The 72,089-nt window shown below is 47.8% G+C and overlaps 1 long non-coding RNA gene across 1 annotated transcript; it reads left to right on the top strand.

The window, feature by feature from the left end:
- The first annotated feature begins 27,116 nt into the window (after positions 1-27,116).
- LOC124233105 (uncharacterized) lies at positions 27,117-35,000 on the top strand. The gene is made up of 3 exons (XR_006886975.1): positions 27,117-27,243; positions 30,833-31,038; positions 34,802-35,000. It is a non-coding gene; the product is annotated as an uncharacterized LOC124233105 (long non-coding RNA).
- Positions 35,001-72,089: the final 37,089 nt, after the last annotated feature.

The raw sequence follows: 72,089 nt of genomic DNA, 5'->3' as shown, positions 1-72,089 counted from the left end.
AAGGCCATGCCCTCCCCCAACATACCAGGGACGAGGACGCCTCTAAGTCAAGCCCCCAAGGGGTTCTCCGTGCACAGCAATGTCAGTGGCATTTTGTCCCAAGCATAGAAGCAACTCTTTGGATTTTTTTTCAATCAAAATTCTCTGCTCTTTTTTCGCTTGGATCAAATCAGAAATTGGTCTGTAGGCAGTGTACTCATTCATTCATTCACAAAAGATGCACTGAGCACCTGTGTGCCTCGCACTTTCCCAGGCTTCTGTGAGACACTGTGGATCTAGCCCAAAGGCCCAACTTTTGGGGGAAGCCTTCTCTAATTTTTCTTAGAATCACATCTTTTAATCAAATATTAGCCAATTCAAAAATTGACAGCCACCTGTGATGGTTAATTTTATGTGTCAACTTGACTGGGCTAAGGGGTGCTCAGATAGCTGGTAAAATGTTCTTTCTAGGTGTGTCTGTGAGGGTGTTTCTGGAAGAAATGAACATTTGAATCAGTAGACTGAGTAAAGAAGATGGCCCTCACCAACGCAGGTGGGCGTCAATCAATCTGCTGAGGGCCTGGATAGAAGAGAAAGGCGGAGGAAGGGTGAATTTGCTCTCTGCTTGAGCTGGGGCATCCATCCGGTACCGCCCTTGGACATCAGCGCCCCTAGTTCTCAAGCCTTTGGACTTGAACCCGAACTCACACCACGGGCTGGCTCTCAAGTCTTCAGGATTGGACTAGAACTACACCACTGGCTTTCCTGGGCTTCCAGCTTGCAGACAGCAGATCGTGGGACCTCTCAGCTTCCATAATAGTGTGAGCCAATCCTTTATAGTAAATCTCTTTATGTCTCTCTCTCTCTCCCCCTCTCTATATATGTGTCCTATTGGATCTGTTTCTGGAGAACCCTGACTAATACACCATCCATTCCATGCTTACACATCTGTTCCATTTCTAAGCCATTCAAACTATTACAAAGTTAGTGATGTATTCTGCCCTACAGTAATTTCTATGCTCTAGACCATCCCAGAATTTTCGTCACTTTTCTCTGGAATTATCCCTCATAAATGTGTTCCGTGAATCTTTAGCTTAAACACTCCCAGCGGATGTAGTTTCTAGACACTGACAAATAAAAATGGCAAGCAATAGGATATATTGGAGTATATGAGGAAGCCATTTGGTATAAACCTAACTCGGCCTGACCTTGTCTTTCCAAAAGGGCCTGACGGAGGCCGTTGAGCGCGCATTGTATATCTGCTTTAGAGATTCCCTATGGCAAGAGCAAAGGCCCTTGAGATAAAGGTGCAATTTCCCTCCCCCTCCCAACGTTAGAGTCTCCTTAAGGATTAAGCATCTTTCCTCAGGCTAGAAACTGATTGCTGCACTCACCTGTGACCGCCCAGCTGGAGACAATGGACTTGCCTCCTGCCACGCCCACCGAGATAGCAGACCCACTACCTGCTGTGTCCATCAAGTGCTTTGCCGACAGGGCAATCTTGTGACTATTGTGGGAGGGACATTTTAATCATATGTGAAACACCCTCTTTGAGGGTATATAATCACCCTGTGTACCCCCACTTCTTTGGAGTGCTCTGTTCCTTTGTGGAAAGACTCTCCCGGGTTATAATCCTAAAATGTAAGCTCAGAATAAACTCACCCAAATTTTCATTTATAGATTGGTTATGGATTATTTTCATGGACAACACCTACACCCCTCCCCCATCACCATGATTTCCCTTGCAATCTTCTTTTTAGTTCACTTATTCCAAACTCCAGGCCACAGACTTCTGGGAGCCTTATTTCAAGAGTGGAAATCTCTGTATCTCTTGGTTCTGTGTTTCTTAGGATTAGATTCCACAGCATACAATGAAAAACCCCAAACAGCGGTAGCTTAAAACAAGATCATCGTTTCTAACTCTCTCACATAAACGAAGTCTGGTCAGGAGACAGTTTGCAGCTGATGTGGAAGCTCTGTGATTATATCAGAAGCTGAAACTCCTACCTTTTTTCTCTGCCATCTTCAGAATACGGCTTCCATTTTTATGGTCCAAGATGGCTGCTGAAATTCTAGCCATCACATCTGTGTTCCAGGCAACAGGAAGAGGGGAAAGGAAGGCATATACCCTTCTCTTTTAAGGTGGTTTTCCAGAAGTGCCACACAATGCTCCATCGGCCAGAACTTGACCGTGTGGTCACACCCTAGTTACAAGGGAGGCTGGGAAATATTGTCTCTTATCCCGGCTGTAACAAGCTCGGCTAAAACTTGGGGCTCTGTTAACTGAGGAAGAGGAGGGGAATGGATATTTGGTTATCAATTAGGAATCTCTGCCAGAAGCCCCAAGTTTTTATTAAAGTAGTGGCATGAGCATGGGGAGGTGGGAGGGAGGGAGGCAAGGACATTTTTTTACATTATAAATAGGGCTTCCCTACAAAGATTGCGAACCACGATGCCATTTTAGAATATTTCTCTTAAAGGGCAGCGTCCAGAGCAGAAAGAATAGACATGAGGAGGTCTGATATCCCGGGAAGTGGAAGCTATTGTTCCATCTATCTAGTACCTCCCTCTTCCTCCGAGAAACGCACCTCCCCTAAGTCCAGCCAGGGACTGGGAGGCTGGCCCTGCTCCTGGCGGCCCTCCCCACCTGCCACAGTTGACTGGGCTGGGTGCCTGGCTCCTTCCCATCCAATTAGAGACCCAGCCCCTCCAACCCTCCTTTCCCTCTCCTCCCAGAAGGAGGCAGCCGTCCTGGGGAAGGGTGTTCCTTTGCAGGCCCAAGAGTGACTGGGGCTGGAGGGTCGAATACCGAACCCACCTCCTCCAGCCTGGCTTTCCTCAGTAACAGAGCTGACAACTTGTCTAGGAGGGAGGAGAGTTATGTCTAGGCCCCTCACATCCTAATACTGCTAAGTGGCCAAGGCAGGTTGCAGGGCAATAGCTACCACGTAACTGTTAGAATAAAGTCAAAGGAAACCAGCAGAACAGTACAAACCAAACACGCGTTGGCTGCCTTATCTGAGGCACATTGTGCTATGAGCTGTGCATCTGCTGCACAACCAGCCCTCATTGAGCGGAGATGGCATTAGGATAGCGATCCTAGCACTGGGGCAGCCACCATGATGAGGAGGCACAGAGGATTACGGGAGCCCAGGGCAGGAGGTCTCACCCCAGTCGGGAAGGCCTTGCTGAGCAACAATGGGAGACGAGCAGGTATTACCCAGGAAGAGGGGACTGTGGGTGAGAGAGGGAGGGGGTGGGAAGAATTCCAGGCAGAGGCAAGGAGCTGTGCAAAGCCCTAGGGGTGAGAAGGGGTCTGCAGGGTCAGAGAGGAAGGGAAGCTCCCTAGGGTGCACCTGCGGAATGTGGGGAGGTCGGAGGCCACAGTGGTGTTGAGGCCCCAGTTGATGCTGGTCTGGAAAGCGTTGCCAAAGAGAGTGGACTTTATTCTGGAGCCAGCAGGGCACCACTAAACTCTAGGTGGGGGAGTGGGATGGTCAGGTTTACATTTTAGAAAGGTCATTCTTGTTGTGGGGGGGACCCCAGAGCGGGAGGAGAGAGAATGAAGGCGGGGAGAACAGGAGGAGGCTGAGAAATGGTGGCGGCTCAGACCGGGGTGGTGGCGGCTCAGACCAGGTTGGTGGCTGAGGAGCCCAAGGGAGATGGACAGGAGAGGTCTTTAGGATCCAGGAACTGAGCAGCAGGCCATCGGGGTGGGTCAGAGCCCATCAGAGGGTGGGAGGTGACTCCTAGGTTGAACAGCTAAGTGGAGGAGGTGCCGTTGCTGCTCTTCTTCAGGTCACTTCTCGCTGCTCCTGCGTTTCTAGAGCTGTAAAAACAAGGGAGTTGAATTTCCTAGGGTCCTTCACGGTACTTCCCAATGCCTCAGAGCCCTTAAGAGTGGTGAAGGAAGCACCCAGGGGAGCTGCAGGAGTGGGAGGAACTTTGGGAACAGGTCAGGGACGAGCAGCACCTTGGGAAGAAGGATTCAGAGGGACAGACAGGACAAAAGAGGGAAGAACAGGCACGGGCCACAGCGCACACGAAGGTGTGGCGATGGGAGGGGAGGAGCAGGGCAGGCTCAAGACCAGCCATGAACGCATCATGTGCTGGGGACAGTCCAAGCGGGACCAGATGCTAATCTCCTCCTGTGAATGGTATGTAATCAGAGTTGTTCAAAATATACATCGAACATGTCGATGTTTGGAATAGTGCCCACGACTGGCCAATCTTCCACACCCGACTCCAGGTGAAGCCAAGCAGTCCCTTTCTCTGTGTGCTCCTAGTAACTGAGAAAACGCCCATTTACACTCATCAGATTGTTTTATGATTGTTTAACTGCGTGGTTGTGTTGCTGTAAAGGACATGAATTGCCTGAGGACAGGGGTGTGCCATAACAACATCAATTATAATAATAATATGGCTGCCACTTACTGAGCACTTACTAAGTACCAGGCATTGTTCTAGGCACTCAGCAGGTATTACCTCTTTCTAGAAGTCCTACAGGGCAGGAACTACTATCATCCCCATTTTATAGACAGGAAACCAAGGCCCAGAGATGTTACACAATAATTTGCACAAGGTGACACACTCAAGCAAGCAGAAGATCTGTGTTGACTTTGTTCATCTCTGTGTCCTCAATGCCTAGTACACTACTTGGGACACAGCAGGCTACCAATGCTTACTGGTTGAAAAGATATATGGACAGATGCAGCCTGATGCTCCTAGGCAGATGCATCAGGGCTGGCCTGTGGAGGGCTGTCAATGCTTGTATCATAGATGCAAATAACCCATAACCAACCTATAAATCAAAATTGGGGTGAGTTTATTATGAGCCAAAGTGAGGATTATAACCCAGGAAGGCCTTCAAAGGCAGTCCAGAGAAGCATGAGTTTCAGTACAGTCTTATATCTTTTTAGAACAAAGAAGGTACATTAAATACACCCAGGATACATTTTCAAAGAGGTATTCAGTTGCAAATTAGCAGGTCAACATGACCATGATGCCAGGAAAGGGACTAATCTCCGAGTTACCAATAGGGCGTAGGAGGGGAAGTATGCATTCTTTATCTCAAGAGAGATTCCTCACTTTAATGGATAACCAGATGTACAATGTATGTTTGATAGGCCATAGTCAGGCTTTCTGGTTCAAGCCGAATCAGTTTTGAACTCGAATAGTTACCCCATGCACCTCAATATGTGAAAATCTCTTGTCAGTATCTTGGCTCACCTTTTGCTCAAAAACGGCCTCCTCTCCTAGGCACGTCCCCAGACAAAATGCTGTGATGTGACTTTTAAACAAACAAAACCCTGTGGTTGCGGAAGCAATCCATTGCCAGTTGAAGGGAGGACAGTGGATGTTTTCAGAGGTAAAGTGGGGGGCAAACCACTTTGAAAGGAATAATAAGCAGAAGTGGCCTGTTATTTGGCCCAAGAAGACCCAGCCAGCCAACAAACCAACCAGACACATGTTATACATAACTAAAATTTCAGACTTTCCCAAAATTTACATTGAAAATTCAAGCTTTGAAAGTTGGAACGAACCTGATTCAAATCCAGTGTGTCTGAAACAAATGTTAGAATTCTCTGGGAGAGTATATAGAAAAGTAAGATCAAGTCCTTGTTTAAAGACTTATAATTGCTTCCATTGTTCAAAAAAAGAGTACCACAACATGGATGAACCTCGAAAACATTATGCTAAGTAAAGGAAGTCAGGTACAAAAGACCACATATTGTATGATTCCATTCACAGGGAAATGTCCAGAAAAGGCAAATCGATAGAGACAGAAAGCAGATTAATGGTTGCCTGGGCTTGGGGGTGGAAATGCGGATTGACTACAAACAGATATAAAGATCCTTTCGGGTGACAAAAATGTTCTAAAACTGGATTGTGGTGGTGATTACACAATTCTGTAAATTTACTAAAAATCATTGAATTACACATTTAAAATAGATGAACATTATGCTATGTAAATCATGCTTCAATAAAGTTTTTTTAAAGCAATAATCTTTAACACAACCAACATATTGATATTTCATAAAATCTCTATGTAAAAGACCTTGGAAATTACTGAATCCAGTTTTACAGAAGGCCCAGAGGAAGGCTGTGGCTGCTAGAAACTGATACAAGTAAAGAATTCATAACCCCCAGATGCCCAGGTAGAACCATTCTCTTGGTCTTCACAGAGTTTGTTTGGGGTGTCTAATTGGAGAGGAGATTTCCCTTTGCTTGTCTGCAGACACTCTCAGTGTAGACGCCACCTGCTCCCTCCCTGGGCCTGTGAGAGAGGAGCCCCAGCAGCCCTCTCAGGTAAGTTCGTAGGTCAGGCCAGAAGGAAGCAAGAAATGGGCTGGATGACACCCGACCCATCCCTGTCATCCCAAGGGGGTGGCAGGTGCTGGTAGGAATCTGTACTTCTCGTTTCCAGGCTCACAGGCATGCAGAACCCCAGGCTCCACCTCACCTCTCTCCAGGCCAAGGGAGCCAAAATCCAGCTGCCTCTTAAGTTGGTTCCCACTGAGCCTCCTGGGGAGTCTGTGTTTGCTTGAGACAGCCTCCCAACCCAAGTGGGAGGAAGTGAGGTCCATCTCTCCTTGCAGTGGAAGATTTTGACATGGCCTTGACATCCAAAGTGGATGAAATCTGTCATCCACCCATACACTCTTATCCCTATCCATGCATCCATCCATGTATCCATCCATCCATCCAAAAATCCATCCACCCAGCCATTTACCCGCCCAGCCAACCCACGCAGTCATCCAGCTCACTCTGAGCCAATTTCCAGGCTGAGCCCAGCTCCTGCTCTTCAGGAGAGGACAGCCTAAAGCACCCTCATTTAGCATTTTTAACTTTCCAAAGCCCATTGACATTGGTAATTCAAATATACGCACCCAACTTGTTACTCCCCCAGTCTTCACATCTCAGGAAATATATGATTTCTCATTCTTTCACCTCCTACATCCAGTGTACCAAGAACTCATGTGGGCTCTCCTTCTGAGGTGCACGTAGAATCCACTCTCTTCTCTCCATCTCCACCCACCATGGTCCACGCCACCACTTACCACTCACCTGGACTACCACGTCAGCCTCCTCACTGACCTTTCTGCTTCTACCCCTGCTCCCCTCTGGGCCCTTCTCACAGCAGCCAGAGCTGATCACATCATTTTGCTCCCCACTGATTTTCCATCCTGGAATAAAATCTGAACTCCCCATCTTCTTTCTTAAGGTCCTGCAGGCCCTGCATCTCTGTCTAGTTCTGTCAATCTCCCCATTGCTCACTTGGCTGCAGCCATGGGTGGCCTTCGTTCTGGGCCTCCACAGCTCAAGTTCCTTCTGTCCTCAAGGCCTTTGCCCTTGGTGATGCTTTGGCCTGGAATGCCGTTCCTCAGATCTCGCAGCTGGCTTCTTTCCACCACTCAGAAAGGCCTTCTCTGCTCACATTTTAAGAAACTTCCCCCTCCCGCCCCAGTTACTAGCATATCACCTATTTTCACCATAGTACTTAGGGCTATTTTTCAAATAAATCACACTGGCTATTCACTCCCTATATTAGTCAGGACTCTTTCTGTTACAAATTATTGGTCTTAATTTAAAAAAAAAAATAATAATAAAAAGCAAGGAAGGGGACTTGTTGGCTAATAAAACTGGGAGGTTCAGCAAGCAAGCCGGCTTCAAGCACTGCTGCGTCACCGGTTCCATCAAGACACAGGAAGGGAGCCTCTTCTCATGCTGCTTTTCTGTGTTGGTTTTGTTCTCAGGCAGCTACCCCCCATACTGGCAAAACGAGTCACCCATAGCATCGAATCACCCTCATCACCTGCTCTTCCCGAGGACAGAAAGAGCCTCCTTCTTCAGAATCCCACCAAAATCCTGAGAGGGCTCTGATTGGCCCAGTTGCTCAGCTCTGAACCAATCACCGAGCCCAGCAGGGTGAGAACTCTGATTAGCCAGGCCCCGTGACATGACCACTCAGGTGCATGTCCGCCTGGACCACAGACGCTTAGAATGAGGACGGCAGTTTCTGCAAGGAGAGGGCAGACGGGGCGAGACAAGTCCCTCCACGCCGCGTGATTCTCCTCTCCATTCTCTTCCTTCCTCCCACCTCCACCGGATAACACCCCACCGGAGGGAAGGAGTGGAATGTGGGTTACCTCCTCATACTTTGCTCTTCGAGGCTGGGTCCTGTTCCAAACAACCGGTTCTTCGCTTTCCATCCTTAAGCCGAGTACACTGAGCACCTTCTGGGCACCAACCCCTTGGCAAAGGACCACCAGAGGTGCGTCAACAGCCAAACTCTGGTCCTGGCCAGGGAGAGAAGGCAGCCCAAAACAATTTGCCATGAAAATAATTAATAGCCTGGTTGTGTGGTAGGAGAAAGGGAAGTCAAGGCGTTGCAGGCCTGGGTGAAGGGACAGAAATCAACCTTGACGCTTGGACATATTTGAAGGGGCAGAGAGCTCTGTTCCACGCTGCCTGGCCTTTCCTCTGCCAGTTGTGCACGTGTGTGTTGGGGTGGAGGGAGGAATTGTGCCTTCACATGGGCAAGCATCCTGCCTCCATGGCCACATTCAAAGGTCCCCAGGACAGAACTGTGCTTTCTCCTTCCAACGCACTCACTCTGAGGTCATATGTGTCTTGTTCTTGATCATTTGGGGCCAGCTCTACTTTTTGTGGGTCTTTCCATATATTTGTGACTTACTCTCTTTGTCTCTCCTCCTCAACTCATCTCACAGTCGTTGCCTTTGTCTCTCCAGGTCGAGCGAGTTTGTTTGTAAAACTCTGAACCTCTTTGTCTCTTTCAAGAACATCCCAGCACTCCCCACCCCCCACCAGTGTGGAGACCCCATAGCCCTTACAGAGAGTTGTTGACCCCCCTCTCAGGAACAGCACTGCCCTTCTGTTTCCACACCTACCATCGATTAGCTCTTTTAGGACTTCAAGGCCGAGTAACACCCTGTGGGCTCCCTACACTAGCATTCATTCATCCGTTCGTTCATTCAACAAAAGTAAAGGATAGGGCTGCAAAGGGTATGTGTAACCATTTTAGGAAAACCAACTCTTCTCAAGCGCTTTCAGCCCTTTCCTGCTGTGGACATGCATGGAAACAGGTGGTGTGTTCAGCAGGGCTGACCCCTACCTGTTGCTGAGCTGGTCACAACTCTGCTTCAGCTGGGGCTGTAGACGCTGCCTTGGCATTCGTCTCCCTGCTTAGAGTCAAGGCCTGTCATTACTTCACTAGCAGACGTGGCGTGCCAGACCCTGGCTTAGTCACGGAATGGGTGAGGGGCTGAACGGGTGGAACAAAGAAACAAATCCTTCCAAAACAATGAGCTGTGCCCCAAAGCAAAGTGGACTTCGGGGGAGGTTTTGGAAGGGGTGGAGTGTGAGCTGGCTTTTGAGGATTGGTAGCCTGAATTGGTGGTTGTCAAGATGTAAAACTAAAAGGTCACTGAGTGGAGTCCCTGCCTAGAAATAGAGTCTGTCTCTTGGTGTCCAGACACGGCCCAAATCCAATCAGTCAGTGGTCATTGTGGCTTACTTTGCAGAAAGCCCAGGGAAAATAAAAATTCCCACAATTTCTTTCCCAATAGTTTGTGGGTGATGGTTCCTGACCTGGATAAGCTGACAGTCCAGGAAGACTGGCGGTAAATGCTTCCAGAGTGCAGAGCAGGAGACAGCTCTCAGTTCTGGAGTAGGAAAGGAACACTTCAGGAGAGGGGACAGTTTAAAGGATGGGAAGCCCCATCATTAGCCTGTCTTTTCCACAAGGGCATTGAAAGGGCAAAGAAAGGGGATCTTTCCTTAGAATAATCATGCAGCAGAACCCCCACCTTCTTTTTTTCTTTTTTTGAGAGGAGAAAGTTGAGGCTCAGAGAAGTGAAGTGACTTGCCTAAGGTCACACAGCTAGTAAGTAATGAAATAGGACTCAATCCAGATCTGACTGGGTTTGATTACTTCAGGAGGCTTTTACTTCTTTTCTAGAAGAAGGAACATAGGTGTTAATTATCAGCCTTTTAGTAAGAGCTCAGTTTAAATTCATTTACCAGATTTTCCGGCAAGGGACTGTGTATCAAGAACATGGGACACAGGAAGGATAAGTTTTAGTGGGACCCAGAGATCAGGAAAAGTCCAGAACATGGGTATCTTTCAGATGGGATACTGTAACAGAGGGAACTGAGCAACTAGAGGCAGCTGGTGTGTGGGGCACATAGTGGATGCTCAGTGTGTGTCAGCCAACAAACCCTTACAAAGACAAACAGGAGGACTCAAAGTGAAAATGCTCCTCTCCCACTGAGCAAGTTGGGCCTGTCTTCGCCTAGAGGGTGAGCGAGGTGGGAGGCCTCCCTCGTCCTTGCTCCTGCTGCGTCCAGTGGGTCCACAGTGACTGAACTGGGCCACGTGTCTTGGGTCACATTGTGACCAGGGAACCAGGCAAAGAAAGGGTTACTGAGGATCTGATCAATAACTAACATGGTCTGTCAAATGGTTTTTGTGGCGTTTTTTGCTGAGGAAGATTTGCCCTGACCTAATTTGTGTGCCGATCTTCCTCTATTTTGTATGTGGGTTGCCTCCACAGCATGGCTGCTGACCAGTTGTGTAGGTCCATGCCCAGGAACCTAACCTGGGCTGCCAAAGGGGAGCATGCTGGACTTAACCACTAGGCCATGGGGCCTGCTCCTGTCAAAAGTGTTTTTTTTTTTTTAAAGATTTTGTTTTTCCTTCTTCTCCCCAAAGCCCCCCAGTACATAGTTGTGGGTCCTTCTAGTTGTGGTGTGTGGGATGCTGCCACAGCATGGCTTGACAAGCAGTGCCACGTCCATGCCCAGAATTCAAACCAGTGAAACCCTGGGCGAAACCCTGAGCTGCTGAAGCAGAGCGTGCAAACCTAACTACCTGGCCACTGGGCAGGACTGGTCCCCAGAAGGTTTTCAGACAAGAAGAACTATGTGTTCCGTTTTGCGGAAAGTGTCCCTGTTTTGCAGATGGTGCTATCTTGCAGAGCAACTCACACGTTTGCAGCAAGACCTCTACAAAATGCTCCAGCTCCAAGCATCCTGAAGTTACCCTGAACTCATTAGCATCTTAAATACTCCTCCTCTGGGAGGGTCGAAGCCACCATTTTCAGATCATGAGTTGCATGTAGTAACATGTTTACTGGCTACTCATAGGCCCTGAGTGAGCAGTTGTTACAAATAAACCTGTCATCCTCTGCTGTCTTGTGTATGAAGTCTCCACCAGCACTGAGCTAAAGGAGGCACTGCACTGGGAGCCATCCTCCCTGTTCTCCACTGCTTGCGTAAGCAATAAACCTTTTCTCCACCTACTTCTGCTTTGGTTGTGCTTTTTGGCTCTCCATTCACAGAGCCAAACCCATTGAGTTCAGTTACAATGTGTCTTCACACACGTGCCATGTACGGGGAAGCTCTCCCCTCCCAGCAGATGGAGAAGGAGATCCTCCACCTTGCCTGCCCCCCTTCATTTGGGTCTGTGGAGGATCGGGGCATTTATTTCTTCTCTGGTGTGTTCCTGAGGACCTGGCAGGTGACAAATTGCCCCACATTTAATGCTCAGTGCTAGGGATGTGGGCACTCGCAGGGCTGCATCCCTGCTTTTTCGCTTTCCAGCTGAATTACCTTCAACCTTGGGGAAGCCACTCAGCTTCCATGAGTTTCAACTTCCTTATCTGTATCCTGAAGATAGCAACTACTCACAGGCTGGACAGGTGAAGTAGGACATATGGAGCCCGTAGCTGGGGTGTGCACGGATTTGTCTTGCTCACCACAGCTCACCTAAACTCCAAGCATCAATTGTGGCTCCGACGTTGTGGGTGAAACTTGTCCTTATTGCGTCTTTGCTTCCTCTTCCACTCTTCCTACTTCTCTGAGGTGTTGTCAGGTCTGTGAGACACGGTAAACCAAACTTTGAGAAATAGCACCCAATATCCAGATGCAAGGTGCTGAGATGTTTAGTTGCAGCGAAATATCTAAAAATTGCATTTTCCAACCCGTTAGCAGCAAACCATTCATTTCTCGACCTCTACTCCCTATTCACATTAGAGAACATTAACGACCCCAGGAATATTTACACTATCACTCGGCAGAAGCAATAAAACTGGGGGGCGATAAACTTTAAATCCATTCTGGTTTATGAAACACTAAGTAAACCATTGTGGAGAGTCGAACAGTTTTAAGAAAAAACACAAGGAGACAGGAGAAAATGAAACCTACTTTCTCAAATATTTGGCATCAATAAATATGTCATGGAAACCATTCATTCACCATGCAAGGACTGCTTATCTTCCAGGAGAAGACTCTTGATAGATGGAGAACACAGTGGGAAATAGAAAAATCCTCAAGCCTGGTGCTTGCATCAGTGCCATCTCGATGTAAATAATAAGCCCCCTCACCCCCCTCCCACCAGTCCCCAGGAACTACACATGCTCATTAAAGACATGGAAGAAAAACTGCTTGTGGGAACAACCCCTTGAAGTGGGGCACACATCCTGACTTTGTCCCCAGCATGCTAAAGGACCTCTCAGAGCCTCAGTTTCTCCATCTGCAAAATGGTTTGAACTAGGTCAGGCATTTTTTTTTCCTGTTGTATTAATTTATTTTACATGTTGTTGAAAGCAAACTGGTCAAACCCCAATATTAAACAAGACAGAAAATGAAAACAGAATTGCTCTAGCTGACATCAAAGTGAGGTGGGCTGGAGCCATGACCACCCGCTCCCTCGCCTCTTCCTCATGTCCATCACGGCCCCTCCCCAGAAGCCAGGGTTCCAGCAACACGGTTCCAAAACCACTCTTCAGGGGATCTTTGGAGACCCCTTAAAATGTGATTCTCTGTGACTTCACGATTCTTTTGACATTCTTTGATTCCTCTAGCCTTCTTTGGTCCTCTGAGACTCGTGGTCTTTTTTTTTTTCTGAGGCTGTGTGTGCCAGACAAGCTCTGTCTAGCCTGGAGAACGCCTCTTGTGACGGGGGGGTCACATGCAGCCATGCCTGGCACAGGGCCCGGCATCCTGCAGGAGCCTGGGAGGACCCTCATCTCTTTCTGACCCCCAGTGGTGCTAGGGGTGCCAATCTCCAGCCCAGCCGGCCAGGCTCCACCAAGAGCCCGGATCAGCCCTTTCCACGGAGACCCTAATAGCTGCGCACTTCCCTTATGGCCTGTGTATGTGGGCACGCGTGTGTGTGTGTTGGGGCCATCTCTCCCCATCACGGCCATGCTGGAGCCATGCATCCGGTCCCTGTAGGGCTGTCTGCCTACCTGGCTTTTCCCACTAGGGCCCGAAGGGGCGTGTGTGTACAGTGTTTTCAAATAACCAGGATGATTTTTTTTTTAATAAAACTGTTTTTTTATTGCTGTTCCCAACCCACCTAGCACCAGCTGTGATGAGAATCACTTGTAGGGTAAAGTGCTATTGATAAAATTGCTCCCACCGGAACTCAGCTGTGCGCTCATGCGGGGCGCTGTTGGCTCATTTGCTGCTGCTCTTTCCTTCTTCCCTGCCCCTCCCGCTCCTTCCCTGTGGCTTCCTCTTGTCTCCTGGCCTTTTCCCCGTCCCTCATCATCTCCTTCCACCTCTCCATCGTGCTCATTCTCCCTCTCCCCTCCTCCCCTTTCTTTCTTCCCTCTCTTGTTTTCTCTCCCTTTCCTTCTAACATCCTTTGAATGTCTCCCCTCTCCTCTTCTTCCCTTGGTCCCCTCCGAGGCTGGTCTGCATCCCTCCCTTCTGCTCCCACCTCTCTCTGCCTCCTCACTGTCTGTCTCCCCAGTGTGTGCACATTTGGGTTCAGGTCAGCTCAGTGAGGCCCATTGGGAGGTCCCAGGCTTCTCTTGAGAGAGAGGCAGACGCAGCCTGATCCTAACAAGCAGGCGCTCCTCTGGGCAGCTGCTCATGCTCTGAGGGTCTCACCGTCCCCAGATATGCCCCTGGGATACAGGAAGGGCAGGCAAAGGAATACAGATATGAAAAAGTATGGCAGGTTCAGGGAACAGTGTGTAATCTAAGGAACAGCATGATAAGTAGCTGCTAAAGGAGCTGCCAAACCAACTTAAGTTTGAGGAGGTGGGTAGGGGCCTGGTTACAGATTATAGAAGGCTTAAAAACCTGGCTAAGAAGTTTGACTTTGACCTATAGTCCCTTCCAGTTATCAGAATGTTTGCAGCTTCGGTGACACAAAATCGACTTACTTTATATTGAATTGCACAACTGTGTGAGCTTCAGGGCCAGTTCTATCAGGCCTCCAGTCAATCATTTCTGGTGACTTTCTCAGACAGACAGCTTTCCTGTCTATGTGTCTGCTTCATTCTCATGGATACAACAGGTCTGCAAACAGCAGTTAAGCAAAGAGCTTTCTTGTTCATTTCTAGCAAAAGCGAGAGAAAGAGAGCACAGCTTCCCCCAGCTGTCTCTTGAGAGGAAGGAGGGGCTTCCTGAGAAACCTCTAGCCCCCTATCTCATTGGCCAGAAGGGATCACATCCTCTTTCTGAACCAACCATTGGCAAGGACGAGAAGACTACTCTTACACCAATCGGGCACTCCCTCTGGGCTGAGGGCAAGCCCCCAAATTCAGGCTGCTATCTAAGGAGGGAGAGCGGGTGAGACATCGGAGAGTCAACCACAGCACTCTCTGCAGCTTCAGGTACCCCCAGGGGAGCACTGTGAGGGGTAGAGGTATGTGACGCCCTGGGCCAGCAAGGAGCGTCTTCCCAGAGCAGCAATACTAGCTGAAAAGTTTAGGAAAAACATGTTACATTAAAATGATCACAGATATATTATTGACTAGAATGCAAAATGCACACGCAGCTTTAAATCAAACGTTGAGATTTTGGAGAAATTTTCTGCTTAACTACACTGCACAACGGTCGACTTACACTTGTTTTGACTATTACTGCATTTCTAACACGTGGAAAAAGCACAGTAAATACTTGCTGAATGAATGCATGAACGAGTAAATGAACAAATGATCAAGCCAGGCAATTTCAAGCTCCTTCCAGACCTGGGGGTACCGTGCCCTCTCCTCTGCTATTAGGGGTGCTTTGGTAGAAAAGTTTGAGACCCACTGCAATAAACAGAGGGGCTGCCTAGGGAGTTGTTTTCTTTTCTGTTTAATAGCAGCATTATTGAGATATAATTCATATACCATAAAATTCACCCTTTTAAAGCATACAATGCAGTGGTTTTTAGTAGATTCACAACATTTTTGACTTTGTGAGTTATGGCCACAAAGAATGTGGGCTCAGGGCTATGCGTGGCTGGGGACAGATGGGGCCTGGCTGGAGGAAAGTGTGACTGATAGAAACAGAGAGAACCGCGAGAAACTACTGCAATACTAACGGGGGAGGGATGCAAGGCTGGGTTTCTCGGTGGTAACAGCAGGACGGGGAAAGAAAGGGCTCATGTTAGAGATGTCGCAAAGGTTGCAAATACAGGTTTGGAGGCCATCCAAGGTGGGCAGTGAGACTGCAGGCAAAGGTGGCTCCTCGTTTTCCAGCTGTCTGATTTCTGTTGCTCAATCCACACCGCATGGCTACGCCAGGCTGCGGCCGAGAGCAGTTGTGTGTGTCCATCTCTCCTGCCTGGGGCAGAGATGCCAGGAACATGGGACCCCAGGCACAGGCCATGTGCAGGTGCAGAGCTGGCATGATCTGCCAGATTGCTCAGAGAACAGCACCCCAGGTGCCGTCTTCCTGCCACAGACTCCTGAGCTCAGCCACTCAGAAGCAGCATTTCAAGGATGGAGCTGATCCAGTGAGGAGAAAACAAAAGCAAATGTACGTTCCACTCAGGTGGTCCCCTCAGGAGTTCTGGACCTTCCTGCTGCGGTTCATGGGGGAGAGAAGGGGGAACAGATATCCAGCTCCATCTAGCAAGATGTGCCTGGAGATGCTGAGGCCAGGACAGTGGCTTTCCGGAAGCTGTCAGCAAAGTGGGCCTTGGCGAGACCAGATTAAGCAGTGTCTTCAGCACAAAGCAGGAAGGTGGCGTAAAAACCTGGGCATGAAGGCAAAGACCCGAGCCCAGGATCCAACTCTGCCTCTCGTGAGCTGTCTGGACTTTAAGTTCATCAGCTCTAAAAAGAAGGGGTGAGACCAGCTAAGAAATTCCCAAAATGCTTTTCTCTGAACACTAGGCCCTCTGGATGTTCCACGGAAAAAAGTTGGATATATGTCCACTACTATATTCCCCTCCTCGAGATGTTAGGGCTCTGAAAAGGAACTGGTTGACCTGTGCTCCGTTTAGAATTTCCCCAAGTATCTGATGGGTGGAGTTGGAGGGGGGAGCTCAGAACATCACTTCCTAACCCCAACTGAAAATAGCTTCCTACATCAGGTGCCACAGCATCTGACCCAGGACCTCCCTTCCCAGGGTCATTCACCTTTTCGTCTCCCAGTCTCCTCGTTAAAACATAAGTACTTTTAGATGGAGTAACATGAAGCCATCGTGAGGTGACGTTTTGGGTGAGACTTAACTAATAGTTGGCTGGCACAAGCTAGGACTGTGGTGAGGGCAAGGTAGGGTGCCAGGAGCTGCAAGATGGGTTACTAGGGAAGAAGGAGAAAACAAAGACCTGTATTTGTCATTTAACAAGTTGGAGTGTTTTGTTTTGTTTTGTTTTTCTGCTGAGGAAGATTTGCCCTGAGCCAACATCTGTTGCCAATCTTTCTCTTTTTGTATGTGAGCTGCTACCACAGCGTGGCCACTGACAGATGAGCAGTGTAGGTCTGTGCCTGGGAACCAAATCTCAGCCACCGAAGCAGAACATGACAAACTGAACCACTAGGCCATGGAGCCAGCCCTCTGAGTGTTTTCAAGGAGGCAGATGTCACATACAATCATGTGTGGCTGCAGACAGACAAGAAATGTATTAGAGATGTTTATACCCAGGATGAGATTTTTCAGATGAGGAAAAATTCCCAGCAAGCCCAAGTAATGGGGTGACACACCCCAGATCCGATGGAGAGTAAGCTGCAGGGCATGACGCACCCGCCGGCTCCCAGGCCAATGTTCTCTCCACGTGCCCAGCGAACAGGAGTCTTGTGGCTGCCTTCCTTGCACAAGGCAGGGCATGGCTCCCCCGCCCACGTCAATTCTGTTCCCGGGAATGATTTCTCTTGACAGAAAATGGAGGTAAAAGGGCAAGGGAATATTTCCAAATGGTTGATCTGACAGCTGCAAATTTCATTGTGTGTTGCGTGTTGACCTCTAATTGTTTCCCAAGTAGCCTGGGACCGAGAGATCGATAAATCCCATAGATAGTTAACATCCTCGCCGGCATCCTTGGCTTCAGTTAGAAAGCAGTCAAATTCATGGCTCTCTGCAAATTTCAGCAGATTTTTCATTTTCTGCAGGGCATGATGAACTATAATTCAGCCAAGGACCTGGTTGGGGCCTGAGAAATCACGGCGACCTGGAGGGCGGGAGATAGGAGGGCACTCACAGAGTTGTGGCCCAGCCTCCCCTTGTCCAGGTCCCCCAGGTGGGGGGATGGAGGACCAGAGAGGCCCACATGGCCACGAAGGGAGTGGGAGCTGCAACCCAGCCTCCTGCGCATCTTCGCACTCGACCAAGCTGCCTCCCTCACGTTATCAACAGAAAGAGGGAGTTGTGGTCAATGGGTTAACCCATCCCCAGAGATCTTTTTAAAGGAAAGCTTGGATGCGGTAAACAGATTTGTAATTATTAAAGCTATTTCCCTCTTCCCCTTCCTCTGCCCCTTAATAGCTGGCTGACCTTGGTTGTGGCCCTTTCCCTCTTGCTGAGCCTCAGTTTTCCCAGCTGCACAAGGGGAAGGATAATTAGCCCTGTCTGAAAGCTCTCATGAGGATTCGCTGAGTGGTAAGGGCACGTCCTCCCCCAGAGCCTGCAAAAGTCAGCGGGGCCCTCCGTGAGCCCGCGTGAGGCTCAGGACTGGTCAGCCGGGGCCAGCTCTGCCGAGTCCGCAGGGCTGACACTCGAGTCAGGAACAGGCTGATGTGGGGGTGAGCCTGCATTTACAACCAAGACCCGAAAGACTGTGCCCTGGCGCGAGCATGTGAGGTGTGTGCTGACTCCCCCCCTGGATGGCAGGGGTCTGGAGGAGAGCATGGGATCGGAAACTCTCTGGAATCCCCCCACGGGTGCGGAGCCGCAAGCAGGTGCTCACTAACACCTGCTAATGCACACGGCAGCAGGAAGTGTCTGGTCAACGTGGTGAGGATCGCAGTCAGTCCACAGGATACTGTTAGAACAGAGAGCAGTTGAGTGGGGAATCACCCAGTTTCTCTCTCTCTCTCTCTCTCACACACACACACACACACACACACACGTACACAAACACGTGCGATTTAACAAGAAGCCAAGGTCAGTATTGGCCTCATAGTTTTCATCCAACGGCCAAGCAAATCTGAGCACCAAATTCCTCTGGCCCTTTTATATCCGTGCAATGTCAGGGTCGGACTCCACGGAGGGCCCAGACCTCTCTCCTAACCCTACCCTGACTCTTAGGCAGTGAGTTTCAGCAGAAAGCACTCCCATCTAGGATCTGCAGGCTGCAGTTTGATCTCAGCATGACACTAACTAGCTGTGTGATTCTGAGAAACTCACTTCTCCTCTCTGGACTTCAATTTTACCATCTATGAAATGCAGAGATGAGGCTCTCTGGGGGTGTGTATCTAAGCGGCAAAGCACAGCCCACCAGAGATGGGAAGGGGACAGTAGACCATTGAATCTATTGCCTTTCAAATATTTATTTTAGCAGATGAATCTCTAAAAAAAAATTTCTTTTGACTCAGACCCCCCACTTATAAGACAGAAGAACTGAGCGGCTCAGGCTGAGTTGGCCATGGTGGCTGGCCTTGAGGCTCCCTCCTCCTTGGTGAAACACTTTGAAGAACTGCCTCATCTTTGAGGTGAAGAAACTGAAGCCCAGAGAAGGCCCCTGCTCAGGGTCACGCGCCCCTCACAGAACCCCACATCCTGGGGAGGCTGGCCGCTCCCTGGACGTGAACCCGGAGGCAGGCGGAGGAACCCCCGCTTCTGTGGGGCTGGCCGCAGAGCCGCCGCCGCCTGAGGCCCCTGAGAGTCGCGCGGTTACCAGGCAACCAGCGCGCGTTGCCCAGCGCTCCCCATTAGCCCCTCGCAGCTGTCTCCGCAGCCAAAACCGGTTCAGAAAAGGCTGCCCGGCTGGCAGGGAGGAACAAAGGGAGGCCCCATTTGACAGACAGTGTCCCTCCCATTTGCATGTCATTAAGCTGCAGGCCAGTTAGCAGAGGGGGACACATAGCTTCAGATTCCCTGCCAAGCTGGGGCACCCAGGCGCTGCGGCTTCATCTGCATTTTGGACACCTGCCCTGAGCCACGGGAGCCGGTGTGAAATGGAGGGTTTTCTTGAAGAGACGAGTGGGGGTGCCCCCATCTCAGTGGTGACCCACCTTTCCCGTCTCTCTCCCAAACTGGAACAGAAGCTGGAACAGACCTTTTTTGAGGGGAAAGGGCTTTATTGCTCTGAGAGTTCAAACTTGGCACCACACAACAGCTTGGGAGAAGACAAGTAAATTCTAACAACCTGGGCTTATCTGGGCTCCCCCCCAGCCAGCATCCCGCCACACACACAGCAGCCTAGCCAAAAAAAAAAAAAGGAAGAAAGAAACACAGACCACATTTTCTCCACACTCCCCTTGTGAGGCCTCCTGGGGTGCTCCTGATTGACAAGATGCTAAATGCAGGAGGTTTCCTGTGATAGAGAAAGAGATTTTCGTGAAGCATTCAACTCCTGACCTTTAAGAGCTCGGGGAGCAAAATGATTTTCAGTCACTTGGGTCTGAGTGAAAGGTATGTGAATTGATCGACTGCAGGGCTCAGGCCTCCCGAGGTCTCAATGTTATGTCATTAAAATCTTACAATCGAGTTACTCTAATGTATTCCAGCAGCCACCTTCTCGGAGGCGATTAGTAAATAGACTCAAAGTTACATAGCGCTTTGTCCAGGGGTTTCTCCAAGGGCTGCTCCACATCTGGGAAGGCCAGCAGTGAGGTAGGGGCCTGGGGCCAAAATCTGGCCTTGGCCATTCGGAGTTTTCTTTTTGACAGTCTATTCGACTAAGGTAACTATTGTTGCTTCCTTTCATATTTCTTCCTCTATCTCCCTTTATCTTGTAAAGATGCCTACCCCTCTGTATATAGGGCTGACTAGTTATGGTGCCTTGTTCCTGGTGACAGTGATTGGTCTCAGGATGCTCCTGACCCAGTCAGAATCAGCCAATCAGAATCTTCCCTGGGATCGCTCTCTTTTTACAGAGGAGCCTGAGCAGGGACAGTGTGAATGTGGATTGATGGCAGCCATTTTCCCTGCCGCCTGTGGTCGGTCTGCAGAAGGTAGTCAAGAACAATAAGCATAAATGAGAGAAGGCTAGAATGAGAGAGCTCTGATTCCTAAAGCTCTGTCTTCAATTCTGCTGAGCTGCCCTCATACCTTTCCTAGCTTCATGAGCCTCAAAATTCCTCTTTGGCTTAAGTTAGTGAAAGTTCATTTCTGTTGCTTGCAACCAAAATCCTGCCATGTAGTGGGAGCTGATATTCCCAAAGTACAATTTTCTGGGGCTTGGGGAAAACGAAATTGGTAGGGAACGATACCAAGTGTGATCACGCAGGTCAGAGATGCCAATGACAGCAGCCCCTCAAAGACAGCCCATTAAAACATGAGCTGCATGAAGAGAGGGGCTTTCGTCTCTTTCTCAGCTTCCAGAACAATGCCTGGCACATAGCTCCTCTCACTGCCTCCTGTGGACCGCATGTTCTTGCCCATCATGTGGCACCTCTGCCATCTCCTGACTTTCATCCCCTGACTTTTTGACTCTCTACTCCCTCATAGCTTCAGTTTGTACATGGCCACCATGACCTGGCCTCCCTCACAGGCTCCACTGTTAACTGCTTCATTCTCTCCATGGTTCTTGGTACCAGGTCCAAGTGCAACTCCAGGGTCAGAGCAAAACAGAATCCAATTGGCTTGGCTCATCTTTTTGTGCCAGGGCACCTCATGGGTCAGTCTGGTGTCTTTGAGTCAGGTGACCATGCCTGAGCCAATCACCTGAGGCAATGAGGCAGGAAGTCACATGGTCTAAAACATGGCCATCTGGGCAGTAGAGGTCACAGGCCAACCAGTTCTCCCTATTAGGGACCACAGCATCTCTAGCACAGAATCTCTTGTTTAGACTAGGCTAGGGGAGGCCAAGACTATCTCTACTTCCCCCTTCCTTATTCCGGAAACTTCATCTGAGGCACAGGATTTTTAGCTAGCAGTGGGATCCCTTTCCCCAAACCAAGGAGCTTGCTCCCAGGTGCCTTTCTGGTGTGTTTCTTGCTTGAATTGCAAATGGAATCGCTGCATAAACCCTACATAACTCAGAGCCCCATGTTGGCAGTATCTTATTTTTCAATTTCTTTTTTTTTTAATTGAATGAACATATTTTATGCAAGCCGTTCTACCTTGGTGGAGGCTGTTCCCTTGTGATTCATCAGAGTAATAACTAGAAACACCATTATTTGGCTCCATCCTCCTGCTGAGAACATCACATAACTGAGAAATGTTCATGCGTCTCACAGAGTTGCAGGGAGAGAAAAAGGGGGCAGCGAGAGAAGGAGGAGAGGGAGGAAGGAACAGGCAAATGATAGTGTGCACACAAAGGAAGGCATCTGGAGCCGTGGGGAGACACTGAGAGGAAAACACAGGCCCACACGTGCTGGTTGTTCACACATACACACTTGGAGGCACTAAAAGAGCCACATACACTTCTCTACTCCAGTACCTCATACTTGAAAAAAGAAAAGAAAAAATATAGACTCACAGAATGTCAAAGTGAGAAGGAATATTGGAGAGCTGGTCCAATTGCCCCATTTAATATACAAGAGAAATGAAGCTCAGAAAGATAGCAGATACCCCAGCGTGTCCCATTTGCCCATGTTCCTGGGTTTCTGCCTAGAAACATATATGTCAACAAGTCTTAGGTGCAGAGCAGAGCTGTATTTACGTTTATTGAGCTCTTGACCTCACGTGATTGATTTTCAGACATCCTCATCACTTTGGTCTAAGATGTGACTGAAGTATTCTTGCTATTATCTTTTTGGTTTTTTGTTTGCTTTATTTTGTTTTTTAATTACCTTTGTTAGGTTGGCTGGGCACCTAGAAATATTTTCAAAAGCTCTCTTCAGGACAGAGAAGCCCCACAATTAATGTCTTACAAACCCTAGCACTCACTCAGGGGCTGGGTGACTGAAGGCTTTTCAGATTAGACAAGTCAAGCTTTCAGCTCAGGTTTCTGGGGACCTTCTCATTTCTTCTCCAGTTTTAGTGGCACTTCCTTAATCCAGCTCTCCTCACCTCCTGCCTGCGTGATTTCCAAGCTCTCCCCTCTCCAATCCTCTCTTGGTCTCATCACCAGACTAAGTTTTTCTAAAGCATGACTCTCATCTTGTCTTTCATAGAGTAACAAAGATCCCAAGTTGCACGTGTCCCCCTCTGCGATGATCAGTCATCTTCTGACTGCGAGGGAAAGCATCCAACTCAAATGGACAAGCTGGCGGGGAGGGTTGGCACCTTTACAAGTTCCCATAACCACATATTCAAGGGTCAAAGGCTGGGTTCTGAGGTTTAACTGATGCTGCGAAGAACATCTCTTTTCCTCTGTCTCTCAACTCTGCTTTCCTTTGTGGCAACATTTTCCTGTTCTTTTACTTTCAACTTTTCAGTGTCCTTATGATTTATGCATGTCTTATAAACAATCTAGAGCTGAAATTTCTTAAATCCAATCTGATAGTCTCTATTTTAACCAGAAATTTAAATCTGTTATGATCTATTGTGATTACTAATCTATTTGGACTTATTTATACTGTTTTATTTTTTGCATTCCTTTTTACTGTGTTTTTCGACATTTCTTTGTCTTCTTTCTATTTGATTGAGTGACTTTTTTTCTTTATTTCCTCCTTTTCCTTTTACTGGTTTGTAGCTTACATCATTTTTGTGGCTTCCTTGGTGTTTTTTACCATGCCTACTTGAGTTAATAAAGTCTGAAGTTAATAAAAATCCACGTCATCAAACAATATAAGACCTTAGAACACTTTCACCGCTATTGGTCCCTTCCCATCATACATGTTATTCTTATCCAGTACTTTGGAAACACATTGTTTTATATCCTATAATTATTTAATATTATCACAATATTCTATACAGAAAATATTTGACTGGATTCCTCCACATGTTTATCATTTTCTTTACTTATCAACTTCTTCCTGCATCTCAGTCCTTGCTTCTAGGCAGAATTTTCTTCTTCCTAAAACAATTCTGCCATAGGTCTTTCAAAGAGAATCTGTTGATAGCAAACCTTGTTAGTCTTTGTTTGAAATGCCTTCACTTTCCCTTTTTTCTGACTCAGCATTCTCATTTGCCAGGGTTTTTTCCTCAACTCTTTGAAGATATTATTGCATGTTCTCCTTGTTTCTGTAGTTGCTACTGAAAGTTGCTGTTGCTTCTATAGTTGCTAATTGTCACTCCTTTATAATAATCTATCTTTTCTCTGTTACCTGTCTTAAGACCTGCTCTTTGTCTTTGGTGCTCTTCAGTTTTAGTACAATGTGTGGTGTTCAAGGGGTGGGTTTATTTTTATTTATCCTGATTGGGACTCTCTGTGTTTCCCAAGTTTGAGGATTAATGCTTATCCATAATTCTATAACATTCTTATCCATTACATTGTCTAGTATTGCCTTTCTCTCATTCTCTCCATTTTTCTGTGTAAAAACTCCCATGTGATATATGTGAGGCCTTCTTGTCCTGTCCTCCATATCTCTTAACCACTCTTTCATGTTTCTATCTCTTTAACTCTCTGCGTGCTAAGTATTTTCCTCAGACTTATTTTCAAGTTCACTAATCTTCTCTCTAATTGTGTCTAATCTTCTCTTGAACTTATCCACTTCATTTTTTATATCAATGACTATATTTTTTCATTTCTAGTAATTCTATTGGGTTCCTTTTTCAATGTGAAAGTTATTTTCTCATATTGTCACGTTCTTTCTTATGTTATTGATTTCTCCTTTTATGTATTGATTCATTTCAAGCATACTTATTTTTATAGACTAGAGTTTCTGTGAGTGGAGGGTGTTAGGGTCTAATATTGCTCTTTGTTGAATCTCCAGACTCTCACTCAAGGTGGACAGACTCGTGTGTTTTGTTATATAGGATTATGAGTCTACTTTCAATGGAGCTTCATCTGTGGAGAAGCCTTTGGGTTAATGGCATGTTGCCAAAAATTCTAAGTTTTCTTGTAACCAATCCCCCAGGGGCATCCCTATCTATCCTAGCATCACTTTTATGTTAATTTATAGATTTGGGGATTCCCAGACCTTGCAGGTAGTACCACGGCATACTTCAACCCCTCATAAGACAGACTTGCATTATAAATTATCAGGGGAGACTCCCTCTCTGCAGAGCTCAGGCCAAGACACGCAGCTTTCCTGTTGTCATCGCTGTGTAGGGTGTTTTTCTAGCCCACCCGCTTGCTCCAGGCATGATGCTTGAAGAATCCCACCTTTATGCAGAGTTCTCATTTCAAGTTCAGCACAGGTTCAAAACCTTGTTTTCTGCTCCCTGTGAGGATCCAATCACAAGTCTACGTTATAGATGTTGACACAGCCTATCCCTGCCCTAAGGCGGCTGCAGCTTCAGTTTACATGCCAAATGCTCTGATTTTTGTCTCATCTTTATTTTGGACTCCTGTGATTCTCTATGTATTTTGCAGGCTCAGGCATCTTATATGTATTTGTTAGAATTTATATATAACTTTTTAAAGGAATTTTCTGAGGGAGGGATTTTGAGTTTTCTAGGTATATGTTGCCAGGAACAGAGGTCTCTGCTTTCCTGCATGTTGGCTTCATTCCCAGAGCAGCTTGCTCTATGTGGTGACATCAATGGCCTGTAGCAATTCCAGGCTTACATGAACCTTAAAAACAGAGCGACAAGAAGGAGAGAGTAGCTCATTCCTAAAACAGGGATAACTATCATTGGCCTGATTTGGGTCACATGCCCACCTCCGGACCAATCATAATAACTCATCCACCTTTCAGGGGAGATGTTGACATAAGCCCCACCCAAGCCGCATAGATGCCAATATCAGAAAAGGGGAAAAGAGGTGCTTGACAAGCAAAAACAAGTGTCAACCACAGCCACTTTAAAATGTACAAAGTGTTATCTCATGTAAGATTTATAATCATCTCTCAAGTTCACACAGTTACTGAGGGATAGAGCTGGCACTGGAATGTTGGTCACCTGACTCAAATCTTGGACATTTTTAATCAAGGTTCAACACCTTGGCCTAGCACTTAAGGCCATGTATTCCTCAGTCCTGCTTTGTCTGTCTAGTCTCATCTGTCCTTCTCTACTTGCTAACCAATGTTCAGTTTCATATTTGTGCTTCATTCAGGTCATCCCAGTACCTGTGATGGCCCTCTCACAGACTTCCAACCAAGCCAAGAAGAGGGCAAGATCTGGAGGCAGGAGTGAGCAATAGGTTTCCCTTCTCATGCCAACTCTGATCATGGGCAGGATCTACATAAGACCATATGTTTAGGTTGAATCCAGGCTCAGTGGGTATCTTAGGTCTGGTTCCTAGAAGCAGAGCCTGAGACAGGTATTCCTGTGTACTTCATTTATGGAGGAAGTGGTCTCCAGAGAAAGCTGTAAGAAAGTAAGGGATGCAGAAGATGAAGCTAAACAAAGACTTGGTTTCCGCTGGAACCCAGCTGCAGTCTGATCTCAGGTAGTTCTGGAGTACGAACAGCACCACAGAGCTGTCCCCCAGGGAAGTCAGGCTTTTGTATCCCTGTGTCAGTCAGTGACTGGCTGTGGGCTTGACCCTGAGGGGAGGTGGGAGAAGACTGTGACCCCTCAGGTGTCTCTTGTAGAGGAGACTGGTCTGCTGAGAGAGATGCTCCAGAGAAGACTGCAGTGGTGAGCTGTTACCACTGAACACTCACAACATCTGTGGGTTGAGAGTACTGGCCAGGCAGAGAGGATCTGGGCAGGGCACCAAGGGCATCTACGGCCGTGGGAAAGAGTGTTGTAATTCATTGATATCAACAACAAGTTATGAAAGCTGTCCTTTATGTGCACATATGTTCTTTTATTTAATCCTGATAATAATCATATTGCTAAGTACCATTATTTACCAAGATTACAGCTCAGGAAACTGAGGCACAGACAGTCTAATTACTCAAGGTTTCACAGTAGATACTGACCCTTACCTGGGTGCTCCAGAGCTCACCAGCTCACATTGTCCCGGCCACAGCAGGAGAATGAGGTCTCCTTCCAGAAGCTTCCATTTGAAAGGGAAATTGACCACATGGAGGTCATTGGTCTTGAGCAGCAAGCCAGGGTGGTGAGAGACTTGGAAATCATGGCGTACGAAAAATGGGCTAATGGACTGGGTATGTTGAACTTAGAAGACCCTTCTGAGAGGAGTCACAGGGTCTCAGAGCAGAAAAGGACGGTTGAGTTCACAAATTCAGATGGAGAAGGGCAGACACCCAGAGAGGCAGGGTGACTCATCCCGGGTCTAGTAGGCGGTGGCTTTCCACAAGGCCTCTGATTGAATGGTGTACCGGTAAACGTTTAACAGTCAGCTCTCTGGGAATACAGAGCCTTGATTTGTAGCATTTGCCAGTTTCTGTGGTGTAATCACTCCCACTGTGGCCAATTTCAAGCTCCCAATGTGCCATCACTGAATGCAGAGTTGGGGAGAGATGTGCACAGTCGGCTGTTGGGAGTCAGTAGAAGCTGGCTTTTGCACACCAGTGACTCGCAATACAGAGTTTGTTCTGCCGTATTCCCCAATACTAATCCCATAAGACACCCACTAAAGGAGCATTCTAAGGCTACACAAGTTTGAAAAACATAGCATTCTAAATCCCATTCTCAGTGCACGATTTGGTGTGTTAGCTTATTAAAGGGCCCCGAAGTCCTGCTGTTAAGAAACCTGTGTAACTTCAATTAGCTCAGCATTCTTCAAACCTGTTTGACTGCCCAACCATCTCATCACACACCTCTTAGCAACATCCCTTGGAACTAGTGTTCAGTGGGACACACTTTGGAAAATGCGAACCGGAACAACGTCTTCAGATAAACCAAGAGCCAGCGTGGAGAAGGAGGCTCTGCTTGCTGTTCTCTTTTGATTCAGAGGCAGAAATCGGACCAAGGAGGTAACATCAGGGAAGATAGAATTCAAATTGGTAAGAGGAAGCCTTTTCTTTCTTTCTTTCTTTTTTTGCTTGAGGAAGATTCACCCTGAGCTAACATCCATGCCAGTCTTCCTCTATTTTGTATGTGGGTGGCCACCAGAGCACAGCTGCTGATGAGTGTTGTAGGTCTGCACCCGGGAACTAAACCCAGGCTGCCGAAGCGGAATGTGCCAAACTTAACCACTAGGCCACAGGGCCGGCCCCCAGAAGTCTTTTCTAATAATAAGACCACCCAACAACTGCATGAGATCAAACCTTGAAGGAAGAAGGTCACCACTGGCATAGAGAAGGAATGATCTCATGTCAAGGGACGCTGGAAAGGGACTTCTTGCACCAGGAAGGCAGTTAGAGAAGATTCCTTCCAAGGACTAACCATGAAGTCCCAGGACTCTGTGAATTTAAAGTACACAAACCCTGTCTGGGACCTCAGAACAGGGTCCATCATGTAGGGGGCCGCCTCTATGGGGAAATAGAGATTCCAGCTCTATTTATGTGTGTGAGATAATTTTAGAAGAACTAGGATGTCATCACTTCCAAAAATATACTTCTTTAAGGTCTAGTTTCTGCATTAATTCACAATTAGAGCTTTATTTGTTTAGCTTGATACTTTATTCCATGTTTAAATACATATTGTCCTGGGAAAAGGGTAGTTTGACTTAAGCTACCATCGGCCAATTACGTCCCTGCCGTTTGGTTCCGTTCTGTCTTCTTCCCAGAGAGCAGGTTTTGTTCGGAAAGGGAAGACTGGGGGGGGAGAGTAGGGTGCAGGGGTCCTGGGTGTCTGAGGTGGGGGCTAGAGAGACTGCAGGCCAGGAGGGAGTGGGGATGCCAGAGACGTCTTGGCTGCCTTCATGAATGTGTCTGGGGCTGGGCCTGTCCTAGAGATATCCCAAAACTATTTCAGGAGGCGGCAGATTTAGCTGGTGGCTGGTTTGCAAATCATCCAGATATGTTAGTCTTTCTGATGAGACAATCTGTCTCAGAAGGAGGCACTTAAAGTCTTACAACCAAAAGGGATTTGCCTTTTTGAACGCGGCCGTCCAAAAAGCACAACCACACAGCCTGTTTCACCGGCCAAATCCAGCGGTAAGAAAACCTTCCTTCGTACAGAGCTTTCCAGGTAAAAACTTGCTTCCACGTTCATTTTCTGGCAGAATTCTCAGAACAGCCTGAAAAGCAAGCCTCCTGGTCTTTATTTTATAAATGTGGAAACTGAGGCACTTACTAAGGTTACCCAGGGAGTAGATGGCAAAATTTAGACTGCAGCCCAAATTTTTCAGATTTCAAATCCCACTGTCATTAATTTTTAAATTTAATTTGCATTTTTCACAAGGTAATACAAGTTTATAATTTAAACTGCCAAATAATTCCAACAAGGCTTTCAGTGAAAAGAGCAGACCCCTGCCCCACGCCCTTGCAGCCCTGATTTCCAAAAACCTAGAGGCAACCACTGTTTTTTAGCTATGTCTTCTTCGTATTTCTAAAGTCAAATGTTTACACTTCCAGTTCTTGATCTAAAAAAAAAATTAGATGAATCTAAAATCTTCCTTCTATGGAAGATGAGGATTTAATTTTTTATATACCCATTCACACACACACACACACATGCACACACTCACACTCATGCATACTCACACACACACTCCTCTGGCCATCACAATTTTTCCTTCCGCTATGGAAGCTGTAATTTCCAGAGCCTCTCTGACTGCTCCTTTTGTACGGCATCCTGGTTTTGTTGCATAGACAGCACGTCTTCACTTACCTCTCTGAGATCGTGCTTTTTCATTTGAAGTTTTCATTTCCTGCCTACGTTGTTTGTCTTTCTACTGAGTTCCCTTTCCATGGGTTCCATCCTGACACCTGTCTTTCAAGTTAGAGACGGTCCTCCGATAGCTGAAATCCTTGTCCTTATATACATACTTCCTCACAAGATGCTAGCGGGGTTGCGATGCTCTCAGAGCCTGGGGGGTGGTTTCACTATAGGATGATGAGAGGGAGACCAGCCCATTCTTTGTGGTACTCCCACCTGCCAGCATCTGGAATAGTTATCTATTGGGTCTGCTGGTTCCCCAGAAAAACAATCGTCCAACCTTCTGCCATGGGGGAAGGAAGAGGGAGAAGGGGACCCCAAGCTTGGCCTCCAGAATTCTGGGAGCCAAGTGGCAGAGAGGGTGCCACCATCACTATCCAGACCTGCACTCAGTCCCACCTGCACTGGTGCCTGCTTCCCTCGGGCCGGGGCTCTCCCATTTAGTCTCTCCAAGAGGGAAGCTCTCTTCTGCTGGCTGGGGGAGAAATAGTGGCTTGGTGGCACTGAGAGGGAAGGAAACCCATGGTCTAACTTTTTCTGTTACACACCATATCAGGCGAGTACCTGGGACACAGACGCTGAGTTTCGCCTGCAGGAAGTGTCCTGGGGAGTGCCCGTGGGACGCGTCACTGCGCCCAGAGTGAGGGAAGCAGGACTGGGCAGAGCGAGGAGGGGCACTGCAGCCAGCACAGAAGACTCGGCAGATCCCAGGGAGCCCTGGAGCTGGAACGGTCCTGCACAATTGCCTTGTTCCCAGACAAGAGGGCTGGGCCTTCCTGCTCCCTCACTGTGCGGTCATCTGAAGGGGGCTCTCCCCAGAGAGGGCTGGTGGCCTTGGGCAAGAGGATTCTCTTTAACTAAGAGCTCAATTCCTGGAGAGAGACTTGAGCTGAGAGTGACCAATACCCTCAGCAAGCTGGGGAAATGAGAAGCTGGAGACTGAGGGGCAGCAGGGCAGCACACCACCGCAACCACGGCAATGCACCCCGCACTGCTCCAGCGACCTGCCTTCACAGGGCCCTCTAGGATTCTGATTGGTTCTTTTTCCCGGGGAAACACAGAAGGAGAAAGTTATGCCCCTCACCCACATGCCCACCATCACTGAAGCTGGTCTCAAGGCTGTTACGCTATCTCTCATCTTTTTTTTCTACTCCCCTTTCTAGATTTATCTCACCTTGGGGAGTGCCTGTGCTGGACCAGATGGGTAACTTGGGGAGGTGACCCAGCCCCTCATCCCTGAAGAACCTGAGCCCTTGTCATCATGCCCTTCTCAAGCTGTGGAGGTTGCTCTTGTCAGTTATCTGTGGAGGCTGAGCAATGGAGCACCAAGAGATACCCCAGAGGATCACCTGAGTGCCTCTGTAGCCCTCCATGCCCCCATTTTATGAGTAGCCTCACCCTCTCCTGAATATCAGTTGGCTCCTCCTGCCGGGGTGGTGACCTCCTTCTTTGCCTACTGGTCTTTGGCGCAAAGAGCCCGAAGTGATCAGGCAGCAGTCGTAGGCTGAAGTTTAATGGAACTCTTGCTGTGTCTCCAGTGGAAGCATGCTCCCCAGAAGCCAGGACCTTGACACATGCTAGGCCTAAAGTTTCAGTGAAAAGAACCTTAAACTCCCCATGTGGATGTGGTGGATGGGAGTGATGATAGACAGGGCTCTGCCACTCCTGGGCTCTCAGAACCATCAATTCCATCTACTGGGGGTATGGCCACTGCCCATGGATGAGTCCTTCTCCATTTTTGCCTCACGTCACTTCTGTCTCCACACAAAGTAGGTGGCCAGATGCACAGCCTGGAAGGACTGACACCCGCGGCCGAACTGTAGTGGGACTGCAGCAGAACAGCAGTGCATTTTCAACTGCATCCAGCTTCCTAGCCAATCCACCCAGGAGCCAAACTGAGGCCTTCTTCTCCACGGCCTAGTCACAGGTGCAACCATAGATGCGAGCTTAGCAAGAGGAGCCAATGCAACAGTGAGGTATGACGTGAGGTCTGAACCACCTGCTCATGCAGCTTCTTGCTCCCTCTGACCTGCTCATGCCCAACCCCAGAAGTACCACTTCACTCTTATGATAGACTGCTGCTGGGCTCACTTGACATTATGACTGCATGGGTCTGACAAAACTCGGCTCTCAAAGGGCAGTTCTGGTTACATGGACACTTGTACTTGATGCTCTGTAGCTCGGTGCTCTGTCTCCACTAGGGCCCAGAAGGACACCAGGAGCTGAGTTTCAGAAGATGTGTCACTCTCCACTGCAGTTGGAACGGCTTTACTCTAGAATCCTGTGTGTCTACATTGTGATTCTCTAATTGGGGTTTTCCATAAATTCCATGAAATTCCATGTGACATCTTGTCCCACCACTGATGCCTCTAAGATCATAGTGTCTTCCAAGCGGTATGGCCCAAATTGCAGGGCCACTTACACCGCAGCCTGGACCTACTATAGAACCCTGCCCTGCTCTGGACCCCATTCAAAGACACCAGCCTTTCATGTTATATGGTAGTTGGGTTAGAGCAGTGTTCCCAAGCACATAATATGCTGACTCTAGAACGCAAAGAAGCCTAATAGGGGTTGTAGTTCTTTCTTAATGATGAGAGATGCAAGGTGACTAACAAGTCCTTTACTTGGAAGAGGATGTCCCAGAAGGTCCCCGACCACTGTACCTCTAAAAACTCCTGTGGCCAGGCCCTGAATCTTTGTAAGCTTGATCTCCCAAACTCTGAAGCACATATTTTACCAAAGCCTCCACGATTCTTGCTCACTCAGTCTCAGTAGCATCATGTCATCAATAGAGTGAGCCAAGGTGGTAAGCTGTGGAATGGCCAGGTGGTCCAGGTCCCTTCAGACTAAAGTGTGACAGAGGGTGGAAAGTTACCACAGCTCTGGTTTAAAATCACAAATGTATACTGTTATCCATCCCAAGCGAGTGTAAAATACTTCTGATCCTCAGTCCTGATAGAGCTGGAAAAGATGGCATTCACCAAATCAGTGGCCATATGTTATGTACCTGAGGCTATGTTAATCTACTCCAACAAAGATCACATCTGGCACAGCAGCTGCAATTAGGGTTATCACTTATTTGAGTCTGCGTATAGTCCACTGTCATCCTCCAAGATCTGTCTGGTTTAAGTGGGGGGGGGGGGGGGGTCAGACTATTGAATTGAAAGGGGAAATGATGCAGACCATTCTCCACCTTTCCCATTCCCACATCCTCTAGGTCTAGAGACCTAGACGAATCTATTCTTTTCTCCCTGGAATGTGATAGTTTTTTATTTACTGCCTTGGCTCTTGGTGAGGAGACAGTTTTAGAGGCTTCCACTACTTGGCCTCCTCCACTACAATAACTCTCACCCCACATGTCAAGGAGTAGTTCTGCCAACTGCTAAGTATGTCCATTACAATATACATTTGAAGTCTAGGAAATGAACAATGGGTAGGTCTGTAGACCTAGTTGACCCATTGTGAGTTACCTGGGTCAAGACTCCATTTATTACCTGCCTCCCTATATGCCCCCACTCCAAAAGATGTGCCATGATTGGGCTGGTGATCAGGAGGTGAGGGGGAGTAGATCCTGAGAAAATTGTACATTGCCTTGCAAAGGAGAGGCCTTTGCACCAAGTTCAAGCAAGGGAAGAGTGCGATCTTTTAACAGAAAGAGGAGTTCTACTGCTGTGGGCTCACAAAGTCCAGAGGGATCTGAAGATCCAAGACTTTTGAGCACGTCAACCCAGACGGCTCCAGCCTGTTCTCAGAGTCCCACTCCTTCCCGATCATGGCCCTGACCTTGGCAGGACAGACTTTCTGAGGTCGAGAATTCAACCTCCTCTAGAGTGCTGCTACCCTTATAATTAAGTCCTGGATCTGATCCTCAGCTTTTCCTGCCCTCCAGTTGCAAGAGTCGAAGAAGTCTTTTTATATGCTGCCAATTGGGCTCACTTTCAGACTTAGCCTTTAATTGGTGATTAATCACCCTCAGCCTTTTATTTCTTTCTCCAATGCATTGATTGCCCTTAGCAATAGCCATTTAACTTGATAGTCTTTATAATTACTACTTCCCCAGAACTTCTCAAATGTCTCGGATATTGCCCCCATCAGGGTATTACCTCCCATTGCCATCCCATTCCCATGCACAACTAATGAAAGTTTTAACAATTGCACCAAGACAGCACGCCAGGATTTATCTGTACTCCACTACCATATCCATACTCCATCACCACTGCATTGGAGTCCTCATTGCCAGGCAGCCAGCGGTAGGTAACCCCGCTCCACAATCCCATCTCAGAGTCTGCTCCTTTGCACCACTTCTGGCAGCAACCCTTTTAGGTTCTCTGGGCAGTAGACTCTGAGACAGAGATATGTATTCAGCAGGTTTATTTGAGAGCGCCCTTGGGATCAATACCTGGGAGGAGTGAAGGAAATAACATTGGCAGAGGGGGGAGTTGAACTGTGCTACCACAGCAACAAGGACTTCAGCTGGTCCACAGGAAGCTCTGGAGCCGGGATGCTCCTTCAGAGTGCTCCCATCTTCGGGGAAGGGAGTGGGGCCTTTGTACCCCTGCGTTGACCCGTCATTGGATGTGTGGCTCCCCCAGGGAGAGGATGTGACCTTGGGCAAGGTGCTCTCTTTGGTTGAGGCTAACTCTTGGTGAGGAACTTTCCTTGAGAGCTGTCAACCAACGGCATTCCCAGAAGCTGGGGAAACAGGTCCTGAGGGAGCACCTGGGTGATACACCACAGCACGTACTACATATTCCTACCGGTTCTGCTGTTTCAGCCCCACCCCACACCCGGCCTCCAGGGGTCCTTGGGGCCTCCAGCTCCGGAGTCTTTCTGGGTTTCCCTAGTGAGAAGCTGCTTGTCCCATCTCATCTCCCCAGCCCGCCACCACTCCCTCGCCTTTACAGAGGCCCTGACTGACTCCCATCTCTTGAGTTCTCTGCCACCACTTCTTTTACCTCCCAGCCTCAAAAATCTTATCGGAATCTCCTGTGTGATGTCATCACCATTTACTCTTGCTCAATGTGGATTTGTGCTTTTATTTTTATTCCTTTATTGTTATCTTAGTAGGGTCTGGGGAGAGAGTGAAAGTAAACGTGGGTTCCCTCTGCCGCAGTTACTGCATGTCCATCATTGTATTTTATGAAACAGAAAGTGGCGTGAGCCTTTTCTTCTTCCCAGCACCCTTCCTTCTTGAACTTCCAGCAGCTTCCATCCTGTAGTCTGTGAATCTTGGCCCTACTGCATCTATGGCAGAGCATTCTCCTGTGTTTATACCTTGCCTGTCACCTGGAGAGGAGAGCGTTGCTTAGTTCCACATTATCTGACCTACTAAGAAGAGTGGAGGGTGGGAAACTGCTCCATGTTGCAATGAAATGACCCCTCAGGGGCTTCAAATTCCTTCACTGGGAGTAGCTTCTGATCCCCTCCCCTCACCGTCTCATCGCTCTTTCCCCTCATCTGAAAGGTCCCCTCCTTTCCCTATTGTCCCTAGCCCAGGGCTCCCACCTTCTGGGCTCAACCATGATCCAGTCTGGTCAGCCCAAAATCATTGTTTCTCAAAGAGAAGCACCATACATCTTGGGGCGTGTGCCATTGTTTCAGGGGTAAACAAAGCCTCAGGATAAATATGGAGCATTATTTAGGGTGTTAATGTCTGCCCTGTTGGACAAACAGAATTATGTATGCATGTGTGTGTGTATGTAAGTTTTCCCCACCCAACAAATACATACTGTGTTCCAGCATTGCAGTGGGAGATAGCTTCTCGAACATTCAAAGATGGAGCCCTGAATACCCGCTCCCTTGGAGAAGTGATTATGCATGCTGGGCAGGATCTCATCCTTCACTGATTCAACAGAGATTCCCTGCCCGCCCTGCGTGGGCCAAGCACTGTGGCAGACTAGAGGGAAACGGGAAACAAGACGGATGGGGCCCCCGTCCTCGTGGAACTTCCATTCTACTGGATGCAAGCAGTGACTGAAGAGAGAAACACCCATCTGGCTGTACAAACACTCCTTTAAATGAGTAAAATGAAACACTAATTAAGAGAAAAAGGTCTCCTTATTAATAATCATATCTTTTCTTGTGAAGGGAGGAAAAGCCGAGGCAGAAAATTCTGAAAGCCCATTAAGAGGCTGAAACCAAGAAACAGAACCCTGTAGACTATAGATTCAAAATGGGCTTAAGAAACATCACATCAGGACTCTCCAGGGAAACGGTTAAATCAGAGCCAAAGGCATTAGTGCTGAATTAAGAGGAGCTTGAGCTAATGAGAAGGGAGCAGAGTGCGGAGGAGCCTGGGGAGGGCAGGTGACTAGGGATCATGTGCTGGACTGAGAGAAGGGAGGCAGGAGGCCAGGGCGGGAGGAGAGCATCGTTGATATGCTAAGCTCAGCCTCAGCCTCCAGGGGAGGAGCAGGAGCAGCTGCCAAGTGAGCCAGGAGTTCCGAAGTGAAGCTGGAACATGCAAATGGCCCCCTGGGGTCACATGGGGGTAGGGGGGGGACTTCCCACTTCTGGCAAGGACTGAACCAGCAGGTGGCCAACGCCAGGCAGTCGGGTGTTAGGGTGTTCAGGGTCATGTGGCAGGTCTGGCAGGTTGCTTGGCCTTCTCCATTCCTGTCCTTGCTCCCTGCCCTGTGTCCACCTGGCTTTCTCTGGCGCCTCCATCTTAGTCCAGGTGGGAGTGGCTGTGTTTCCCCTTTAGTGGGAAGGAGGCAGCTAGAGCTGGTCTCTGAGTGTGGGGAGCAAGTCCTCGTGCCCTGGTAAGGGAATCGCAGGTAGGGAGGAGCAGGGCAGATACTGGGCAGGACAAGGGTGGGGACATCTTGTCAGGATCTCTAAACTCACTCCGCACAAACTGCAACCTGTTGCAGCTCAGAGAAAGACACACCTTAGACTTTGCCTCTTTGGCAAATGAGCTGTAGTTACCACCACGAATAGTTAGTTCCAGGCTGGACCACAGCGCAGCTCAGCAAAGACTTACGCAGGCTCCCATCTATTCCTGCCAAGCCTCCTGCAGGCCTGCTCTGCCCCAGGCCCCATCCAGGCACAGAGAGCATGCAGCACAATTCCAGGTGCTCACAAACTAGCCAGGGCCACAGAGACACAATCACCCGACTCTGTGACATTGACTCCCTGTCACTGTTACTTTCCATGTACCACAGATGAAGCCGCTCTGGGGGCAAGTTGGAGTTCCTCATACACAGAGGTCTGGGGGCTTTGAGCCAGCACCCCAAAATCTCCCCCTGCCCCCACTGCCCCAGCCCTCACCCAAAGCAGGTGCTCTGAAGCGACAAGGACAGCAATGATGCGGGTGGGAGCACATGAGTTATGGTGTGCCTGGTGCCTCACAGACAAGTTTGGTGCCTGCCCGTCATCATGAATCACCGAGGAGCCTAATCCTTCATTAGAACATTCAGCAGTAATTGCTGGCGAAATGCCACTTGCCTTTTTCTCATTTTAACAAAACATTTATGCATGAAAGATTTAATGCCAGGTATCAAGCATATCATTGTAAATTTACCACTAATTAAGCCTAATTAAAATAATTAAATGGCTGTGGAGTCACCATGTGAATTAAAATCGCTTCTCCTCCACCAGGCTGTTTCTCACTAGCCAGGCCCCCAGTTTCGCAGACAAATCTATAGCTCTCTCTCGATTTTCTCCATCGTCCTGCTCAGCTTCAAGCGGGGTATTTGCACGGCCAAGGAGATTTGATAATTAAGATAATGCTGTGATTTGACGCTGCGGTTTTTCAATTTCGGGACCCCGGGAGATTTTCCTTTATCTCGGTGAAGTAGAGACAATTTGACAAATCTGTTGCTCGGAGCAGTCGCTGGCGTTTGCATATTCATTACTCATTGGATTTTTAATCAAAGTAGCTGATGGACCTCTTGCACCACAAATAACTCGGTCATGAATAATTTATCCGTGCGCACAGGCTGGGCTGCGCGCACCCCGGCGCCCCGGGGCCCCTGATTGGCTGCCAGGCCTGGCCTGCCCGGAGCAGCACATGGCCGCTCCAGATGTTTGGGTATCCATATGTGCACAGCTCATCAAAAGCGGCAACAGCCCGCACCCAGGGGCCTCGGCCGTCCCCAGATAGGCCATCTGGAGTTGGAGGCGAAAACAAACCACGGTGAATTGTGGGATGCCTGTTTATCTTCAGTGGCGCCGGCTGTGGCTGCGGAGGGGCGCACAGGAGGCGCCCGAAAGCTGTGGATACTGAGATCCAGGGCGGCGGGAAACGGTGGTGCCCAGAAGCTACAGGCAAGCCTATTCCAGATCTTCTTGTGGGTTTCTCCAGCTGCCTCTCCTGCTTCTTCCGGCCCTGTCCGAACACCCCTCAACTCCCATATATACACACACCTTTCCCCCAGGTCCCGCTGCCCCTGACAGAGCATACTGCTCCCAGGGGCTCACTTTGTGCATGCGGCCGCTCTCCGCAATTCTCCTCCTCTGTCACCCCCAGCAGGGCTGGTTTCGAATTTCCCCAGGCCTGGGCACTCTTGCAGAGGCCTCACCCCTAATGATATCACACCCATTCAATTTGCCCACATGCCACATTACATATATTTTATACATAAGCATGGAAGAGTTGAGTGGAGATGCAGTTGACTGGGTGACATAATAGCACGTTTTGCGGTCATTTAATGGACCATTTACTCATTTTGATTTTGCAGCCGGTGCATTGGGCTCCCTGCCTCTCAGGCGCTTCTGCAGGCTCCTGACAGGCAGTTCCGCCTGGGGTTGGGCTCCAGTGGCAAGTGGCTTCAAAGACCCTGGTCCACACAGTTCCTTAAGATTCAACTCAGGAAGTCTTGGCTGAGGAGCCTTCTGTGACCCCCAGCACCTGAGGCTGAGGTGATGCCCCTCCCGGTGCTTCTAGAGCCCCCCCCCCCCCCATGTCCATTCCAGCCCCATCACCCACGTGGTGAGGCCAGTTGGCAGGACCCCTTCGCTATACTGTGAGCAGCGTTGTTCTTCTCTGTGCCCCCCACACCCAGCTCACGTTTGATGAGTAAGTGAACCTTGGATTTCACGTTTCAAAGAACAAGAACAATGACCTTGGAAGGGAAATTAAGCCCAAATAGCAATCTGAAAGTACATATGGAAGGTAGACAGGACCGCCCTCCTTACCTTGCTCCGGGTGACTTGAGCCCAAGATCTTCTGGGCGGGGGGCGAAGGAGGACACTGCCTCCTCCCCCTCCAGCTGCTTCCCTGAACGCTTCCCGGCCAACGGCCTCATCCGAGATAGTGGGGTGAGGGCACCCCAGGGCCCAGATCTGCTGTGTCGCACAGGGGTCTCCCCCACCCTGAGGACTCTGAGAGCAAAGGAGAGGACCCTGTCCAGGAGACTGATCTGACAAAGGCGAACCTCAGCCACAGGCCCCTCAAAATTGTGGGGGTAGGTAATCGGACGCCTCTTGGGCTGCGGCAGGTGAGGCAGTTTCACTGTAATTGCTTCCCCCACAATCCAGTGCCACACCCCCAAGGAGCCTGGAGGGGCTGGGAGAAGACAGCAGACTAGTGATCAGGTGGGCAGGAAAACCAGCAGGCCACGCTCTCCCTGTGACTATCAAAGTGGAAATGTTTCCTGATATTTTTTTCTATTTTTTGAAGGTGTGATTATGTAATGTGTGTGTTTTGTGAGGAAAGAGGGAGGGAAGATGCAGCCTGAGCCATACGCAGATACTTCCAGGAGCCTGTCAAGGATGGGAGGGAGCCCTTCCCGCCCCCGGGGTCAGGGGGAGTTGGGGAGGGAGGGGCGGGGAGCTGCTGTCAGGGCCACTAGAGAGGAGGCTGCTGACTGACAGCACACTCATGCCTTCCCATTTGCAGACAGGGACTCCCCACTGAAGCTGTTGGAGACAGCTGAGGCTGCACAAGTCCGGGGACAGCAGGGGCCCCCACCCCAGCCCCACAGCTGGAGACACCAGCCAAAGTTCTAGAGGTGGCCAGAAGCAGAGGCAGGGTTCAGTCTCCTCCAGAGAGTGACACAGAACGTGAGGAGCGTTTGCCCTCGGAGGGCTGACAGACACCAGGGAGCTGGAGAAGATCAACATCGTGCTCACACCAGAACCTTCCTCACACCACTCCTGGCCCTCCCACTTTCTGTCCATTCTACTCTTGCAACCACCAACCAGACAACGTTTATTAGACCAGACAGGTCAACCCCGGAGTGCCCTGCACATCATGCTCTTCAGGGACTCTACCCGCCCATCACCCCTCCCACGGGAAGCAGAGACCGGGCTGTGGCTGGAGCAAGGGCCCTTCCCTGACTACACCTTGGTGGGGGCTGGAGAAAGGGGCTGGAGGACTCCTGACCAAGGGGCAGCCAACACGCAGACCAGAGGTGGAACCAGGATTGTCACGGTCAATCAGACCTTCCCTCTGTAATGTGAGTAGGGACACACTGGGGAATCTGCCAGGTGAGGCCAGCAGAAAGACATGAGGACCCAGAGAAAGGAGGAGTCGCATTACTGGTGGAGCTTGGAGTAAAAATTTACCAACTCTGCTCTGAGGGAAGAGATAAAATTAGCTGCTCCCTAGAGACAATTGGACTGCTGGAGATGGTTACTCCTGGGAGCTGAGAGATCGTCTCCTCTTCCTCACCTCCATGGTACACACGGGTGTCCTTAAGGTTGGCTCTGTGACTGGGGTCTGTTCCTTGCCCCCTACAGGGCAGAGCCCTCACTGCTTATAGTCACCGTCTCAGGGAGGCCTCCCCAGAGGCTCCAGTCCTTGCAGATTCCTCCCCAGTGCCTTCCAGGAGCGAGCACTGGGGCCCAGGGTACAGCAGCAGTCCATATGGGTGCCACAGTATCGCAGCCATGAACCTCGCTCAGAATTCCCCAGTCAGCCATCTGCAGCCGTAACCATTCTGGGGATCCATTTCAGATTCTGGATTTATTACTCTTGTTTGTTTGTATTATAGTCAGAGCAATAACGTGTATTCCCAATTCCTTGACAACTAACTTAATTTTTATTGTCTTTGTGTTCTATTGTTGAATTTACAAAATCTATGTGTAACAGCATTATTATAATTTTCAACTCCAAGGAATATTTTTACTTATGTTCCCAACGCAACAAACATTTATTGAAGACCTATTGGGTGAAGGCATGAAGATGGATACTGGGGACGCAGACGTGATGATGATGATAAGAATAGTTACTCTTATTGAGCATTCACTCATTAATTCTCCTAATGGCCATACAGATTGGTACTGTTATGATCCCAATTTTTACCAATTTACCAATAATGAAACTGAGGTCACACAGCTCTTAAGTGGTAGAGCCAGCATTTGAATCTCGGAAATCTGGTTCCAGGATGCATGTTCATAATTACTATTAGACAAAGAAAAGAAAAACCCTGTGAAAAGCTTACTGTGCAACAGCAGAAGCAGGATCATAAACAGATAATTTAAATTCTTACGTTAAGTGCTAAGAGAACAGTATGCACTGAACGTTTAAAGGCTGTAAGTTTATATAACATTGATTTCCATTAATTCCAGCTCTAATTTTTCATAACTTCAACTTACTATAGATGACAAATGTAGTAACAAAGGCTCCTGAGCATAGAAATGCCTCTCTCTTGAGCTCTTGGTTTCTTCCTGATGGGCCGCAGCTTCTGTGACAGAGGGATGGGCAGGAAGTAAGTCAGGAAGCTGAGCATTGCTGGTGTCTGCCCTCATGGCTGATGGTACACAAGTCAGCAACCACTCTAATGGATCTCAAGTTGTTCTGTTTCATATCCCTAGGGAAACTGTAAGCTCCTTGAGGCTAGCGTCTGTGACTTTCCATTCATTAATTCCTTTATCCACGAAAGAAAAACATATTATGTTGAGCACCAATTAGGTGTTGATATGAGCTGGCGGTCAGAGGTACAGAGATGAAGAGGACCTGACATGCTGAAGAAGGAGACAGATGGGCAAAGAGCCAATGGTGACATGGTGCAGGCAGGGCTGTATCAGAGCTAAGAAAGGTACCAAGAACCCAAAGGAGGGAGTGACCAACCCCGCCCAGGAGTTGACCACAACCAGTCCATGAGGAGCAAGGTTCTGTTGCTATGGGGATGAAAGGAGAAAGGAGAGAAGAACCACAAGGAGCAGCCCAACTGCCAACTGCCAGTGACATCTAGAATCCTTAAATGCCATAGGCCGTTTTGTTGTTAGGATATGATTTATGAACACATTTCAGTACACAAGCTCTTGCACACACAGTCTTAATGTCCCCTCTCTAATCCATGCTTCCTATCTCTTTCTCCCTCCTTTCTTCTCTCTGCTTCTCAGAGACCCTTTCTCTGCTTGAGTTTTCCTCCCCTCTTCATCTTATCGTCTCTTTCCTCTAGTGATCCTCTTTGTGTCCGTCTTTCCTTTCTGAGCTGTGGTTAACTGAACGTGCTAGAAAACTCAGATTCTGAAAGGAACCAGGAATCTAGCAGGACTGAGCCATGCGACTAGCCTGGTTCTGCTCAGGTTGCATCCTTCTCTCCCAGGTCCCACCACCTCCTCCTGGAAGTTTTTTCACACTAATCAAGAAAGTGCCTGAGGACTTTGCGTGTGAATGGGTTGTCATCTTCAATCCTGGCCTTGGATTCCACCCCCTTTCGTTGGGCAAAGCTTCGTGAGTAGTGCTAAGTGTATCCATTCATGTGTCGTTCATCCATCTATCCATTTGCTCAATAAACAGGACATTCTGAATCCCTGTGGTAATTACCAGGGAGGTTGAGATGAACGCAGTCCACTGGCAGAGCCAAACACATAAGTGCACAATGACAACATGATGTAATATAAATCAGAGTTGAAAGCATTGATCAATGGAAACGGAGCCTGCAAAAAGGGATTGAAGAGTGATCTGAGAGGCAGAAGAAGGATCAATGGAGAATGGTGTCATAAAAACCAAGAGAAGGTTTTAGAACAGGAGAGGTGCCGACAGCATCAAATGCAGCTGAGTGGTCCAAGAGAACGAGAATGGAAAAGCTTCCCACAGATCTGAGCACAGGAATTTGCTGGCGACCGTAGTGGATGGGGATGGAAGTCAGGTGGTGGTTGGTCAAGGAGGGAGTGGGTGTTATGGAAATGGAGAACTTTAGTGCATGTAGCTCTGCAGAAATTTGGCTGTGAAGAGAGAAATAGCACAGTAGCTGGAAAGAGACACGAAGCAAGAGAGCTTGGGGATTTTTTTTTAGGATGAAAGAAATTTGAGCATCATGGCAGATCCCACTGCCTCCACCTGGTACAGGAAGAAGAGAAAGGCTGTCAGTTTCCCTCTATCCTTCCCTTCAAAGTGTCCCAGGTCCCTCAATGCCTGTCACTAATAAGCAGACAGCTTCTGCTGCCCCTGATTCTGCTGGGAGATCTGGGGCTGGCACACGCCCCTCAGAGTGGTTCTTTGGAGAAGCTTCTAGCTGCTGGATCCAATAAGTATATGCTATGGTTGGTTCCAAAGGGCACTCAGGCTCAGAAACAGGTTAGGTGGGGAGCCAGGCAGCCCTTCCCTGTGCCGGGTGACTCTCTGACCCATCTCAGCTGCTCAGGGCCAGCCCATCTGGAGGAGTGGGATTTGCACAGAGCTTCCTCCTCAGACCCTGTGAGTGTGGCTGGTTGGTTCGTTTCATACACAGACCTGAGTATCACCATGTGGAAACTTCTCTTCTGGGTCCCTGTCTCCCTGTGGCTCCCTAAGCATTGGCACATTCCTAGAGGGTCCCTGAAGCCAGCTGAGTCCTGGCCCTTTGAGCCACAGACCCTGTAAGTGGTTGGCTGAGTTAATGAAACGAGGAGCTGGGAGGGTCGCGGGAGAAGGGCCTGTGGATGGACTACGCCGTGGGTGTATGCATGCACACGTGTGAGTGTGAGTGTTTAACATGGGATCCCCAGATCTTAGAAGTCCACAGGATCAGCGGGTCTGAGGGTCCTCTTTTTACAGGTGGGGAAACCGAGGCCCAGAGAGGGGAAGGGACTTGCCTGAGGTTGTGCAGAGAGTTTGTAGCAGGGCTGGGACTAGTGCAAGCCCTCGACTGTTGGCCTCTGCACCATCCACTCTGACCACCAGAGGCACGACCACTCAGCCTTGAGGGCCAATTACAGGGCTGTGTGTGAAAGTACAATGGAATTCAGGGTGATTTTCCCGGAAAAACAAGGTGGTTCAGGGTGGTTCCATGTAACGTCCAGCCTACCATGATGGATATAGGTGACGCCATTCATTGTGACCTCAGGGAAGCCCAGCCTGAGTCGGAGCCTGGGTGCCTGTTGTATGCCCCAGAGCACCCTGCATCTGGGTAGAAGTCGTGGCCCTTAGCAGATCTTGCTCCATGAGCTGCCATGCACAGGAGGCCACAACTGCATGGGGACCTGGACACATTCGTCCTGTTCAGTGTATTTTTGCCCCTACACTTAGCCCATGAATGGCCCAGGGTGCAATTCAATTAGTATCTGTTGAAATAATTGATCAGTTAATTAAGTCTACCCAGTAGAACCAGCTCACCGGAGGGAAGGTGTTGGGACTTCTGACCTCGAACCTGAGGAAGCCTCGCCATGCGAGCAGCCCTGGCGCAGAAGCCCCTGTCCCCTGCTCTGTCCCCGTGGGGCCACTCCTGCAGCTGTCCGCTAGACAGCGCACGCCACACACGCTTCCCGCTCCTGGGTTTGGATGCTAGGGTGCTCTTTTTTTTATTCTTTCTGCTTTTTCTCCCCAAACCACCCCAGTACATAGTTATATATTATTTAGTTGTGGGTCCTTCTAGTTGTCGCATGTGCTGTGATACTCTTAATGCTACCCAACCACACCCTCTCTGTTCTCACTCATACCACACGCTGAGCTAACAGCCAACTCACTGCCACCCCCACCCTCACCCCTGCTGCCATTTTGAACGTGCACCCAGGATTTGTGGAGTTGGCTTTGGGGCCCCAGATAGAGGTCTTGATGTTTATCCTTATTAAATTTGACCTTATTGGCTTCACTTCTTCAATCTAGACTGTCAAGGTGTGCGTGCATGCTAGCTGTCCTCAGTGTGTTTACTTTCCCTCCAAAATTCAGGTCATCTGAAAATTTCATAACTTGTTCTGTATTCACCAGCTTTATTTGATTGAAACATAAACTGGGCAGCATTTGAGACAGAGTCCTGTGGCATATCACTAGAGACCCCCATCAGGTTGACAATGATCTTTTTAATTGACACTTGTTGAGCACGTCTCTTTACCAGTTAGGAGTGTGTCTAACACTGCCATCAGCCAGCTCTGAATTTTTTCCCCAACCTTGATCCAACAACCAGAAAGAGAAAATTATCTGACCTTTTGCCATTTCTCTCAACCCAGTTTCCTTTATATCTTAATCACTCTCTGGGCCTCCCTTCCTCCTCCTTTTCCTCGTGGCTGCAGTTTTTATAAGAAAATATACATAACTGATAGGGCCGCAATGTAAGTACTTGAGAAACCCTGATAATAGCCCACATTCCTCTTGTGGGTTTTCTCATGATTGCATGGAACTTAGCATAAAATCAATGTGTAATAAATGTTTGTGGGAGGAAAGAAAGACACCGTGAGTGAGTTTGTCACATTCCTCATTGGAATCCAAATCTCTATGTGATACTGTTCTTCTGGAACATGGAGGTTTTCCTACCCCAGTTTCCCTAGAAAAGAAAGCCTGGGACCAGGCTTGCATGCTGATGCTCTCCTGGGAGGGAGCCCAACCTCAGGGCAGTGAGAGTGAGGGCAAGAGAGGGGAGAGGAAGGAAGGGGCGGCACTGGGTCAAAGAGTGTCCCCAAATTCGTGTCCATCCAGGGCCTCAGAATGTGACAGAATTTGGAAATAGTGTCTTTGCAGATATTATTAATTAAAGTAAGATGAGCTCACACTGGATTAGGGTGGGCCTTATATCCAAGAACTGGTGTCTTTACAAGAGGAGAGATGCAGAGACACGCAGACACACGGGGAAGAGGCCACGTGGAGAGGGAGGTGGACAGTGGAGCGATGTGTCTACAAGGCAAGGAATGTCAGGGATTGCCTGCAACCACCAGAAGCTAGAAGAGCCAAAGAAGGACTCTTTCCTAGAGCCTTCGGGGGAGCATGGCCCTGCCTACACTGTGATTTCAGACTTCTACTCCCCAAATTGTGAGAGAATAAATTTCTGTTGTCTTGAGCCACCCTGTTTATGGTACACGGTTATGGCAGCCCTAGGAAGCCAATTCAGAAGGAAAGTAAAACAAGGCTGTGCGTTCTGAGGTGAGCACACTTTTACACGAAAAGAGATTGGATAGTAAGTTTAATGTTACAGTCACGTGTCGCTTAATGACGGGGACACCTAAGAATTGCGTCATTAGGCGATTTCGTCTTTGTGTGAAATTCAGAATGTACACAAACCTAGATGGTATAGTCTGCTACACACTTAGGCTATATGGTGCTAATCTGATGGGACCACCATCATGCGTGTGGTCTGTTGTTGACCGAAATGTCATTATACATGACTGTATGTATATTTTACCACAATTTTAAAAATTGAGGAACAGAAAGAAGCTGGATGTTTCTGGAGAGGCTGTTTGGAACCACTGCTCCTTGGATTAGCAGGGAAGGAATGAAAGGAATTTATTTGCTATCTCCTTCCTACCTTCTCTTCTCGTTGGTCAGAGTTTTCCACACAAGATGTTAAACCGCTGGACTTCCTGATTGCGTCATCTATGAGCAGCTGCTGGAGGAGCCAAACCTATGTATGTGGCAGGCCACCTCCCTGAGCCCAGAAACGGTGCTAAGGATCAGAGACCCTGATCCGGGCAGGTCAGGCTCTAGGGCCAGTGCGAGGGGGCATGCAGAGCACGGCCCTCAAACCATGGGAGGCTGAGCCCGAGGGTGGTGTCAGGAGAAGAGGCATGGATAGCACCAAGGGGACACTCCTGAGCAAGCAGCTCAGGACCCAGAGGGAGGTGAGGCAGGTGGATCTGGAAAGGCATGTGCCTTGGCTTCACAACAACACGTGTGCACATGAGAGGATAGAAGTTGTGCAGTCAGGGTCCCAAATCCAGTGCCTGTGAGAGCCGGGCAGTGACTCCAGAGGTGACCCAGGTGTACACCGGGAACCTGTGCGGCGATCTGGGGGGCACATTCTCCACAACAGGGAAGCCTCTTCATGTGGGCAATCAATTGTTGCCTGGCAGGACGCAGGCTCAGCGTTGCCAGATCTTCCCATTTTTCACAAGAAGCAAAAAAATCCAAATTTGAAAAAAAAGTGAATTCTCTTAATTTTTCAGTGTTGTTAGGTAATGGGAAAGAAAATGACTAACTGCTATGAGTGTGTGAGAACTAAATTAAGAAACTTAAAATGTCCTGAAGGGCAAAGCAGATGACTTAACCGAATGGAAAGACAGAACCCTGTTCTTGGATAGGAAGACACAGCATCACAAGGATGTCGATTCTCTCTGAGTTAATCTATACTTTTAAAGTAATACTTAACAGCAATTTGGGAGAAATAGACATGAATCTAAAGTGCAAACAGAAAAATGAAACAAGTGATAATAGTCAGGAAAATTCTGAAAAAGAAGAGTAAAGAGTGGAGGAGGCTAGCTTTATAGTAACATAGCACAAAGGTTCAATGGTTAAAACAGCGGTGCTGGCACATGAATAAATGGAGAGAGAGAGAGAGCCAAAAGGAAAGTCGAGAAGACACAAATACATAAGGAATTTAATATGATAAAGATGAAATGTCAAGATGGGGGCATGGACTATATCAGCAAATGATGGAGGATAAAGGGGTAGACAGCTAGGGAAAAAATAAAGTTAGATCTATACCCCCGCCTCACACAAAAATAATCTCCATCTGATCTAATCTACCACTTACTTCACTCATTTCTATTGTTTATTGTCTGCTTCCCCCTCTAGAATTTAAGTTCCATGAAGAAGAGGTTTTTGACTGTTTGGTTCACTGCTGCATCCTCAGTGCCTAGGACAGCGTCTGGCACACAGTCTGTGACTGATACATATTTGATAAATGAGTTGAATAAGTGGATCAAAGATGTAAATGGTAATAATAAAATCTATAAAGATATGGGATAAAACATTGGAGAATATTTTTATAATCTGACAGTGGGTAATACTTTGTAGGTATTAAAAGAACTCAAAAGCCATAAAGGAACAAAATTGATACATTTTGTCATAGAAAAAATTTCTTCATGGCAAAAGCCATCATAATTGAAAACAAAAAAGTAGGCAAAAATCTGGCAAACGAAAACCCCACTTCTACTTCATAAAATAGACAAAGGACAAATAACCTAATGTATAAAGAGCTCCTTTAGTAAAAAGACAACAATACAAAAGAAAAACTGGTGCAGCCGGCCTGGTGGCGCAGTGGTTAAGTTCACATGTTCTGCTTCGGGGGCCCTGGGTTCACTGGTTCAGATCTAGGGTGTGGACCTATGTACTGCTTATCAAGCCATGCTGTGGCAGGCGTCCCACATATAAAGTAGAGGAAGATGGGCACCTATGTTAGCTCAGGGCCAGTCTTCCTCAGCAAAAAGAGGAGGATTGGTGGCAGATGTTAGCTTAGGGCTAGTCTTCCTCAAAAAAAAAAAAAAGAAAAAGAAAAATTAGCAAGGAATATGAACAGAAATTGAGTGAAAGATATTCATTCTCACTCATGATATGAAAAATGCAAATTAAAACTCCAATGAGATAATGGTTTTCATCTATTAGATTGTCAAGACTGACCATTTGCTATCTCACTATATTGTTGAGGATGTGAGACAGCAGATTCTCTCATAGATTGGCCATGGGAGTACAACCTGGTCCAGACCACTGTGGTAGGCAATTTATTAATGCTTTCAAAATTATAAAGGCTCTTGGAATTTATCCTACAAATACATTTAAACATGTGCAAAACAGGTTATACAAGTTATTGCAGCATTGCTTGTGGTAGAGAGACTGGAAACAACCCAAATCTATTAGTAGAGAAGTGAATAAATAAACGATGGTATCTCCATACAGTGGAGTATGGGCACCTAGTGTACTATGCAGCCTTAAAACAATGAGGAAGCTCTGCATGTGGCGATATGGAGGGGACTCCAAAACACAGTGCTCATTGAGGAAAGCAAGGTCCAGAATGGTACGTGTGGTGGGCGAGTACGTGTACAATCAGTTGAAAAAAATACACACACACGTGTATATGCAACTGTTTGTGAATGCCTAGAATACCTCTAGAACTATACACAAGAGACTCATAACACCAGCTGCTGCTAGGGAGGAAAATTAAAGGGCTGGAGACATAGACAGGAGAGGGACCTTCCACTGAGAACCTGCGTTAGTAAGAATAAACTGAATTGCTGTAAAAAGCAGACTCTTGTATCTCTTGGCTCAATCACAATGGAAAGTGTTTCCTTGTTCATCTAATAAGCCAGGGTGGGCATTTTATACCACAGGATTATCGGGGCCCCCAGGTGATGGTGACTCTCCTATCTGTAACCCAAGACTTGAAGCATACTCATCATTGTTCCAACCCATGGAAAAGGTGGCAGAGTAGGAGGAACAGGTAAGAGAGGCCTTTGTGGTCTAGGCCTGGAAGAAGCACAGGTCTCTGCTCACATTCTATTGGCTCAAGCCCAGTCACATGACCACAGTCACAAGGGAGGCTGGGAAGAACCCAAGGAGAAAGGAAGAGCAGATTTTGATGGACAGCCACCAGGTCTTCACTGGACCAGCCTCTGTACCTTTTACAATTTGAAACACATAACAGTCTTATTCCAAATAATGAACACAGTTAAATGTGAATACAAGTTAGGTCTGGCCTCAGAGCTGCCAGTTTTCAACCCACATATAAATGGTATTTGATTATATGATAAAGGTGGCAAATTGTATCAGTGAGAAAACTATAGATGATTCGATAATTAGTGTTGGAAAAACAGTAACTACTGGGCAAAAAAGTAAAGTTAGGCTTTTATTTCATACCACACCCCACAAGAATTCCTATTGGATTAAAGAACTAATCATAATAAACGAAACATAAAAGTATTAGAAGAAAAATGATCTCAGGGAAAGAAGATATCTTTAAAACATTCAGGACTCTATGGCGACTGATAAATTTGACCACCTAAAAGTGTCGTGAAATGATGAAGGACAACATAAAGTCAAAAGACGAGAGACAGAAGAGGAGAAAATATTTGCCAAATGAATAAACAACAAAGAAATAATATCCCACATATGTAAATCACACTTATAGATCAATAAGAAAATAGACCAAAAAGTCAGTAGAAAAATGAGGAGAGTGTGGAAGGGATGTTCACAGGAAAAGAAATGCCCATAAGCCACAAGAAGATGCTCCTGCTTACAAGTAATCAGGAAATGCAAATTACAGCAGTACTGGGATGTTGCTTATCATCTATCAGATTGGAAAAAATTGGGGGGAGGGAGGAGGAACATACTCAATGTTGGAGGTGGATTGAAGAAATGGTCTTAGGTGCTTTTGGCAGGTGTATAAATTGGAATATCATTGTTGAGAAGCAAGCTGGCATAATCCATGATACTTTTAAATGTGCACACCCTTCAACCAAGAAATTTTTGAGTAGCCATCCTGGAGAAATACTTGCACATGTACACAAAGCAATATGTCTGAGATATTTGTTGCCATAACAAGCAAAAAAGAAGAATGAAACTGCAGGGCCATCAACAGAGGGAGGTTAAACTGATACACATTTATACTCTAGGACAAGTCACAGCAGTTTGGGTGCTTTTAAAAGGAACAAGTCTTTGCAAAAAAGAAAAATAAGAATCTATAAAGACATATTGTTAAGCAAAAAAACAGGTTGTAGGATAATGCAAATACTATTTTGTAAACAAACAAGCCATGTATTTCTATATTAACACACCATATATAAATGCTTATAAAATAGTCTGGAAGAATACAGACTCCTAACAGCAGGCACTTCCGGAGAGAGGAATAGGATGAGAGAAGGCGAGAGCAATCTTGCTTTTGCTGTATCCCTCTGAGCTGTCAGAATTTGTGACATACCGTGTATAAATGTGTGTTCACTGATTGTCCAAATACACGCATGTATGCACATCCACATGGTAAACATTAGGACACAGCGTGCACGAGGACAGTCCCTGTGCCCAACTCCCTACTTAGCACCTCACTTGAGTTATCTCGTTTAACCCTCACGACGACCCTATGATTTAGACACTGCTATTATCCCCATTCACAGATGAGAAAGCTGAGGCTATGACAGGTTCAATCGATGGTCTGAAGGCACCAGACAGGAAGTGGCAGAGCTGGAGTTCAAATTTAAGGGTGTCTGATTTCAGAGGCCACACTCTCAGTCTTGACCTTCTAAGACCATGTAACACCTTTAGCTCGTGACCCCTGAAGCCCAACCTCTCCCAGCTCTGTGGCACTACAAGGCACTTGGGTCAGCTGGAAGTGCAAGGAAAGGGGGCCGGGAGTGCTGGGCGAGGTGGTCCCACAGCAGGCAGGTGCCCTAGAGGGGCAGCTCCAGCCACGTTAGCCTGGGGACTCGTGCCACCTGTCATTGCGAGGATGCTGAGGACCTGGGCTCGCCACCAGACACAGACTTCGGAGCTTTAGAGCAGAGCTCACAGGGCCTTCACCCCTGGCCTGACCTCCTCCTGGTACAGGTGGGAAACTGAGGCTCAGAGCAGGAAGGGGCTCCAGTGCACGTGGAGGCAGGACCAGAATTGGGTGAGATCCCAGTTCGTCTCACCTCCCGCCCAAGGCTGCCGAAGCCTGCTGAATTTCCTCCCGGGTCAGGCGGAGGAGGAGCGGTTCCACAGCGGTGGGTGGTCCTCGAGGGCCCGACAGCACAGGCACCACCTCTTCCGATGTCTTCCTAAATCAGCCGTGTCTGAGGGGGGCTCCTGTACCCCAAAGCCACCTGGGAATAAACAGGCTCATTGTTCCTGAGGAAATATCCGCAAATACCTCTGGTGTCTTGACAAGCGGCAGGAGACCAGACGCTGTGAGGGCCGCGGAGGGCCGCGGGGGGCCACATTCAGACCTCTCCGAGGTGGCCTCCTCATTTCTCTCTCTCTCTCTCTGGTTTTAAATCACCTAACTGCTGCTGGGCTGGGCAGAGCAACCACGGTCAATTAATCTGAACCAGTCCTTAGGCCGCAGGGACCTCCTCCTGGGTTCATTAAAATGGCCACTGTTGCGCCTGGTGGGAGGACCTGGTTCATCTCTGGGGACTAAGGTGATGGCAGCAGGCTCATGGGATCTGGAGACTCTGTTTTCAGGTGGTATTAAAGGACTGTCCCCTAGAATCCAGCCACCCTGCCCCTCTGGGACGTCCCCAGGCTCCCCCGTTTGGGCCTCTTTGTCCGTTTCTCTCCGTCCCGGTTTCTTCCTCCACCTCTAGCTCCATCTCACTGGGTCTCTCTCTCACATCTCTGCGTCGTTGTCGGGACCTCTGTGTCGCTGTAATAATTTATCTCCGTCTCTGACTGACACCCCCCAGCTTTCCCCTGGTCACTGACGACTCACGCAGCTTGTTAATCTCCAACTGCCTCGGCGGCTCTTTCCCTCCGCCTTTTTCGCTCCTCCTCCTCCCTCTGCGCCTCCCCGCCCCCCAGCCAATCGAGCGCTGCTCAGGAGCCAGGCAGCCTGTGACCCGCGAGGGACAGCTAACCAGGCTCCGGGGACGGGAGTGTGGCTCGTGACCTGGTTATGAGGTGGCGCAGCCTTCACGCGGATGAGCTGGCGGCTCGCTGTGTGTGATGCCAGGGCACGCTGCGGCTGTGAGTTCTGTCACTCTCCCCACGGCACCTGTCAGTCAGCGTCAACATGACGTACCACAGTACTGTTTGTCGCACAGGCCTTTTGGACGTGTTACCAGGGCTTATTTTAAACCTCCGAGCCTAGCGCTAGGCTGGAGGAGTCGGTGGTGTGAAGGAAGCACAGGATGAGGCTCCGGGTAGGGGCACTTCACCCTAGGGCGGGGGTCAACCCAGGCAGTCACACCCGTGTGACTTGGGGGGCTCGTGGGTTAAAGAGCCTGGCACTATCCGGGTTGAGACGGCGGGGGTTTCTGGGCAGTGAAGAGAGGCCTGAGTCCTGCTGAGGCTCCTGGCTGGCTGGAAGAGGTGTGTCGGCTCTCCACACAAGCTGAGGACTGGGACACACTGAGCCAAGCGACAGTCACCCAGCTGTGATATCTGATTGGCGGGCAAGCTGCAGCACCCACTGGCCGTGTCAGGGAGTCATGCGCTCAGTCAGTCACAGTGACATAGGGGCCTCTCCTGCCCGAAGGCCACCTCCTCCTCCGGCCAGATAGAGACTGCTCTCCAAGAGACCCTTTGGATAGGCTGCCCTGGGCACCAAGGGCTTGGTTCGTTGACACCCAGTGCTTGAGCCAAAGCACTGTAGTGGGAGGCAGGAGACCTGAGTGCTGGTCAGGGGACTATGAGAACACAGGTAGATCGTCACTTTAGCTGAGCTTCAGTGTCCTCATTTATAAATCTAAAGATCCACTAATAGGAAATGATTAAGGAAATGAAGATACATACACACAGTGGAAGGGGCTGTCGTTGTGGCCCCATATCCATTCTCCCCTTTCTTTTAGTAATAGCTGGGCTCGTGGACATGCACCTGGAAATTACATTTCCCAGCCTCCCTTGCAGCCAAGGACAACAGCTGTAGGACAGAAGTAGCCAAGGAATTGTAAGCAGAGTGATGTGTGCCTGTTCCAGATCATACCCTTAAAAAGCAGCTGCTTGCCCTCCATTTCCTCTTTCCCTGTTCCCAGGGCCTGGACTCCGCTTTCTGAGAGTGGTGAGCTGGCTGCTGCCTTGGGGATGGGGAAAACATGTTGGGAAAAGGCAGAACAATGAGGCCGGAGGAGCCTGGGTGCCTGGATGAGGTGGTGGAGCTGAGCTGCCCACCCCTGAGGCACCACCTGCTGGACCGCTCACATGAAAACCACACCTCCTTACCCTGTCTAAACTTCTGCTATTTGGTCTTTGTTAAAGCAGCCAAACCAACATTCAAACTAGTGTTCATGCTATGGAATATGATGGGGACATTAAAAAGAACAAAATACCTCTGTCAGCCCCTCTGTGAGATGGTCTCCAGGATACACTGTTGGACGAAAAGGGCAAATTGCAGAAACACACAGAGCACGAGTCCACTTAGGTTACAGCATGCACGAACCCTCACAGAAAGAAACAGATCTCCGTAAGTCCACAGTCATAGATTTGAAAGCGTAGAAGAACTGAAAGGAGACATGCCAACCGGTGACAGCAGTACCTTCTGCAGGGCGCTCCAGGATTGGATCCTAGGAGTTCAAGTGAGAATTGTGATTGTTTCTTTGAATCACTCATAATGAAACTGTAGGTATGGATTTCTCAGCCCCCTTCCAGCCTTGATCTCTTATGATGCTAAACGCATAGAGTTTGGATTTGACACTGCCACCCTCTACCACCTCTCGTTCTTGAGAGGTTTCCAGATCTTGGTTAACCACATTGATCTCCACCCCATCCCAAGCCTCCCTCTCCCCCAGCCAATGTTCCAGGTCTTTCTTCCTCCACTCCCTGTATTCATCTAATCTTCCCTTTATCCATTTCCCTCTCTGTTGATCATGAGTTTGGAAAGTATATGATTGGCTAATCCCTATTATGGGCTTAATGACTGATGTCTCAGCTGATGGTGTTTACCTGCCCTAGGTCACATCTCCTCCGTATACCCAGGCCCCGGTATAGACCTGGCATAAAGCAGGTGCACAATAAAGACTAAAGGAAATAGAGACCAGCCTTCAAGACATTAGGTCAAGTGAAATAAGCCAGACACAAAGGACATATATTGTAGATTCCATTTATATGAGGTACGTGCAATAATCTAGAACAATGGTTGCCAGAGGCTGGGGAGATGTGGAGTTAGTGCTTAACGGTATGGAGTTTCAGTTTGGGAAGATGCAAAAGTTCTGGAGATGGATGGTGATAATGGTTGCACCACAATGTGACTATACTCAATGCCACTGAACCGTACGCTTAAAAATGGTTAAAATGGTAAGTCTTACGTTGTGTATATTTTACCACAATGAAAAAAATAGAAGAAAAAAATACGTAGAAAATTTTCTGAGAAAAAATAGGAGAGGGAAGGGATTGAGGGTAGCCGGCCTGCGACAGATGATGCTGTGAGGGGAGAGGGGGCTTCCCGGTGTCCTTTGGAAAATAACCCAAATACTTTACCTTCTGCCCTAAAATTCTTAGTACTGTAAACTTCCTTCCAAGCCACATCGATCTGAAAATAAGTGACAAATCATGGGACTTTGAATTTATATTATGTGAAAATGTAACCTTCTAAAACCAAACATGACATCAGCAAATTATCTTTGGAATGAAAGAAAGAAGACAAGAAGATGGTGGTGTCATAGAAACCCAGGAATGAGAACACTTCAAGAAGCTTTTCAAGGGTGCTGGAGGCCAAGTACATGAGGACTGAAAAGTGGCAGAGGATTTAGAGATTGGGAGGCCAGAAGTGACCTTTCCAATACAGGCACCTGTGAGGTGGGAGCAGAAACCTGATTACAATGGGTTACAATAGTCAACGGACACCCACACACACGCACACACACACATACACTCCAAAGACTATAGTGTAATATGTATGGTACCCTGTTAACTGAACAAAGCTATTATAGAATTATATATAGCATGATTTTAATTATGTTAAAATCAAAACAACAACAAAAGACTAGAGGAAGCATATCAAAATAGGAACCATTGTGTTTGGTGTCCTTTATCCTATTTTTCTATTTATAAATTTGATTCAATGACCATGTGTTACTTCTATAATAACAAACAAAGATCCATGCCTCTGTGGAGCTACACGACAATGGTGGGGACAAGACCATAAATAAATAAACAACAGATCAGCTGATAATAACCCAGAAAAAAATAAAGCAGGATGAAGGGGTCAGAGAGGGACAGGTTGAAGGGCACTTCTTAGAGGGCACTCAGGGAAATGACAGGCAGCAGAGACCTGAGAAATTGAGGGGAATACGGGGGAAATAGAAAACATAATCAACGATGTGAATAATTTATGGGCAAGGATAGTCAATGCAACATTAGTTATGAGCATGAGAAATTGGAAACAACCTAAATGACGAATAAAAGGGAAATAGTTAAATAAAACATGGCATGTCTATATCATGGCTGACATGCAGCACTTAGAGAATGCAAAGCAAAACCACAAAGCCCAGGCCCACCTTTCACATTAGTAGGACTGATTTGATGATGGCATTGGGGCCAACCACAGCCACCTGGGAGAGGAGTGCTCAAAATCACTGCTGGGCAGGGTGTGTCTTGGCCCATCTTTGCAGAAAACCAACTTAACTATACAGGTGTCTTGGCCCATCTTTGCAGAAAACCAACTTAACTATACAGGTATCAAGAATCTTAGAAATGTCTAGCTTTGTTTAAGAAAGAATTCTCCCTCTAGAAACCTATCCTAAGATAGTTTAAAGATGGACAAGGAGAACCACACTGTTACCTATGACAGTGAAAAATTGGAAATGGTCTAAATGTTTAATATTTAGGTGATGGTTAAGGAAAATGTGGTACATCCGTATGATGAAATCCTATAAGACCATTAAAAGCATGTTTGTGAAAAGTTTTTTAATGTTGTAGGAAAATACTCGTGACATAATGTTAAGCAAAAAGAAAAATCAATGCTCAAAATTGTATACAGCACAATATCACGTAGGAAAAGAAAAATATCTTCAGGTAAAGTGTGAAATAGATGTGTTCAGAATGTTATTCACAGCTGCCTCTGGGTGAGAATATGGTTATTGTTGTTATTGGGGTTTTTTCCAACTTGTTTACTCTTTCCTGATCTTTACAAGTTTTATACAAGGACCACATATTATTTGATAAATATAAAAATAATAAAATTTTAAAACTTTAAAAATTACTTTCTGGGAAAAAACTCAGAGTGAACCTATGTGAAAAAGGTGCCAATAATGAGTGTAGAATATTCTTTTAATAAAACTGGCAGTCGAGAAAATTCTTTTTGTAATTGGATGGCATCACAGAGGGGCCCAGTTCTGAGGTAAAATTTGATTATTTCAGCTGTGGTTTGTGTTTGTGTTTGTGCTTTAAGTGATGGGAGAGAGTTGACCTGGTTCATAGCTGTGAGGAAAGCACCGGCAGAGAGAAAGCAGTTAGACATGTGGGACAGAGGGGGTGTGGGTGAACTGACAGCGGGCCAGCAAGACCCAATAAGCCCCTCTCAACTCACAGTCACAATGTCCCAGCTGATAAAGAAATGTCACCTTGGACACTAAGAGAAGAAGTGGCCACACGCTCAAGTGTGGGGTTAGTCCTTGCTGCGAAGTCCACAAGGGTGAACTGAGAAACTCCAGTGGGGCCTGCCCACACTCAACCACTGAATCCAAATAGCTCAGAGAGTCAGAAAGAAAGTCAGAGAGGCATCTGGCTCACCCCAGCAGGGCCTCTGTCTCAGGGCCCTGGGCTGCACTGACGGGAGTAGCAGGCGGCCCCCCACCCCCTACCCGCCATCCCATGCCCCCTGCATTTAGAAATTCGACTCCCAGGACAGGTGGTGGTAGTTGGTACGCGGGATGAGAGGGGTAATGGGAAGGGGTAAAGAGAGCTGGGGAAGGCGAAGGTAGGGGCATCCTGGCAACACCGAGTGGAAGGGACAGGTCAGAGAAGAAACGATATAACCAGAATCCCTTTGCAAATGCCCACGAGACTATAAAAACTGGGCCGGGGTGACCCGCTACCAAACTGGTGCACACAATTGATGGAATGGTGCTCAGCAGTAAGAAGGACCAAGTCACTGATACACTCAACTCAGATGAACCTCAAAGGCATGACGTGAAGTGAGAGTAGCCAGTCTCAAAAGGTGACAAACTGTTTGATTCCACTTATGTGATGTTCTCAAAGAGACATAACTATGGGGACGAGGAAGACACATGGGGTGGTTGCCAGGGGTTATGGGTGGGGGTGGGGGGGTGACTTACAAGTCTTTCTGGAGTGATGGAACCGATGTGGTGGTGATTATAAGACTCTATACATGTGCTAAAATTCACAGAATGTGCACAGAAAAAAAAGGCAGTTTTAGTGTATGATAATCCTAGAAGTAAAGTGAATAATTAAAAAAAATAACCCGGACGACAGAAAACAGATCAATGGTTGCCTGGAGCTGGTGGTGGGGCTGACTACAACGGGTCAGCACGAGGGAATTCTGGGAAGGGGTAGAAACATTTTGTATCTTGATTGTGGTGGGGGTTATCTGACTGAGCATTTGTCAAAATTCATGGAACCATACACCAAAGAATGGATTTTACTGTATATAGATTAAAAACCAAATAAGTAACATAATAAAACTTTAATAAAAGAATTTTAAAACTGGGCCAGGGGTGTGCACATAAATTTATACTCCTAGATCTAAATTCTACCTGTTCCTTGGAAAATGGTATATTTTCCAAAGGTACCAAGAAGAAGAAAACTAAGCGTATGGAGGAAAGTCAATAATGAAACTCAAAATGAAAGAAACCTTTTCTTTTTCATTGTGTTACTGCAATACCTAATGAAAAAGATTTTTCTTAGGGACAGTTTTTGAGACTTCAAAAACTAAAGTATGTCTTATGAGCATTCAAGATGAAAAAAATAAGTTCACCTCAAATTTCTCGATAGCACCATACGCCTGAAGAAAATGGAAACTTTTTTTTTTTTTTTTTTAAGAATCTTGATGCAGGTGGAAAAAGTGAAGCCCAAGAATTCCCTACCCAACCAATTTGTTTTTATCTGAGAGGTCAACATAAAGACAGTTTCAGATATACAAGCCTCAGAAAATATATCACCCACGTGTCTCTCCTGGAAAAGAAATATTTCAAGACGTGCCTTAGTCATTCTAGAGATGAGTCAAAATGGAGAATTCAAGGAAGGAAATGTAATTATTCAAAAGAACGAGGGACAAACATTAAAATGAATTAAAACATGAAAATACAATTACCAAATTAGTGCAAAAGGAAGAAACAACTCTTCAAGAGAGGAGATATATATATATATTTAAAATAACCAAGAGAAATAAACAATAGAGTAAGCTCTGGTTAGCTTAACAGATCTAAAATGCGAATCTAGGTGTAAAACTTCTTGGTATTGTCCATGCCGCTGCGTCAACAGTCTACCAGGGAATGGCTCTTCGTGATCTCCTAGGGTTGACATCAGGAACACAGAGATCTTTTGACACCAGGAGGTCTGATGATGTAATTCGACATTTCAAAGTCAAATTCTTAAAAAATGTACTTAAAGTTTGCTAACAATTATTTGATAAATTCAAACATATCCTTAATTTAACATCTCTGAGAAAATTGAAAATAAAAAGACATGTTTCCAACATCGTAAAGACACTCTTTCTCAAACCAACAGCCAAACCATTAAAATCTGCTCTAAGGCGCGACGGGGGTGATCCTTGTGGACGTGAGTCTCTGTGAAGTACCAGCCACAAAAAGACAAAACTGTATGATCCCGCTTAGGTGAGGTACTTAGAGTCGTGAAGTTCACAGAGACAGAATGCAGAGCAGCGGGAGCCGGGCACTGGGGGAGGGGGTGGGGAGCTGTTGGAGGGGTACAGGGTCAGTTTCATAGCATGAAAGAGTTGTTGAGGGGCTGGCCCCGTGGCTGAGTGGTTAAGTTCGCGCGCTCCGCTGCAGGCGGCCCAGTGTTTCGTTGGTTCGAATCCTGGGCGCGGACATGGCACTGCTCATCGGACCACGCTGAGGCAGCGTCCCACATGCCACAACTGGAAGAACCCACAACGAAGAATACACAGCTATGTACCGGGGGGCTTTGGGGAGAAAAAGGAAAAAATAAAATCTTAAAAAAAAAAAAAAAGAAAGAGTTATTGAGAGGGATGGTGGTGATGGTTGTACAACGTCAGGAATGCATTTAATACCACTGCACTGTACACCTAAAAATAATTAAGATGGTAGATTTTCTGTTATATGTATTTTACCACAATAAAAAAAATTTTTTTAAGACTGGAAGAGAATAAACAAAAATAACATGTTGGGGATTATGAGTGATTGTTTTCCCTTATCAAACTATCCATAATGATGTGTGGCTTTTGTAATTTTAACAATAAATGAGAAGCCCAGCTCCCCCCGCCCCCAAAACTCAGCCCTAAGAATGGCAATAACGGCTCCCACTGAGTTGGTAGCTGCCACAGAGCTGACCCATTTGACAAGTGACGAAGCGGGGTCTTGTGGGGACCGTGAAGATGGTCACAAATCTTTTCTAAGAGACAAACACAAGAGGAGGAGGTCCTCAACTCCTGGGAGCGCCTTTCCTTGAGCTTCTACTGCGTGCCCATCCATGCTGGGTGGGCGGGCGTCCTGGCAGGGAGAGCGACCAGGATGGTGGGAGGCAAGTGGGGGTGCCAGAGGGACCCTTTGGTGGAGAGGTGTGGCGGCCCTGGGGGAGCTGTCCCCGTGAAGCTGTGGGGAGCTGCTGAGGGTTTATGAGGTGGGGTGGTGGTAGAGGTGAATTGTTGACTTTTAGAGGCCAGGGGGAGGAGTGAGCACACCGAGGTGGAGAGCCCCGACGGGGTGGGTCCTGCACAGCACCCGTGCTTTCCAGTGTCTGTGCACGGGCCAGGCAGAAGTCACTCCACGGCCACCTGTCCCTTAGGGAACCGCCTTCCTATACAATACATGGCAGGTGTTTGACAGACCGTGGCCACAAATGTAGAACAGTATCTCAAGTTGAACCCCCTGAAATTGCCATTTTTTCTGTTGCAAAGGAGTCACACATCAGCAATTTCATATGGTCCAACCTAATGTACAGTGCGGTCTCTCATTCTTGTTTAAAAAGAAAGGGAAAAGCAAGCGTGTGCGCTCAAGTGCGCTGGGGCGACAGGAACACGCTGGCGTGGGGATGGCACTGGGGTGGTTGAAGAGGTGGGAGCTGTCATTTTCACTTTAACAATGCACTTCTATATGGTTTAAATTCACCGCAATTAGTGTGGTGATTGTTATTTTTGAAATAAAGGAAAGTTCATTAAACATGGAGGTCGAATTAAGGGTGACCTGGTTCTGATCATGGTTCTGTCACAGATCCAATATGACCTCAGTCACTTATCTTCTCTCGTTAAATGGAGGATTGAATTAGATCAGTGAGTCCCAAAGCCGGACACACATGAAAATCTCCTAGGAACCTTCACAAAAGGAAAAAAAATCAGCAGGCCTGGGAAGCTACATTTGGACCAGTCCCTCCGCAGGTGACTCTGATGATCAGCCAGGTGTGGGAACCCCTGGCCTCGAGGCTCCCCGTCTCCTTCAAGCTCTAACATTACTTTCTTCCGTGTCGATTATTGTTTTCATCTTTCCATCCTTGACTGAGTTTCTCCCCAACTCCATCTCACAGAGAGGTCTTAAAGAACCCTCCAGCACCCAGACCCTCCGTGAGGAAGGACCGCAGCCAGAGCAGGAAAAAACATGTTTTTAATGCTCAGATGCTTCAAATGGATTAAGCATTTGGTTTTACTTGGATGATTATTTTTTGCATGAATATCAACCATTTTGCATTTTGGAATCCTTCTGCAAACAGAGCAGTTTGTCTTTGTGTTTGCTCATTTAAAAACAAATATTTGCCTGCCAAGCAAATACTGTCTCTTAGGATGTGCTATTAATAGGATAATTAGGCAGCCGGTAATGAAAAGGATTGCTGGTAATTATGGCAAGATTTGTTTTGGCATTTGAAGGCAGCGATGGAGGCTGGAGTGCTAAAATCTACCTTAGAGTTAATTAGTACAATTAGAACACACCTGAAAAATAGCCCCGCTAATGAACACTTCACTTTACTTTTAAAGTGACAGCGCTCAGTGACTCCCAGGCTGCTCGAGCAATCCCAGCCCTGGGGTTTCCACTGTGGCAGAGGGTCGTGGACAAGACGGAGAACTTGAATTTGCCTAGCCTCACTTTTCAAAAGAGCTCATTGTCTATGAGCTCTTTCTTCTTCACACCATCCTTGCTCATTCCACATTTGTAAGCAAGTTCTCCTGTATATTCTCATTCGAGCCTCATGATAATCCTTTAAGATAGACAAGCAAGGTTTAGGTTTTTTGCTTTTGGGTTTGTTTTTTTTTTTCCATTTTTCAGATAAGAAAATTGAGGACTATAGATGCCCAAGGGTTGCCAAAGGTCATAGATGAGGTCAGAGGTCAGAGCCTAGGCCTAAGAAAGCTTAGAGAATGACTCGGAGAAAAGCAGTGTTCTCATTCCTGGAGGGGTTCCCAGATCTGCACAAAACGCTGAGCTTGCCGGTCACTCTCGAAGGCAGGAGCCTCGGGACCCTCCTCCTGCGACCCTGGCAGCCTTCACTGGTAACAGGATATGGGTCTGAAATAACCGAGATCATTCCTGTAGAAAAATAGGATTCTATTTCCTAAATTCTCACAGCTGTCCTTTCCCTCTCCCCTGGGGCCTGCTGCTTTCCACACCTCATTCTCCGTGAGGTTTCCTCTGTGAGTAGGCAGCCGGGGCACTGGTGGCCAAAGCATATGGTTGACACACTGACCAGTGTGCATGTGGCCGCATGAGCACTCAGGGGGCTGTGCATGGAAATTTGAGTAGATACACACACACACACATGCATACACACTCACACCCCTAGAGAGGAGCATTCGAGCCATAAAGAGAGGAAGGGAAATGGCAGTCAAGCTAAGGAAGGCCCTGCAATATGAGGCAAGTTATTCCACCTCTTTAAAGTCTTAGTTTCCCCATCCGAAAAATGGGAACAGAATTGGTATCCACCTCGGCTGTTCGTCTTTAAGGATACAGTGAGACAAAGCCCACAGCACGCCCAGCCCATAGTCGTTACCGTAATTAGAATCCTGATGGATACTGTGGTGAATGCTTCCTCGCTGACCCCGTGTGCAGTCCAGCACTGGAGTGTCTCGTTCAGAGCTGGGGGCGGTTTGGCGGGACAATGAGGAAAGGAGGACAGGAAACTCCAGGGAGACCTCACCCTTCCTGGGTTTGTGAGCCCTGTTCACTCCTCAGGGCAAATACTAAATCTCAGAATCCTGCCAGAAACGTGATAGAGGCTCAGCCCTGGGGTTTTTGGCCGTCTCTCCCTACACTGTGCCCTCTGGAATTTTTGTCTTCAATTGCAAACCACAGCAGCTATCAATTCTCCAGGCACCAGACCACACACTTTCAAACGCGGCATTTAATCTTCACAGCAACCCCATGAGGCAGGTCTCATCATCTTTTTAAGAATGAGGAAACGGGCTCAGAAAGGTTAGGTAACATGTCCTAAGCCACACAGCCAGTCAAGGACCAGGCCAGGATTGAACCTGAACTGACCGGCCCCAAGCCCAGGCTCTTTCCACCCCACACAAGGTTGTGCATTGTCCATGGACCAAAGTCTCCCACTGAGAACTTGAGAATTTGGGGCCACTATGGGCAAATTCCTGGGAATTGTCAGACCTCCCGACCACCCCACAGCCATTAGCATCAGAAATCACAGAAACAGGACTTGCATTTTGTAAACTGAATTCAAAGAAACAACTCCTCACATAAAAGCTGAAATCTACGTCCCCCACAGTAGCTGGCTTTGCACTGATTAATTAGAAAATTGCATTTCTATAACCCTTTAATCTGTATTTACGTGTTGCTAAGGGTGCCGTGAGCTGGGCGGGGAATTACATCCAGATTAGCTTTGATCCCTGAGCAGCCCGGGTGGGAGCTGCCTTCTGTGCTGAAAGGGGAGAATCAATAGGATTCGGGGCAGGGATTCCCAGTGAGGACTCTACCCTCTCTCCCACCTTGGACCCAAAGAGCCTGGGACCCTCAAGGGCTGCTCAGCAAAGCCTGCCTGGCCTCCTTGATCAGGACAAGGGGTGAGGTTACACAAAGAATGATTATCCAGCAAGTTTGGCCCTTGGTTTCCTAAACAAAATTGGTTTTATTCTTCGCAACATGTGCACAGCAAGATTAAAGATCCGTCGACCTGCGCAGCTTAATGCAGCAGTCTTGGAGGCAGCCCATGGCCTCCCTGGAGGGAGGGGGCAGGGCCTGGGATCCTGTTTACTGAATTAGAAAGACTCTTAATAGACAAAGGGAATTCATGTAGAGATCTTAATACTTTGTGATGTTTTGGGGAAGTTTTTTGATCTCAAAATCATTTTAAAGTGTTTCAGTTGTGATTGTTATGTTTTTCTTTTTCTTTTTAAAGTTGGATCAACAGATGGGCATGGATGGGGGAGATGTGGATGGGAGGGGCAGTTCCATTCTTCAGTGTCGGGGGGCATCTGACCCTGGGGCCATTTGGATGTGGGACTTAACAAATGCTGGGCCCAGGCTGCCAGATGAGCCCAGTTGGCCTCAGAGGTGCTGTGGAGAGGGAGGCAACATGGCTGGAGTGTAACTCCAGGGCAAGGAGCCTCCCACTGCTCCCACTGTTGCCAGGAAGGTCAATTCCATTTGTCTAGTATGGCGCAAAGTTGTTGACCTTGGCCAGTCTGTTGTACCTGGGCCTGTCCTTCATCAGTTATAATGAAGAGAGTGGACTAAATGATTGATGAGGCTTATTCCAGCTCTAATATTCTGATTTTATAAGCATCTCCAAAGGTTTCATTGCCAATCAGAGCAGCATTTCCCAAGACTCTCTAATTCTCCATAGCAGTGGTAGAGCATTGTGGTTTAAACGTGTTGGTTCTGCAGCCAGACTGCTGGGGAGAAACCCATCCCACCTCTACCATTTATGAGCCCTACAACCTTGGACAAGACCCTTCATCTTTCTTTGCTTTGTTTTCCTCCTCTGTAATATTTCAATGACAGCGACAGCACCTGCATCACAGAGCTGAAGTGAGAAGGAGATGAGTAAATATGTGCAAAGCTGCTGGAACAGCCCCTGGGGCCCAGCAGTACTTGGTAATGGTAGCTGTGATTGTCGTCATTCTCCTGACTGTAAACCACAGTGCCCTTGCCCCCAGGTGCAGCTCCTCTGGGCCTGAGAACACACACCTTGGACAGCTCCCAGGCTGCCCTTCAACCCAACATGTGCTGCCTGGGCCATGTTTCCTGGAGGACACGCCAGGCTCTCAGCAAGCAGCAAGTTGAAAATGAACAGCCATTTTCAACCCACGGCCCAAGAGCAGCATCCAGTTTATGCCCTGAGGCCTTCTTTCTCCACTTCCTCTGGTCCGGTCCCCAGTGAAGATGCAAACCAAGGGCTCTCCCCACACCCAGCCTTCCTGGTCACATTCATACCCACATTCTCTCTTACTTTAGGTATTTTACCAAGCAACTGCACATTCTCTTCTTTTCAAGGGGCCCAATGGCACCTCCAAATTGGAAAACAACCTGGACTGTCATGGAGGCGGAGAGAGTTTGTTGGGGTGGATGTGAGTGGGCTGCTGCTCTGGAAAGAGTCCTGGAGCAGGAAACAGGGCACAGCAGATGGGTCTTCTGCTCCACCTGACTCACCCTCTCTGGGCCTCCATGTCCCTGTCCGTGAAATTAGAGTGTGACACTGGGTCACTCTTTCCCAAAGTGTCTTCAGCAGGACTCCATCCCAAACATGCTCCGTCAGGGAAAGAAAGTCTGGCCAAAAAGAAAATATATTGGGAAATGTGGGTGCTCTAACCCCTTCTTGATGATGAGCAAAACTCATTAGTGTAGGGGCTGGCCCCGTGGCTGAGTGGTTAAGTTCGCGCGCTCCGCTGCAGGCGGCCCAGTGTTTCGTTGGTTCGAATCCTGGGCGCAGACATGGCATTGCTCATCAAACCACGCTGAGGCAGCGTCCCACATGCCACAACTAGGACCCACAACGAAGAATATACAACTATGTACTGGGGGGCTTTGGGGAGAAAAAGGAAAAATAAAATCTTTAAAAAAAAATTTAAAAAAAAAAAAACCTCATTAGTGTATTTAGGGCCCTGAGAGGTCTTTCAGTAGAAAAACAAAACGGTTTCTTTTCACTTTACCCAGGGATTTCCAAGAGTTTCTGCCAAGAGTCCTCTTTTCAAGTGATTCCCCCATTGGCCTCCTATGGAGTTAGATGGCAGCCTCTGATTCTTCCTGGTTCCAACAGACTGTGCTTCCTCCCTCAGGGAATAATAAATAAACATGCACCATGCAGCCATCCCAAGAAGTGGTTCGGTGTCCTCATTTCTTGGCCTGAGGGAAAAAAAGAGAAGAGAAACCAGAACCACATGGCCAGCCTTGCGCACTGTCATAAAAGGAACTCATGGCCCCTGACCCAGGGCAGCAGGGAGAGAGGTGAGAGCGAGTTCAAGGAAGAGCCAGGAAGCCCAGCGTGAGTCACCCACTGTAAATAAATCAATCAGGGGCCACCGTGCAAAGCAGGTTGTATTGTGTTATTTGAGCGAGGCTGCTAGACATCTGGACATTTCTGTTAGTCCCCATCCCTCCTCTTGCCATAAATTTAAGCTAATCCTGTGGGGCCCAAGATCACAAGAATAATCCTCACATCTGTGTGGGCTTTTCAGCTTTTGAAAGCTCATTCACAGAATTATTTCATTAGTTCCCCTCAATGCCTATAGGAGGGACTCAGGGACGATCATCTCCATTTGGCAGAGAAGATGCTGAAACCCGGAGAAGGAAAGTGACTTTCTCAAGGTCACACAGCAAGGCAATGGAGAGCTAAGACTAATGCCAATGTCTCCTGATTCCCAGCCCAGATCTCTCCCATGAGCACAGCACTGCCTTATGAAGAACACCCTGAGACATGGATGTCTCCCCCAGGCCTGCCGTAGTCCCAAAGCCCAGAAGTCATGTGGTCCACCCCCCTGCCACCATAGGGTAACGGAACGTAGGTAGGAAGCTACAGTGGAAAGACTGTGGGCTTTAGAGTCAGGCTGCCCATGTTCGAATCCTAGCTCTGGCTTCCCGATCATCAAACCTCAGACGATGTGGTCGAGCTCTCTGCATCGGCTCCTCACCCCCAAAATGGGGAAGAAAACCCTGCAGTGAGTGCCACCGCTTCATCTGCTCTCCATCTCTCTCCTCTTCTGACGATGACTCCCGTCTTTTGGAAACTTTTTCTCCCCCAGCTCCAACCATGTAGCTCCGAAAGATGCTTCCCACCTGCCTGGTTACAGGAATGGGCGTGCGACCCAGGCCAGACCGATTGGAGGCCTCCCCTGAGGGTATTTTCAAAATGAAATAAAGGGAGACTCCCTTCTCTTCTGGGAGTGAATCTAAGAAGATGTGAGTCCAGCCTCACAGAGAAAGCTGGCCTGAGAGATGAAAGCTGCTGTGCAGAGGGAAGCAGAGCAGAGATGGGGGGAGAGTACTGGGGGCATCTGAAGCTTGGGATGCAATCAACTCTGAGGCCCTGAAGTCCATGCCCTTCCCATGTGTGGTTCTCATGAGCCGATGAGTCACCTGGGCAGCCCTCCATCCAGCCCCTGGGACCCACACTGTCCTGGATATGTGGCTATGTGGCAACTGGGAACTGGGATGTGTAGCAACTCAACTCAAAAGCCACTCACTTTGAGGGACCCAACCAGCACAAATACCAGGAAAACAGGCAGCGATCTAGGAGGCTCCCAAATAGTGCTCCATATAATGAACAAAAGAGCCTCAGCAGACTCCTAGAAATTCAGAGCGTAAAAGAATTTGAAGACGAGTCCTGACCTGTCATTCTATCATAAGGGCGAGACAATCCATTTCATGTGCCTGGATGTTGAATCCTAAGGACACTCATCTAGTTAGAAAGTCTTAGGATGCAGGGAATCCAGAATTCTGGACTCCTGGTCTGCTGCTCCTTTGGCTGTTCCCCTATCCTGGCTCACACACTTACAGAATAAGAGGGGAGAAAAGGACTAGATAATGGGAATGCACCTGGATTCTCCGCTTTTCTCAAGAAGGGTTACGAGGATCAAGCCAGACTATATAATATGTGACTATGAGAGGATTTATCAGAGTCTAAGCACTGTCCAAAACCAAGAGATTATTGTTATTATGAAATTGCAGACTCAAGATTCCCGTGACACAAAGTCTGACTTTTCTCCAGGGAAGTAATGGTAAGCCAAGCTGTGTACAAAGGGTGGAGAAGGAAGTTAGGAAACTGACCCAAAATCCTCCCCCAGTGAGTCTTGGACAGGCAGCAATCAACTGACTCCCCCACCTCCCCTGCCCTCTACCCCCAGCTCTGTGATTGCCTAAACTTGTGGTGTCAGGTGACCGGCAACAGTCCTGATTTGTCTGGGACTGAGGAGTTTCCTGAGTTAACAGCCGTCTGGCAAGACTCTCTAGCACCCTTATCAGGGCTGTGTTGTTTTGCACTTCTGTCTCCCCTGTACCCTGAGTCCTGTACTGTTCTCATTCTCACCTCAGGGCCTGGCATATGTATAGCTGGCCTCAAGCAGACCCATGTCTTATGCCTCTGTCCATGGTTCTGAAACATTTTCTGCGCACGAGGACAAGGCCATTTCTCCTTACCCTGGGATACTGGTCGATTCATCCAGGTATTCATTCAATAAATATCTTCATCAGTTAGCTTTTACTGTATGATAAACCATCCAAAAAATTTAATGACTTAAAATAGAAACATTGCTTTTTTTCTCTTAATTCTGTAGGTTGCCTAGAACATTTTGGTTTGAGCCATCTTGGCCGATCTTGGTCAGCTGGTGGTTTGGCTGAAGCTGGATGAGTTAGGATGGCCTCACTCATAGGTCTGGTGATTGACAAACTGTTGGCTGGGGCACCTCAATGATCTTCTGTGCAGATTCTGCAGCGTGTTAGCTCAGGCTTATTTGTGTGGTGGACTCAAGCCTACAAGAGAGGGAAGCTCCAATGCTCAAGTTCCTTTCAAGTCTCTGTCACATTTGCTAATGTTCCATTGTCCAAGGCAACTCACATGGGCAAGCTCTGAGTCAGTGTGGCAGGGGAGTCCCCAAAGACCCAGACACAGGGAGGGAAATGATTGTGGCTGTTTTTTAAAAACAATGTGCCACTTCTCCCATTATCCTGCACCCCCAAAGCACTATAAGCCTACAAATAGTGGGATGACCCTTTGGTGAACCCACGGAGAAATGAATTTGCCTCTAGAGCTGTTTTAAGGTGAGAGTCTACTTGGGCTCTCCTGAAATCACTTTCATAATTGTATCAGGAACAATCAAGTCTCCGAGCCCTCCCTCTAACATTCAGAGCTACACTTCCAGTTCTTGCTGCATCAGAGAAGAACTATTTTTTTTCTGCTTCTAAATGAACAAAAAAACCTTCTGAACTGCAAGCTTTTTCAACAATATTCACCAATAATTTTTGAGTTGTGCATGGTTGGGCAATAAGTCCTCAGTTACCTTCTTGGATGAATGCAGAAGAGCTCTAGCATGCAGGAGAATTCGCTGGCCCCAACTCCCAGAAGGGAGGAGATTTTAGAGAGCACTTTCTAGGGGCCAGAGCCTTACATACATTCTCCTTTAATCCTCACAACAGTCCCTCCTTGGTGGTGTTGCCGTCTCCATTTCATGGAGAAGGAAACTGAGGTTGGGGATATTATGTCTCTTGGCCAAAGTCACAGAGGTGGCAAGTTGCATGGCAAGAATTCACTCAGGAGTTCTGACCTCAGAGTCCGAGTTCTTTCCACCACAGCCAGCACTGCAGGGCTACAGAGCACTCAGACTCAGGATCTGGGACACCGGGGCTCTGATCCCAACTCTGACCCCAGCTTCTGCATGACACTGAGACCTTCACTTCCCTTCTTTGAGCTTCTGTTGTCTCATCTGTGATATGAATGTCGGAGTACCTGCACCTGCTATCCAGGTTCCAAGGGGGCAAATGTGAACGTCCTCGGGCTGCCCCTCTGCACTGTGGAGAGGAAGGTCATTTGGCCCCTTTGGAGAGTGAGTTTGGCAGCATCTCTCACATTTTTTAATGTGTGTCTTCTTTGATCTACTGGCAGTTCTACTTCTAAAAATTCATGTTAAAGGAATATGTGTACACATGAGTTAGGATATATGTACAAAGATGTTTATTTCAGCATTGTTTATCATATCAAAAAAACTAAAAATAATGTAAATGCCCAAATGAATTATGCTTATCCATACTACAAAAAATTATTTTTCATTTTAAAAGTAGAGGAAAATGTACTGATGAGGAAGTGCATCCAAGATATCTTGTTTAAAAAGAATAAAGTACATCTATATGTGATGGCACAGAAAGATCACTAAAACATATTTTAAGTTAAAAAATAAATTTTGGGAGAATAAACAAACTTACATATGCTTATTTCTGTTGAGAGAGAAATTTGGAAGGAAACACACCAAACTATTAACAGCTGCCTCTAGCAATGGTAAGGAGATGAGGACTTCATGTTTTTGTTTATTTTTACTTTTTATATTTCCATATTATCGACCATGCTCACAACAAATATGTATTATATTTTTAATGTAAAGAAAGAGCAGAATTCTCACGCTGGAGGAAACTTTGAAGATGACGACAGCCCATGGAAAGAAGGTGGCATGTCACCATCACATGGCCAGCCATTGGTAGAGGTAAGCTGAGGCCCCGGCCTCTTGATGCCCTGCCCAGGCTGGTTTCAATCATAAGGGCAAGTCCTTCAAAAGGCATATACACTCTAGAGACCTGAAGAATTGCTGATGTTGGACAAGGGGAATATTGTGGTCAGAGGGCGGAGAATGGCCTTTGGTCTTGGCCCAGCCAGCTGTCTACTGGGCAAAGTCATTTAACTTTTCTCAGCTCTATTTTCAGCATCTATAAAATGGAACTGATGATATCCACCTCCCAGGGGCGTTCTAAGCCTAAATTAGACACGCAGCAGGTCCTGGGAGCAAAAACACGAACTCGAACCATAAACAGGTCTATGTTCAATTATTCAGTCCACTTCTCTGAGCGCTGAAACTAGCAAAACCGACCCCACTGGGTTGTTGGAGAACTAGTCACCAAATGCATGTCAACTGCTTGGCATGGTCAAGGGACTCAACACAGACGCCATTGTCGTGATGCGAAAGCTCTGTGAAGACTGACTGGGGCTTTGCAAGGCTCACCACTGGACAGCAGACAACAGCGTCCTGTGGTTAATGGGCTGGCTTCCCGCCCTGGCCTCCTCTTCCCATCTTTCCTAGCCTCCTTGAAGCAAGATGCAAATTCCCTGATGCCCCAGGGCTCCAGCTTCATGAGACAACTACTCTTCTGACATAGCTGCTGTATCGGCCGAGTACAGAAGGCAGCTATGCAGTTATGGTCCTCAGAGATGCAGAGCATCACCCATGGGGAGAGGGACACACTTGGACTCTGGAACCAGACACAGACAGATTCAAATACTAAATCAGCCCCTTACAGGTTTTATGACTTTTTGATTTCATTCTACAAGCAATGGGGAGCCGTGGCAGGCTGTTAGGAAAACGGCCTGATTTGAGAGAGGATTGCGTTTGTTTCTCTATATAGGAACTCTTGTCTCTGTTCACAGCTTCAGGCACCCCTTCCTTGTGCCTTTTAGGATGGATGGAATCGGTGCTGTGTCTCTCCTCTGTCCAGCCCAGGACAGGCTGACTGAGAGTGGGAGGCAGGGATCCTGACAGGAAGATATTGCACTATCCGAGGGAACACGGTTCCCGGGGCCTGGGGGATTGGCCGGGGGCTTGGAGCAGGGGAGGGGTCTTTCCAATGCTCAAGGACAGCACCACCCTGGAGTCCTGGGTCAGGCCTCCGCTCAGCAGTAACTTTCATGCTCCTCCAGCAAGTCTCTCTGATCCCCCTCAGTCCCTGGCTTTGCTCTGCTCCCTCAGAGCGTCTGGGGCACAGTAGGTGTGCAACACAGTTGGCACTGAATTATATCATGGAGGCCAGGAATGCTGCGAGGTTGGCCCTCAGCGACCAGCCAGCAGCCAGGTAGGGAGGGAGGGCATCTGGGCTCTGTGACTGACTCTGGCGGACACGACTTTGCATTCAACTGGGGCCTGTTTTTCACCCTGAGCACAAGGGTGATCCATCAGAGCCACCACGGAGCCACCGTGAACAGACCCTTCACACCTCTCATACAGTCACCTTCCTGGACTCTCCACTGTGTTCTCAGCCCTGTGTGGGTGCCTGAGGAGCAGCCTCACTCCCCCCGGCTCCAGTTACCCCACACCATCTACTGCTAGAGCTCGTGCCCTCCCCAGGAAAAGATGACAGGAACACAAGAAGCCACAGTAAGTCAGTGGATGGTGTGTGGTTCTGACTGTGAGCGTGCTGGAAGGTCAGAGAAGGGAAAGCCCCAAACAGTTCAGCTTGCCAGAGCCCTGGGGGACCTGTCTCTCAGCAAGAGCCTGCCCCGGGCTGCCCGCAAAGCCAGCATGATTTATGATGAAGGGCCCAGTTGGAGTGGTTTCCGTGTTCAGGTCTTTCGATTAAGGCGGGGGCTGGGGGGAGCGCGTGAGGAGAGTCACAGATGTTTAATCACTGAGGCCGCCAGCAGAGACAACACAAGTTGTAAGTGCATAAAGCAAAGATAAAGTCCATGTATGTTCGGGAGAAAAGAAGAAATAAAGCTCTCTGAGTTTTCTTCTTCTATTAGCCTTTGCTTCTAAGTTTGGATGTGGGTCTTCGCGTTTCACTTCAAACGTTTCCAAGAGGATTCACTGCTTTGTTTCTGTTGAGGTTCTTGCTGTACCCCAGAATGTGAGGACACTTAGGACACAAAGTGGGGTCTCTGGACCAGCAGCACTAGCATCTCCTGGGAGCTTGTCAGAAATGCAGTCTCAGGGCCCCTCCCCAGACCTCCTGGATCAGAATCTGCGTGTCAGTAAGTTCGCCAGGTGTTCCCAACGCACGTCGTGTTTGAGAAGCTGCCTGAACTCCAGGGTGAGGTTGCCCCAGTGGGGTGCACTCCTGCCTCAGGCAGCATGTACCCTGATCTGAGGAGGTCATTTACTATTTTAACAGCTAACTTTAATGCCCATTTATAGCAAACGATGCATCATTTTCAGAAATGGCAACTTGACATAAATTGGCATGTTTTAAAAAGTGAGTCAACTTAAAGGAAATGTTCACTGACTCTTCGTAAGGGGTTCTCAGTCTGCTGATGCCTTCG

This window comes from Equus quagga, unplaced genomic scaffold (assembly GCF_021613505.1).
Source record: "Equus quagga isolate Etosha38 unplaced genomic scaffold, UCLA_HA_Equagga_1.0 153_RagTag, whole genome shotgun sequence".
NCBI lineage: Eukaryota > Metazoa > Chordata > Mammalia > Perissodactyla > Equidae > Equus > Equus quagga.
This window is presented reverse-complemented; position numbering and strand designations above follow the sequence as displayed.